Raw genomic sequence first — 72,089 nt, 5'->3', positions numbered from 1 at the left:
TGCTCACGGTCTCCATCTGGATTTCCAACAGGCATTTCTATGTGTTGGAAACCAGACTCTTGATCTTCTACTTAAGCCTGTTCCTCTTGATGTCTTCCCCATTCAGTAAGTGGCCACCCTTCCTAGCAGTCACTCAGATCAAAAACATGGGTGTCTTTCCAAACTCCTCTCTAACACACACTCCTGTTTCATTTGTTGGCAAACTCTGTTGCCTTTTTCCTATGAAATACATAAAAAGTCCCATTGCTTGTTCATCATCTGCACTACCACCCCTCCAGTCCAAACCGTGGCCATAATGTCTCTCACCTGATTTACATGGATGGTCTCCTACATGGCCTCCCTACTTGCCTCCAGCACAAATCTGATCATGTCATTTCTGCTTAAAACCCTCTCATTTTTCTTCTGATCTCCCTCAGAACATCAGGTTCTTATCGTGGTTTACGAGGCCCTGCAGGATGTGGCCCCACTGCCCACCCCTCTCCCACTCCCCATCCCACCCTCAGCTCTCAGCTTTCATTTCATACCAGTCCCTGCTGCGTACTCACATCCAGCTACCCTGGGTGTCCTCACTGCTCCTTGAACACACCAATCACACACCCACCTTAGGGTCTTTGAACTTATTGTGTTTTCCACCTGGGATGCTTGTCCCCTAAATGTCTGTAAGGCTCTCTCCCTCATTCATTCAAATCCCTATTCAAATGTCACCTTATGAGAGCAACCTTCCCTGACTACATTATGCAAAATAATACTTTTGCTGCAGTGGTTCTGTCACTTGAAGGGCTGCCATGTGGCTTTCAGGATATGCACTGCACAACTCCAGGGGGCACCATTCACATCATAGTCATCAAAGATGTGTATATTAATTAAGACATCTTCCAGCAGTAAAGTACCTAATTTGCACAAAAATGTTATGAAGGGTAGCAGCAGCCCTGCCCATACCCTGCCTCATTATCTTTGTAGTGCTCATCACCACTTGGCAGATGCCATCCATCTCCCCTCTGCTAAGCTCTGAGAGAGCAGACACATTGCCTGTTTTCGTCCATGACACTAGTTCCAGTGTCCAGAACAGTACTTGTGATATATGTTGGGTGCTCAGGATTTTTGAATGAATCAATCAATCATTCAGTCAATTAATGATCAATTGATACTATGTTCTTGGAGAAAACCTCCCTTTAAGACTCTTGAATGAGTTTATCATCCTTGCAACTACACAAATCCAAAAAACACAGTGATAACATAGCCTCATTTCACAGATTTGTAAAATGATACCTCTAGATGTCAATAAATCACACAAGTTCTGACAGCTAAAAGTGGCTTCTATATCTCCAGAGTCCACATTTCCAAAACGTGTGCTGCTTCTAGAGAATGGTTTTCCTAAATACTGTCACCAAATAATATGGAAGCTTCATATGTGTTAAATAATGAAGCTTAACAAAGGAGAAAATTATATGCTCTAATGTTTTGTAGCAATGAACCACAATATTTATTAATAATAATTCCTTAATAATGGGGAATTATAGCAATTTGCCTTTAAACATTTCATCTAAAAGATAATGCAATAAACTTTTATTTTAAATGAACTGAAGAAAAAAACATCAAGAAGGGTGGTATTTATGGGGAAACAAGAGTCACAGGGAAATTAAAATCCGAAAGCTTTATACATTAAAAAGAAGCAGCAGCAGTGGAGGAAATAAGCAATTACAGAAAGTTCAAATGAGATAATGGTGGATGCTTTTTCCAGCTATTTAATTAGGAGAATCTGCAGGCTAGGATAGTTGTTTTGAAGCTCTGCATGAATACAAATGAGCACATCACATTACAGCAATGTCAATCCAAGAGCATAATATTTTAGTATTACCATTTTTCTCAGGGAGAGAAAGAACTGCTTTCTAAACACAATGGCATACCGCTTATTAATATTTAGATGTCGTACACCCTTAGCTTTCCAGGGGAGCCGTGAAGGGGCATCTGAGCATAAGTAGCAACCAAAACAGCCAAGATGACAGAAGGTAGGCTGTGACCAACATACTCACTATTGCAAAGAAAGTGGCATCTCACTGCCATGGCGGGGATGGCTAAAAATAACCAGCATCAAAACCAATACTGGAAGGTGAGGACAAACTGGGATATTTTGCTCAGAAACCAACAGTCCTGCCTGCCCCAGCCTTCTCTGAGCACACACCAAGGCATGCACTCAGGATTAGCCCAATAGTTTAGAGTAGTTTTTCCCAAATCTGTAATAAATGACTCTTAAAAATTAAAATGCAATCTCAAAGAAAAATACATTTGGGGGACACTATATAACATATGTCCTCTTGGAGAGTCTCTGTAGGATAATAAAGTCCTATAACATTTATCTTTGTTTCATACTCAATTGTTATGGACTGAATTGCATCTTCCCAAAATTTATTGGTTGAAGCCCTAACCCTCAATGTGACTATTTGTAGATAGGTCTCTTGTAGAGGTAAAAAAGGTTAAGTAAGGTCTTAAGGGTAGGGCTCTAATCCAGCGGGACTGGAGTCCATATAAGAAGAAGAGACGAAAGGCCGTGTGAGGACACAGCCAGAAGGTGGCCATCTGCAAGCCAAGGGAAGAGGCCTCACCAGAAACCAACCCTGCCTGTACCTTGATCTTGAATTTTTCAGCCTCCAAAACTGAAAAAATAAATTTCGGTTGTTTATGCTACCCAGACTGTGTTTCTCTTACAGCAGCCTAAGCAGATGAATATACCAGTATTTCTCAAATTTATTTGAACACAGAACACTGAGGTCTCCAAAATCACAGTGACAACTCTCTTTTTCTTTTTGAGACAATCTCACTCCATCACTCAGGCTGGAGTGCAGTGACGTGATCTCTGCTCACTGCAACGTCTGCCTCCCAGGTTCAAGAAATTCTCCTGCCTCGGCCTCCTGAGTAGCTGAGATTACAGGTGTGCACCATACACACAGGGTGGCAGAAAGTAAAACTGCCATCAGTATATTAACTCCACATTAGTACATTTCATTTTCTTCAGAGCACTTTTCTCTTTTCAAAATTACCTTTTTTGTTTCCTAGTTTATCTGCTTTGCAGTGATTAGGAAAGAAAATAGCAGCTCAAAGTGTGGGCCATTACTAATCAACTTCTTAAAGTCCCTGGATTTCAGTGTGTCTGTGTAGGGGATATTTGTTACAGGATATTAGCCTACTCTTATGAGTACAACACAGACACATAAGAGTCATCAGACTGCCTGGGGTTCATCATGACACCTCAACTTAGTAGGTGTGTGACCTTGGGCATGTGGTTAAACTCTAGGAGTCTCTGTTTTCTCGTGTAAAAATGGAGACAATATCATACTGAGTGCTATGGTGGGCTGCCCAGACAGCCCCACCTTAGTGCTGTTGGATCTGTCCCCAGCTGCTAGAAATAGTGAGAGCTGTTGGCTCTCAGATAAGAAATTGACTTGTCCAGGGTAACACCTGCTGGGGGCATCTATATCTAATGACTATTGATGGGGTGTGTGGGCAGAGGATGGGGATGTATAAAAGCCTACTCTCTTTGCCTCAAGAAGATACAACTCTCAAGTGAGTGCAGTGGCTCACGCCTATAATCCCAGCACTTTGGGAGGCCAAGGTGGGCAGGTCACAAGGTCAGGTGTTCGAGGCCAACCTGGCCAACATGGTAAAACCCCATCTCTACTAAAAATACAAAAATTAGCCAGGCATGGTGGTGCGCACCTATAATCCCAGCTACTCAGGAGGCTGAGGCAGGAGAATTGCTTGAACCCAGGAGGCAGAGATTGCAGTGAGCCAAGATCATGCCACTGCACTCCAGCCTGGGTGACAGAGCAAGACTCCATCTCAAAAAAAAAAAAAAAAATTAAAAGAAGAGACATCTCCTGAAGGCTTTCCCAGCTCAAGCTCCCAGTGGGATCAGCTGAGACCTTTGCTGCAGTGACATCTTAGTGCAACTCCTTCCTCTCCCACTGCCTCCCAGTCTCACTGTCTCTACGCCCCATAGATGTTGGTCACAAAGGCATTCACCAACAGACTTTCTGCACATACATCATACATCTCCTTCTCAGTGTCTGATTGCTGAAGAATTGACCTACGCCCTCTAAGAATTAGAGGACACAAGCCTGGAAAAGCACTCAGAGCAGAGCATGGCACATAGTAAGCACCCAGTGAATATTTGCTGAGTTGATGGAATGAATGATGTTTTGTCCATATTGTAAATAAAAACTATTAAACAAGAGAGGTTAAGAGAATATCCATGACTACATAAACTTCTCTATGTCTAAGTTATATTGATAACAAAATTTAAAAGAAAGTAGGCACAGTTATTTGTAATATTTCAGTGCATGATACATGATTCTAGCTGCAAACTGTGCAAGAGGAAAGCTGTGAAGAGCCAACCATTATAAAACCTTTATTTTGTCCTAATTTTAGATCAGTTATGTTATTCTTCAGATCAGCATGACAACTACTGAAATGGGAGTGACAGGCAATTTTGTCACCCTATCTTTCTTGGAAACCTATGAGCTGTGTCTCATTTCTCACATTTGCCCCTCAATTCTGATTCTTGCTGCAGACTCAGTAAAGATGTAAAATCTCTTACATCTCTGCACCCTCGCTAGCACCAATGTGACAGACACACAAATATCTGGGATGCACTTTTCATTTTCCTGCCTCCAAGGCTGTTTACGTCACCATTCAAGCCAGCTGACTTCCTCCTTAGAGCACTGCCTTCACTTTCAATCTTGTTCACCTTGGGGTTTTATTTCCCACAATGGTGTTACACATTCTGAATATGAAGAGGATATTAAATTAATGTATTCCCCAGACCACTCAAAGAAACTTTTAAAAAATAACCACTAAAAGAGTTCATCTGCCAACTCCCAAGTGCTGTGAGCACGCTGCATCCGCCTTTGCATTCATTTCCCTCCCAGGCAAATACACACACAGACCACAAGGAAGGAGGCACAATTACCATCCATAACCAGATCAATCTCCAGAATTCAATGTCAAAGAAACATCCCAGGATGTCAAAATTTACATGTAAGTGACTCATCGCCATTTTTGAGATGACTACATTAATCCACAGTGGAGAATAACCTTCTCAGAGACACACATTTACATTTATATAAAGCAGAGTAGAAAATTATCATGCTTCTCCATGAGCAAATGACAGTTACATCAAGGATATTCTATCTTTTTGTGTGTCACTCATAACACTGCTTTGAAATTACATCTGTGGAGAGGATGCTTGGAAAGGCAGAGCTGTTTGCTACAAGCACTGTGCAAAACCACTCACAAATGCCTTCACCTTTTTCCTTCTTCCAAGTACACCTTGCTTAATTTTAGTGTGTGTTATCCTCTCAAAAAAAAAATGTAAAAAATTTTCACCCTCAAAAGGTTTCTCAGAACATTTCCCCTCTGAGAGCGTTAAGCAAGATTGTACATTAAATGGTTTCATAAAAGATCCTGAATAAAAGCTATTATCTACAGGTAACATTCACTCGCACTGTATCTCATGATCTATTGACATAAAGCAGTTTATTGGTCAATATCACTGGCCAAAGGCAGAGACAGAGGTATGATTCCAGCCATCTGGAAATCTATTATCAAGGCTAATGCATATGCCTTTCATTTCTAAAGATCTGGTTTCAGCTTCATCAGTTAAAAGTGAATTGGGTGGTCTTGTCTTACCCATATTAAAGAACCATTATGCAGTTTAGCCTAACAAAACACCATCAGTCATGAACATCATGTAGCAGAAGTCAACCTAGGCAAAACGTCCAGTCTGTTAAGTATGCCTCCTCCTGTAACTTCTCATTCCCTGATCAGGCTCACCATGGGCAAAATTATAAAGTAGGCAGAGTTAGTTTGAGGTTATTTTCAGTATATTATTCAAAATCACGGAGTGGGAAAAATAGGTATAAGAATGGAACAAGAGACAAAAATATGCGTCCTAGTCCCAGGTAGCCCTGAGCAGGTCACTACCTCTCTGGGGCTCAGTATCTTCAGCTGTAAAATGGGGATAACAACCACCCTCACACTATGAGGGCTCTTGGAATTGAAAGTGAAGAGTTCCCTTATCCCCCTCACAGGATATTGAACAGGAGTGTGGCTTGCTGCCCCACTCAAACCCCTACGGGAGGCATGCAGATGGGCAGGTGCAGAGGCCGTGGGGAGCACTTCTGGGCTCTGGCCCCATGGCTGAGTCTAGAGGTGGGTGTCTGCGACTCCTGAAGCCAAGCGGACATGTGTTACAATGTGATCTTTCAGCTTTGCTGTCTGCAGATAGCTTGTGTTCATCAGCTCAATAGACCCTCTGCCTTATCGCTAGGCAGAGGGCCAGTGTGACAGCCTGAGTTCTTGTCCAGTGTATCGGAAGAATCAGATCACATGTGGGCTGGAAGGATGAGTGCAAGGTTTTATTGAGTAATGGAGGTGGCTGTCAGCGAGATAGGTGGGGAGCCAGAAGGCGGAGATAGAGTGGGAAGGTGATCTTCCCCTGGAGTCAAGCTGCCCAGCAGCCAAACTTTTCTCCACCTGCTCCAGCTGAACCCTCGGTATCCAGATGTCCTTCCTCTTCTCTCTTTCTCTGCTGTGCTGCCCCGCTGCTCTCCACCACTGTCTGCTGCTCTGTTCCTCTAGTCCTCTCAATGTTCAACCGCTTGTTTTTCTGCCCATTAAGGTCTCCAGTTTATATGGGCACAGGATGGGGGGCATGGTGGGCCAAGTGGTCTTGGGAAATGCAACATTTGGGTAAGAAAACAGGAGTGACTGTTCTCACTTAGGTCTATGGCACAGGCCTGAGATGGAGCCCTCGTCAGGGACCCCGCCCTTCTCTACCCATCACTTCCCTGCCCCCCGCTTCCCGTGTGGGAATGATCAAAACAACACGACTGTGAAAAGCCATACATCATTTGTAAATAACAAGATGACTACTATCCTTTCCTGCCCTTGTTTTTACTTTCCACATTTTTCATGTGCCCTTCCCCATCTACAGAGGCCCAGTGCTCTCCTGCTATCTCCTCCCCTACCTGGATTTAGCTGCTGTCAGTCCTACATCCTGGGTCTTGTCTGACCCCTAAGTATTAGTAATATTTCCCTGCTAATTTCCCTTCTCACAAAGTGTCATCTCTGCTACGTGTCAACTAGTCAATCTTGGATGCTGTTACTCCCTATGCAACAGAAAAAGTGCAGCCTTGCCAAGCACTTGTTAGAAACAAACCCTGAATTTACCAGAGCAATTTCAATTCTGGTACAGGATGGCTACGAATGCACAAAAGTGAAGGTAGAACGTTTTTCAGTTTTCAAACCTGGGCTGGTGAGGGTGGGGACTTACTTGATATCAGTCTAGGTACAAGGCCTGGGAGTCCAGAGGCAGCCTAGTCCTAGAGAAAATAAAGGTGACTACTGTACATCCATATCCCATACTCAGCGTGACCCTCTACATTCCCAGACCACAGGGAACTCGGTAAAAATGTCTTACCTGTGAGTCTAAGAGACAGGCCTCGGTTTGGAACTTCCTACCAGAGGCATGTGCATTGTTTCCCCTTTCATTTCGCTCGTTACCTCAGATACATTAGTCGGTTCCATTGAAATCAGATCAGCTCAAACTTACCCACTTGTGGATTGTCGGTGAATTTTTTTTTTAACCCAAATAGGTTTCTCTGTATATCCATCAATGCTTCTGGGTCACTTTTCCATCTCCACAACTTACTTTATTCTCAGGAAATGCAAGGTATGGTTTTTATAGACCTGAATCAGACTGCTAGAGAGAGAACCATACCACCCTGCAATCATATCCACCTAAGTGTCTATCTCACTTTTTCTCTGTTTTTTTTTTTGTAACCAGAAAAACTATTTATCATGCATGATTCTAGCTGCAAACTATGCAAGAGGAAAGCTATGAAATCAAGAATGGAAATGGGAATGTTTTCATATCAGCCCCTGCATGGAATATCCCTGGCTATTACGCTCCCACCATCCAAGAAGAACCAGTGTGATCAAGGTCATCCTAAGAGGGCAGAGCCCTGAGACAAAAGCAGCAAACTCTCCAGCTCCCTCACAGCAGCTTCCCCCGCAACACACACACCTATCTCTAAGTCAAGGAATGATTTCATTTGTAATGTACAATTTAATTTGCTTTGCACATCATTTCTCAATATGCTTTAAGGAAAAAACTGACAAGGAGAAGCCAGAAGGGTTTAAGGCCTGGTAAGGAGGCAGATGATGGGTTCAGGTGCAGGGGCTGCAGAGGAGTTGGCGCAATGACCAGGGAAGACAGAAGAGCAGGGATCAATGGCTGCTTGGGCATATGGGGACCTGAAGGCTTTCTTAGCACCAGACAGCCCCACCCTCAACATTCCTTAGCTGAGAGCCAGTTCTCAAACTTTCTTAAGCATCAGGAACAACAATAATAATTGAGGAACTACTAAAAATTCAGATTATCATGTCTCATCCCCAGAAATGGGTCCATAGGTCTGGATTGGAGGCTCTGCATTTTTAACAGGTACCGGGTTTCCCAGGTTATTCTGATGCAGATGGCCAGAGACCCACACCTTAAGATCTTCCGGCCATTGGCCTCATTCAATAGAGCAAAGCATGCAGTAAGCGTCTTCGAGGGGAAGACTCCGAGCCTTATGAGTGGAAATCCCATACACAAGCATGATTCCATGGGAAGCTGGGTGCAAAGACACTCGAAGAGAAGGGTGTTTCTCGAGAGCATTCAGCTGGCATGTGATAGCTACCCTATATGCATGCATAAAAGGAGGAGTTATGGTGTCTAATTATTACGTTTAGATGGTTATAAAGTGGATTCTATGATCCTTGATCACTTGAAATTTTGAACCTGGGGGGAAAGATCTAAGAACAATCCCTATAAATAATAGCAGTGAATAGGTGTGAAGAGTGACTCTATTTGGCCACAAAGTGAGCTGATATAGGCACTTACCCCAACTTTACAGGAGCACCATTTCTGTATTCTTTTTACTCCCACAAGATATAAATCATACTTACATTGTGCTTTGCGTTGCACAAAGAGCAGATACTTAAAACAGGCCTAGAGTTTTTAAAATATAAAATAAACACCTGTTTTTCATTCTATTCAGTTGACCATCTCAAGACAGAATAATCCAGCAATGACATCCCTCTTGAAAAACTCAATTTTGAAAGTATTCAAAAATAGTAATGTGGATCTAAAAACATTCACATTATTTCTAATACTCTATAAAGGAAATCTTTTTTCCCTGTGTTAAGGCCATATAGGCCAATAGTAAATACTCTTAAGTATTTGAGTATATTAAAAATCTTTTAGAAAGATACATGGAAAAATAATAGCAGAGGTTCTCAATAGCCAAAGGGAGCGGGGAAAGGGTGGGGAAATTTCATTTCAGAAGAATATCTCACTCTTCAGCTATATCCTGGTAACAAGTTTACTTAATAAGGAGTCAAATTCATTGCACAATTAAAAGGCTTTAAAAATGCTCTGCTCAAGATCTATCTCTGGAAACACAAATCACTACATCTGCCATTGAATCACATGCAATGTCAGGTTGGATTTTTGTTTTTTAATGATTTTATTTTGGTCTCAACAAAGTTAGGCCAGAAAGATAGCACAAGATAGAGAAGCTGTCAGAAAAATGAGTGCATTCCAAAAACCAAATAAGCTATCTCCCCAAAAAAGCATCACTTTCTTTGTTGTTTATCCTTTGCTAAAGTGATTTGCATGTTGTCTTTCAAGGTGGAACTTTCCACAGCATTTGCATTATCTCAAGAGCCAGTGGCTGCCCCCTCTGCATGCTGCCTTGCTGCTATGGAAATGATGGTGTACAATAGGACAAGGGGCAAAGGTAATGGGCTTCAAACAGAAATATTAACAAAGGATTCATCTTGCTCTGTCACCCAGGCTGGAGTGCAGTGGTGAAATCTCAGCTCATTGCAACCTCTGCCTCCCAGGTTCAAGTGAGCCTCCTGCCTCAGCCTCCCAAGTAGCTGGGATTACAGGCATGTGCCACTATACACGGCTAATTTTTGTACTTTTAGTAAAGACAGGGTTTCACCATGTTGGCAAGGCTGGTCTTGAACTCCTGACCTCAGGTGATCTGCCTGCCTCAATCTCCCAAAGTGCTGAGATTACAGGCGGGAGTCACCACTCCTGACCAAAAAAAAAAAAAAAAAAATTAACTACTTTGTAATCCTCCCTGTAATAATATCTAGCAATAAAGACAGTTTAACAAACTGATTTTATTTTTAAAACCTCAATAACAATCATAGAGTATCCGTTACACAGTTTGAATTTGATTTATTTGCTAAATGCCCTTAGCTTTTCAAGTGCTAAATGCCCTTAGCTTTTCATGTATAAAGAGACTGATTTAAAACTGACCACACTACATTGGTAAAAGTCATGTCAGATTCCTCTCACTCATAGAGAAGTTTCTATGACTCAAGCTATCGAAAGTAGTGGTTAACCTAGAAGTCATTCTACTCTGCTTTGAAATGTGTATGTGACCTTAGACAAGTATTTTGAACTCTCTAAATCCTTGTTCCCCTCTCTGGAAAATAAGATAATACCACTTACATTACAAAATTATATAGAGATTTGACCTAAAGAAAAGTTTGGCACGATAGGCATTTCATAAGTGCAAGCATGGTGGCGTTAAAACCAATTACCTCAGCACATATCAACTGAGTGGAGGAGACAGTTTGGAGGATCATAGTGGGTGGCAAGACAGTTGGGAGAAAAGGATCCAGGCTTGGCCTAAAATTTGCTGTGAATAATCCATAAAGTGAGTTACCCACAGAAGCAGGTCACCAAGCATTGGCTATATATGGAAAAGGGCTTTCCCCCCATTCAAGATAAAGGCCCTCCTGGCATGACAATTTCCAGGTTGTGGTTTGACACTGAGCACTGGGGATGTTGTCTTTCCCCGAAAGCTTGGCTATCCAGAGCACAGAAATATCACATTATAATAACCGCCCTGTGGCAAAGGCGATTTGAGAGCAGTGCAAACTCCTCCCTTTTTCTCTCCACTAGCATCCAGATTGCTAAATGTTTGGTGCCAGTGGTTACGGTTGATTCCATTTCCAGAAATGCAATGCAGCTGGAAAATATTTTTTCTCATAGTGGAAAAAGGCTGGACTGTTATGTATCTCTTCAGCAAACACAGGAAACTGTTACGATACATATAGAAATTAACTTTAATGCAATGTAGAACACACAGTTTACCAAACTCCAAAATGGGGAATAACGTCTGCATTGGTACAGAAGTCCTCCTCACCCCCCTTATCCAGTTTTGCTTTTTGCAGTTTCAGTTACCCATGCCCAACCACAGTCCAAAAATATTAAACAGAAAATTCCAGAAATAATTAATTTATAAGTTTAAAATGGTACCATTCCAAGTAGTGTGATAAAATCTCAGGGCTGTCCCTCTCCATCCTGAGACAGGAATCGTCCCTTTGTCCAGCAGATCCATGCTGCCGATACTCCCTGCCTGTCAGTCGCTAGCAGACAGCTGGTTGCCCGACTGACTATCATAGTATCCTGGTGGCTGTGTTCAAGGAACCTTTATTTTACTTGATAATGGCCCAAAGCTCAGGAGTAGTGATGCTGGCGGTTCCGATATGCCAAACAGAAGCTGTAAAGTGCTTCCTTTAAAGGAAAAGGTAAAAGCTGTTGACTTAAGGAAAAAAAATTATATGCTGAGGTTGCTAAGATTTGGAGTAAAATAAGATATTTTGACAGAGGGCACATTCACATAATTTTTATTATAATATATGTTTTAATTGTTCTCTTTTATCATTGTTGTTGTTAATCTCTTACTGTGCCTATTTTATAAATTAAACTTTTCATAGATATGCATGTGTGGGAAAAAATATAGCCTATATAGCAGGGGTCCCCAGCTCCCAGGCCAGAGACCCTTACCTTCTGTGTCCTTTTAGGAACTGGGCCTTACAGCAGGAGGTGAGCAATGGTGGGACAGCCAGCATTACTGCCTAAGTTCCACCTCTTGTCAGATCAGGTGGCATTGAATTCTCACAGGTGCATGAACCCTACTATGAACTGCGCATGGGAGGAATTTAGATTGCACACTTCTTTTAGGAATGGAACGCCTGATGATATGAGGTGGAACAGTTTCATCCTGAAACCATCCCCTCCCCAGAATCCCTCCACCGGCCATGGAAACATGGTCTTCCACAAAACCAGTCTCTGGTGCCGAGAAGGTTGGGGACCGCTACTATAAGGTTTGGTACTATCTGTGATTTCAGGCATTCTCTGCGGATGTTAGAATGTATCCTAGGGATAAGGGGGGGCTACCATTCTATCATATAAATTTGCCCACATTTCACATTAACATTTGCAATCACTGGCTGAAAGGAAAACCGGTCCTTCCCTCTATAAATGTAGCAGGGTGAATTTGGAAATATTTTGGATACGTAAACTTGTATTTCTAAGCATAGATTCTTTCCACTCAATTCCTTTAAGTATATTTTGGAGGAAAAAAAAAATGAGAAAGAAACTAAGCTGACACTGGCCCTTATACTTTTGTTGCTTCTGTTTTTATCATATAAATGAAGTGGAGACCTAAATACTAGAAATATATTTAAAAGGTTTAAATAAACCCCACTTAGCTCCACTGTTTTCTTCTAGGCTCAATAAATCTACTTTTAATTTGGTTTATATTTGGAAGAAAACCTCTACTTTTAGGCACCAAAAATGTGTCATAAAATGTGGTATTTTATTACATCATCTCATTTATTCCTCACAACAGCCTGGTGAAGCGGGTGATGATGCTATTAAACAAGAGAAGAAACCATGTCTGGAAGAGAAGACATCACTTGCCCGAGGTCATAAAACCAGAAATTGCTGGTGCCAAGACAGCTCTTTTGATTCCAAGCCAAATGCTTTTTCTATTAGGACTAGGACACCTTACTGAACTTCTCTAAATGTTGGAAGCCACGTTGTCCCGTACTTTATTAAGACTCACCCTTGGCCGGGCGCGGTGGCTCAAGCCTGTAATCCAGCACTTTGGGAGGCTGAGGCGGGTGGATCACGAGGTCAAGAGATCGAGACCATCCTGGTCAACATGGTGAAACCCCATCTCTACTAAAAATACAAAAAATTAGCTGGGAATGGTGGCGTGTGCCTGTAATCCCAGCTACTCAGGAGGCTGAGGCAGGAGAATTGCCTGAACCCAGGAGGCGGAGGTTGCGGTGAGCCGAGATCACGCCATTGCACTCCAGCCTGGGTGAAAAGAGCGAAACTCCGTCTCAAAAAAAAAAAAGACTCACCCTTAGCTTGTCTTTGATTGCTATGATTTTTCCTTCCACTAAAGGCTATAAATAACAATGGTTTCAACTCTGGGGGACTTTTTAAATATAGATACATAGTCTCCCATCTCAATCAATTTAATAAACTCTCAGAGGTGAGGACCAAGCATCTGACTTTTTTTTAATGTTCCAGATGATTCTAACATTGAAAACATTAGCCAGGGTTTAAAACCACAGCTTTAAGATACCATATTTCATTGACCCTAGAAAGTCTTTAACTGTAAGTCACATCCCAGAGATGTTAACACTGGAAAATTGTTAAAGGGAATTCTAAGACACCAGGGATTCTATTTAATGATAACATAGTTATTTTTATAAGCTTAATCATTGTCCTTCTACAGGGTACAGTTGGAAACACTGGATATATGGTAGCATTATGAAGGCATTGCCTAGAATGTCCTATTTTCAGATATTACCAGACAACTTAAGCAACTAAGGATGACTTTATAGAGCCAATAAAGTCTCTTAGGAGAAAAAAAACTGACCTACTACCATGCATACATGGTTCTTATAAATGATTCCCTTACATAGTTACAGGTGAGTAAGGGATGTCACTTCCTGGCAGGCCCAGGAACATCAGAAGATTTTAAGGACTTTGAGAAGAGAGGAATTCAACAAAACTATAAGTATTTCAGAAGTCTGATGGCCAAGTCCTTGGATGAGCTTCTTAACCTCAAAAAACTTAGAAAAATCTAGTCAGAGATTGCTTATGAAAAGTTCCAGCAAAGCAAACTTTAAAAAAGCCTACATGGTCAATCACTACTCTTGCTCCACTTTTGTCAATAAACAGGCCAAGTTTCATGAGACTAAACTTAATTTGCAAGTGAATTTGTCTACTTTAGTTATCTTTAGTAAAAATGGGAATGACTATAGAGAAATTAATTATGTTTTAGAAAAAAATTATAGTGCATCTGTTATTAGATTCTAGCCTTGTTCACAGTTTTTGAGGTTTTATTATTTACCTGCAAACTGGATTGGAACCTAAATTCTTATAGTTTCCTCCAATATCTGGCTGCAACTCTCTAGACTATTTCCCCACTCTTCTGATACAGAGTCACTGAAATTAAAACTGCCCTTTCCCTGAAGTCCTGTGAGCTGAAACTAGATGTCTTGATATTGACTTCAGAGAGGTCACCACAATAGCTTGTGTATGAACAACCTTCATGACATTCAAACTGCAAACCAGAAAAATCTGTCAGAGTGCTCCTGCTTGCCTTCACCATCTGAAGATGCTTCAAGCTCAAATTTAGAAATCTTCTCAACTATCTGCCCTCTGGATTCAAAAACTGAGTTTATAGTTTGCTCAAACCATTAGCTTTTGTTTTTCTTTGTTTTCATATAAATGACTCATTTAAATACCTGATTGATCAGACCACACAGAGGTCTAAGTCTGATAGAATCGGAACTGCCACACTGACTCCTGACATAAGACACAACAGTTAACTGTTTAGCTGAACTGGCCCATCCCCAGGAATAAAAGACAGGTTCAATAACTTATAGGACAATCCAATACCCAGTTTCTGGACTGTGAAACTTCATGGAGAAGTTTCAGACAGGGGAATGACGGGGTTTAAAACACACTAACCACAAAAATATGGTACCTTGGCATTTGAGAAAACAACAGAAGCATGCTCTCTCTGACTTTCTTCAGCCATTCTCCTTTGAAGCTAAAATCAGAAATTTCTCCTATCTTCCCCTAAAGTAGATCATAAGGACCTCATAATAGACAAGTTCTCCCTGTACCCAGAGGAAAGGAACAAAGATACAGGGATGCAGAAAAGAATCTGAATAAACAGGCCTTGCTAAGTTCCTCTCCGTTTACTGCCCTTAGATCATACCCATTTGTCCTCCATTCATACTTCTCCATGACTGTACACAAAAATGCATAGATTTCTTGGTTTCTCTGGGTCTTCATTTCTGAAGGCTTCCAGAAATCCTTTCTCCCTTACGGTGTCCAACAGTTATCACTTGTCTCCTTAATATGGAAGGTGAGAACCATACAGTATGTTGCCCCAAAAAGTCTACCCTGCAAGTCAGCCAGGAACACACCTAAGTCCAGAAGAAGGTGAGGGTGAAAAATAAGCATTCACCTTCAACTCACATAGAGCCCTTTTTCAGTGAGAATCAGGGGCAACACCCCTCCCTCCCATTCCTCAGAGCACAGGGGTCTTTCCTTCAACATTCCCTAGGACTGACTGTTGCCTCTCTGGTCCCACAGATGCTGCCAATAGATTATTCAGTTTTCTCTCTCATGTTTACAGATGTGGGTAGAGTGAACATGAAGAGTAACAGAGGAAAATGCGTTAAATGTGCGTATTTCTTAATCCATATATAATAGAATAATATGGAGCCATTCAGTCATGTTTTAGGCCAGGTGCAGTGGCTCATACCTGTAATCCTAGCACTTTGGTAGACCAAGGTGGGCAGACTGCCTGAGCTCAGAAGTTCAAGACCACCCTGGGCAACATGGTGAAACCCCATTTCTACTAAATACAAAAAATTCGCTTGGCATGGTGGTGGGCACCTGTAGTCTCAGCTACCTGGGAGGCCGAGGCATCCTGAGAATTACTTGAACCAGAGAGGCAGAGGTGGCAGTACACTACAGCCTGGTCAACACAGAAGATACTCTGTCTCAAATAAATAAATAAATAAAGTCACGTTTTAGAACACTACTACCATGGGGGAAATTTTCATGATACATTAAATTAAAAAAATTAAAGATACAAAACAACAATCAAGACCAGAGAAATATACATAAAATATTATTGCATCAAAGTGCTGCAATGACAGATAATTTCACTTTTCTATGTACTTTATTCTCCAAATTTTTATAGCAAGCATATATTTATGCTTAAATTCAGAAAAAAGTGCTATACAAATATAAAGTATATGTGGTTAAAAAAATTAGAACAATTACATGGAAAATTCTTGAGTCAATATTAAATAATATGAAAAATATACAAAATTATAAATATATGACTGAAATCATTTTACTATGCATAGGTTAAAAAAAAAAGATTAGAAGGGAAAATGCCAAAATATTATTAGTAATTATCTTCAGGTCGATTTTAATATTTAATTACTTGACATTATTCTTTATATTCCTAATTTTTTCAGTGAGAAGGGGTGGCTTTAAATTTTCTTATCTTTTATTTTTTTCTATTTTTTTTTTTCTTTTTAAAGATGGGGTTTCACCATGTTGGTCAGGCTGGTCTTGAACTCCCTACCTCAGGTGATCCACCTGCCTTGGCCTCCAAAGTGCTTGGATTACAGGCATGAGCCACCATGCCTGGCCAAACTTTCTTATCTTTAATCATTAATTTTTCAAGCGTATAACAAATATCACACATATCCACTACTCATATTTAACAGATATTAATGTTTTGTCATATTTAATTTGAGTCCCTTTAAGGAATAAAACAGAAATACAGCTAAAATCTAACCCCTCCCTCATTCTTCCTCCTCCCTGTGGTTTTAGAGGTAACCATTATTCTGTAATTAGCCTATATCATTCTTGGGCATATTTCATAACTTTTGCTACTTATATATGTATCTTTAAATCATGATATTTTTAAAGTACAAAGGAGTATCACACTACACATGTCCTTTTGCAAATCTTTTCCTTTAAGATTTAGTCATGTTAATATATGTAGATCTAATACATTTGTTTTAACTACTGCATACTATTCTGTGGTATGACTATGCCACCGTCTATCCATTTCTTTATCCTACCGGTCCTCACACTCCAGCATGCATCAGAAGACCCTTGAGGTCCTCACAGTACCATACTCATATGAATGTGTGTGGATACTAAAATTTGAATTTCATAAAAGTTTTACATAATATAAAATAATATTTGTCTCTGATATTTTTAAGCATTTAAAAATGTAAAAACTGGCCAAGTATGGTTGCTCACACCTGAAAATCCCAGCACTTTGGGAGGCTGAGGCAGGCAGATATCCTGAAGTCAGAAGTTTGAGACCAGTCTGGCCAACAAGGTGAAACCTCATTTCTACTAAAAATACAAAAATTAGCTAGACATGGTGGCACATGCCTGCAATCTCACCTATTCAGAAGACTGAGGCAGGAGAATCACTTGAGCTCAGAAGGTGGAGATTGAAGTGAGCCAAGATGGTGCCACTACACTCCAGCCTAGGTGACAAAGCAAGGCTCCATCTCAAAAAAATAAATAAATAAATATGAAAAACTATTCACAAACTGTGCAAAGAGGCAGTTGGCTGGATTTGACCTCAGGAGGCTTAATTTGCCCAGTCCTTACCCTAGTCTCCAGATACTTGGGTCAGTTCCACTGTTTTGGTGTAACAAACAGTGCTTTAGCGTTTGTGACAGACCCTTAGAGTAAACACAGTCATGTGCTACATAATGACAGTTTGGCCAACAACAAACCACATACATGATGTTAGGCCCATAAAATAATACCATATTTCTACTGTAACACTGTACCTTTTCTATGTTCAGATATGTCTAGCTACACAAATACTTACCATTGTGTTACAATTGCTTACAGTGTTCAGTACAGACCCATGCTATCCAGGTTTGTAGCCTAGGAGCAATAGGCTATACCATATAGCCTAGGTGTGCAGTAGGCTGTACTGTCAAGGTTTGTATAAGTATCCTCTATGATGTTCGCACAGCCTAACCACACATTTCTCAGAATGTATCCCCATCACTAAGCAATGCAAAACCATACTTAGAAGTGAAATAACTAAGTCATAGAGGACTTACTGGGTATCAACAATTTGCTCTACAAAGGAATAGTGCAAAATCTGCCTTCTACCGACAATGAACATGAGTTTCTATTTTCCTAGATCCTTGGCAAACGCTTGGTGTCAGCAGGCCTATTGCAGTCTGTCTGCCTGGTGGATGTGAAGTATCTTACTACTGTGCTCATTTGCATTTCCCTGGTCACTCACGAGGTCGAATGTCTTTGCAGTTGTTTCTTGTCCACCATTTGCCCTTCCTCTCCCCAAACTGCCCCTTTATACTTTTTCCCATTTTTTAAATTCTTGGTGTGAAATCACTCATGTATTTTTATTACCTATTGTTTGTTGTATTTTAAATACCTATTGTTTGTTGTGTTTTAGAAATTGAAAAAATTCCCTGCCTGAGTTTCTTTTCAGCTCTATTTATAGTGCTTTGTCATGCAGAAGTTTACTAATTTTAATATAGTCAGGTGTATAAATCTTCTTTGTTATATGTGCCTTATATGTTTTGTTTAAGGAATTCCTTTCTGTTCCAATGTCTTCAAATGTTAATCTTCTCTCTTTTTTCTCTAAAAGATTCTAAGTTGTGATTTTCATATTTAGCTCTTTAATCCACTTAGACCTTATTTTTATACTGGCATAAAAGGTATACTTTTTTGGGGTGGGGGAGTAATATGGTTAGACAATTGTCTATTAATTTGTAATGCCTCCTCTGTTACAGACATAGTTTAACGTAAATGTAAATTTTTTTAACAGAGAAAAAAATCTTTACCTAAAGTTTATCCTAGAGGCATAGATGTGGGAACAAAGCTAATATGCTACAGGATAAGTAATAAATAACATGAGTTGCTGTGTTGCTGTGATACAATATCCAAGATATGTGTCAGTAATGCCAGAAAATACCTGTTTGAAAGAAAAAAAATTCAGCTACATGAGTATTTTACATGTAACTTTTTGATGATGCTGAGATAAAATATGAGCAAAAGTTTCATTAAAAAAAAAATCTTCCCCCCACCCTCTGCGAAAAGGGAGATAAAGGAAAGCAGGTGATCTCTTTAAAAACAAGGGGGGAATGACTGCACAGCTCTCTGTGTTAATAATAGCAGACATGCAGCAAAAGCGTCATCTATGAACCCAACATTGGCTACCCAAACAAAGAAGCAGGAAATCCAGTCCAGCGGACATGGGACCTGGGCCGTGGCAGGCGCTGAAGACTAATGGTGCTGCATGAATGGGCAGAGCTGGTGCCCCATCTGTGTGAAATCAGGAGGGAGCTTCAATTTGGCTTATTTCACAGAATTCAATAGGAAGTGAAAATAACAAGCCCTAACAGTCTCACGAAGCATAAAGCACCCCTATATTTCACTCTACTACTGAATTTTGCTAACATATTAAATTGAACTATATGAAAGTGTCATTTCTGAAGTTAGAAAAAGGAGGCTGACTATCTTCACCTTCATATAGCCCAACCTAATAGAAAAGAAGGGTAGTGCCACGTCACATATTCAGGCATGTCTTGCTCAAAAATGAGCCAATATAATGGAATTCTCCACTCAGATTCAAGGACACTCACTGGTTTGGGAATTACTGACTCTTCTCCCATATTGTTAGCAGACTGGCAACATTGGAAGTCAAATCTTCTCAGACTGAAGGAGAGAAGTCTTCTGACTTGGAGACTTGGTGACTTCTCTCACCAACCGGTCAGGATAACCGTCTCGAGAGCATGCTTCTAGGTGTTCCTTTGTCTAAAGCTCTCCTCGCCAATGACATGCATAACGCTTTTCTCAGCGATGGCATCCTGCTCTAGTCACTCACACTCTGCCGTTAGATCACCCAAGAAATGAAATAAAACTACTGAAATCAATTTAAAGCATCTGATATGCTAGACAAATAAAGCCTCTTGGGTTGTTCAGAAAGAATCAGCAGAGCAAATGATTTTCTCCCTCGACACTCAGTGAGGGCACCCTCTACAACAGCGTTCCTCAGTCCAGCTTTTCCTGCTATGTCATACCAAACTTGGGACTCCAGAGTCATATTAGTTCATCTTTCCAGCTGCCAGATGGGCAGTCAGCTTATACTTGGTCGGATTCCAGCTTCTCTAAACATATGTGTTTCTGATGTTACACAGAATTTCTCATTCTGACACTAGGAAATCAGACTCTATTAGTGTACCAAGGAATTGTGGAAGGACCCAATGGGCTGCGAATCTCTGACTACGATCCTCGAGCGCATGCATTAGGTTAACTACAACCACTTTCAGATTTTCTTAGTTCCCTTTGTTGTCCATATTTTCAACAGTCTCAGGCTGCTCCCTTAGGATCACAGATAATTAAATAAGAATATCCTAAATGAAAGGAATTGAATTGGAAGCTTTTAGAATTCTCTTCTCATCATCTAATTACATGAATGGCATTTATGGGCAGCCTAACTCCTAGCTAATTCCCTCTCTGAATTTTTAGCTATCACACAATTTGAACAGCAAATCCTAAAACCACAGGGTGGGTATTTTCCACTGCTTTGGTGACATACTTTTGTCTCAAGTTTTCCTGAAGTGCACTTTGCCAGAAGACTGCCTTGAGGCTACCCCTGGTCCAGAGTGTCTTCAAAAAACACATTTAAACAATTCCTGTTGACCTCGCTACTTTGAGCATTCCATCACTCTATGACTCCAGATAGAGCAACTCAAATGAGACATAACTGAAAAAAAAAATGTTTAGATGGGAAATTATAGAGCTTCTTCAGTTCCCCAAAAAATCTGACATCCTTCTGCACCTTCAAACACAGTGGGCAATGTCACCTCACCAGCAACTGTATAACCAAGGGCCTTATAGAGATAGATAGGAACCTCATCCTTCAATCGACCACCCAGTAATTCATCAGATCCTCCCACCCTTTTATCATCTTCAGCATCTTGCAAAGCTCCCTTCCCCATCTCTACATCTAGTCTCCATAAGGGGACTGATAACTTCTCATAGTGTCTTTTCAGCCGGCCCACACAAAAGGCCAGGAAGAGTGACTGTCAAGGCAGCCACGTCTACTCAGTTGTACCAATCAAGATTCTGGGGCATCATGTCATAAGTCAGACCAAATGGAGCCAAATCCCATGGTCTGACCATAGAAGAACAAACAAACTCAGCTTCTCATACTTTACCCTCACGTCACTGAATGCTTGTTTAACCACTGGTCTCCAAAATGTGTGGGGATTTCACCCTTCCAAGCAATTCTCCAGCTGATCCCAGATGGGTATTCGCTAATTTAACTCAATTTTGACACTGTCTTCCTGGAAATGGTGTCAGATCCCCCAGGTTGAGAGCTCAGTCCCACAAGATTGCTCTCCACTTCAGATGCCAATCTAAAGCCCTGGGGTGTTTTTCCTGAGCTTCTGAATGACTGCATATAAATCGGGGGTTCCCATGACTCCCTTCTTGGGTTTGATTAATTTGCTACAGCAACTCTAAGAACCAAGGGAGACACTTACTTACATTTACCATTTTACTATAAAGGGTATTGCAAAGGATACAGATGAAAAGCCAGATGAAAGAGGCGCATAGGTGACGTATGGTGAAGAGATGTGGGATTTCTTTTCCCTCTCCAAGAGCACCATCCTACATGAACCTCCACAGGTTCAGCTGTCCATAAGCTCTCCAAACCCAGTTCTTTTGGGGTTTTATAGAAGCTTCATTACACAGGCACAACTAATTAAATCATTTGCCATTGGTGATCAACTTAACCTTCCGCCCATCTCCCTTTCATGGAGGTTGGGGACAGAGCTGAATGTCTCAATGTTCTAACCATGCCTTGGTCTTTCCTGTGACCAGCCCCTATCCTGAAGCCATCTAGGGGCCCCCAGCCACAAGCTCTCTAATAAGAGAGCAAAAGGCACTCTATTCACAAGGTACTTCTATTATTCTGGAGATTCCAAGGATTTGAAGGACTGTATGTCAGGAAATTGGACAAAAACCAAATATGTATTCCACAATATCAAATCTACCCTCTGGTTTTTTAACAGAGATCTGTTATGTCAAAGTAATACACCACTACAAAAGACGCTGACTGGCACATTCCTGGAATTCCATCCAATCATGAATAATTAGTCCAGTCCATCATCATTATACAAAAATGTCTCCCAGGGTGAGGCCACTCAGGTTTGTAAGCTTCCTTATCACACATGGGTAGAACCAGCCTCAGACATAGCTGGATTCAAAGGTCAAATGAATTCACCAGGACTTCATCTCTCAACTCTCTCCAGTGTGGGCTTCATTCTCAGCTTCATCTAAGAGATTCTAAGGATGCAGGTCTTCTGTGTCCTAAGCCAAGCCCCAACCTCAAGGTTTGTTATCAGGAGACCCCAGAGCCATTCCCTGTGTGTTTCATGGCTCCCTGCTCCCTGGTGATTTTTTCCTTCCTCAGACAGACCCACAGCTACCAGCAATATTTCCTGGAAGGATGATAGCCCAGGGATGGAGGGTTTAGGTTGTGATCTCAGCTCTGTTACTTCTCTGTTGTGTGTTTCTGGACAATTTATTTTGCCTCTCTGGGCCTCAGTTTCCTCATCTGTAAATGTCACTCTGTGCAGCTTCCCCAAGCGCCTGCTCCTCCATCTAGTTCTGTACCTTCTCTAAACATATCACACTCTGGACTGTACCTACACTGACATACAAATGCTGCATCAGAAAGTATCTTATTGCTCCTGTAACCTAGAACCAGAACGAAATGGCTGCAAACTATTTCATTCATTGGTAGAATCAGAAGATCTGCAGGGTTCTTCTAACCTTTGAAAATAATCATGACCCAATGATTATGACTTATCTGATCATTCCATCCCATCCTGGATTTATCCCTAATTGGCTGGACCAGCCCTCTCTGTGTCCTTCCCTTCTCCAGAGTAGCTCCCCAAAGCCAATCACCACCTTTAAGAATTTGAGGACTGGCCAGGCGCAGTGGCTCATGCCTTTGATCCCAACATTTTGGGAGGCCGATGCGGGTGGATCACGAGGTCAGGAGATCGAGACCATCCTAGCCAACATAGTGAAATGCCGTCTCTACTAAAATATAAAAATTAGCTGGGCGTGGTGGCACGCATCTGTAGTCCCAGCTACTTGGGAGGCTGAGGCAGGAGAACTGCTTGAACCCAGGAGGCGGAGGTTGCAGTGAGCCGAGATCACACCACTGTGCTCCAGCCTGGTGCCTGGCAACAGAGTGAGACTCTGTCTCAAAAAAAAAAAAAAAAAGAATTTGCAGACTAACTTACCTCTACCCATCTTCACACTCAATACTCAATATGTTCCATACAATCCCAAATATTCCTTCCCTGTGTTTGTGTACAATGAAAATGCCTTAACTGCAGTCTGATCTTGCCAATATACTGGTGCTTAAACCTTCATGCCTGACTATTGCGAACCATCTTGACTTGTAAGGTGCCAGAAATCAAAGGCTGTGGATCTATGTAGACAGTGCCCCAAGCATATAGCTGTCTCCTACATGCTTTTAAAGATAATGAATGGTAATGACATTCAGATTGATTATGTTATAATATTCTGCAATATGTGCTCCCATTCCAGATGAGCATGGAGTCCATTGAAAAACTCTAATTCAGTGATTCCCCATGGGATGAGCAACTCACGAATGCATGAGGAGGAGCATATATTTTGAAGAAAATATTCAATATGATCATGTAACTTTACATATTTAGAAAATATTTTTAGAAACTATTATTATTTAAAACACACTATAGAAACAGCAGAGATAACATTTGAACTCAGAGTGACTCTTTTAGACTGCATTGTTTCTCAATGAAAGAGGCAGCAAGTGCCACAAGCCTGGGCCATACATAGCTGGTTTTGTACCTTGTCATTCTGTCTCCATGCTTGCTCTCAATGGGGAAGGGCTCTGTATCCTTGGAGACAGCAGAAAAGCTTTGTCCCACAGAATGAGGTGAGCAGGGCTTTCTCTCCTACAGCCACCAAAAAATTATCTAGGTGCCAAGGTTCAGCTAACACTCGTCTCACAGAAGAACTCATGTCCTGGGCCCTCTGTCAAGGTGCCTCCTGGGTTCTTCCCTGAAAAATCAAGGTGGTTGGATGATGCTCACAGCTCCAGCAGCTCTGCTTGTTCTGTGAGAAGCCATCAGACAGTCAACAAACAATTCTAAACACCCACTCTGAGCCAGGCATGCTCCAGATGGGATTGCTATTTGGTTTTTCTTTCTAGTGGAGTTATTAGAGAGCTGAGTGGAGTGTCCAGTGGCTTGAAATACAGTCAGGATAACAGGCTATTTGACCCCCAGTGGTAACCTGGTAATGGTTATTTTGTTTGAATCAAGAAAGTCTCATTTTTACAAACCCTGGCACTGTGTTCTCCCCTGCATGGCTAGTAGTTTGAGTCTCATGTCATCCTACATTTTGTGTAATGATTTTTGAAGAGTGATTTAAATCATCCACTCCTCAGGGATAGGAATCGCTTTCAACAAAGAGGCTTTGGGGTGAGATTTTACACACGGCAAATTTAAAAACCACTGTGGAGGCATAGAAAGCAGAAGGAAGAATGGTTTTCAGGGTAAATTAGGTTATAAATGTTGGTCAGACATAGAACTGGCCTCAATAAAGACCTTGCTAAGAAACTTGTAAACAAAAGCAAACTGGCACATCACAGTGGTTTTGAAGAGTGTGCCACGCCCTGAATACATACAAAATAAAGAAGTTCTAGTAAGTAGCTCCTCCTCTAAGTACAGCAGAGTTGGTCATGGGAAACACTATTAATGGGTTTTGAGGGGTTTGTTTAGTTTTGTTTGGTTTCAGATAGTGTCTTGCTCTGTTGCCCAGACAAGACTGCAGTGGTGCCCAGTGCACCCATGCATAGCTCACTGCAGCCATGCCCAGTGAATTAAAATTTTTTTTTTGTAGAGATGGCTGGTCTCGAACTGCTGGACTTAAGTGATCCTCCCACTTTAGCTTCCCGAAGTGCTGAGATTACAGGTGCCAGCCACTGCGCCTGGCCAGTACATTTTTCTATCACCGCCCCATTCATTTACCTTCTCTTTCAGCCTTCCCTACAACCGCTGCCTCCCATTTTTCCTCCATTAAAACTGTACTTTGAGGCTGCAGTTTATTGCCAAGAAGAGGGCAAAAAACATGAGAACAGATAAAGTAACCACATTTCCAAGTAATAACTTTTTAAAATCATCATAGAGACACTAATCTTGAAAACCAAGACCCTCTGATTTGCAAAAGCCAAGCTTTTTAACAGATTAAAGGTTTTCTGAGGTCTAAAAGCTTGGATTTGAATACCAAGAGCCAAAGCCCTGAAGGAATTGCTTGCTGTATAAAGCTTATCCATGAATAATGGTTTAGAAAAACATTTTCTCTCCACTGGGGAGAGAGATTACAAATCTTTCTGAGTGGGAGTAGAGTGTTGAGAATGAAACAGGAGAGCAGTAGTGTTACTTGCTCTACTCCCAATGCCCCGCCCCCCATTCCCTACCCCATGTAACTTCAGTGAGGAGTCTCGGCATCCCAGAGCGGTGCAGCCAGTACAGCAAGTTCATCCCCAGAGTCCTGCGGGGAGAAGCAGGGAGAGTCAGTCAGGTGTCTGTGGAGAGTCCTTCCCCCATGACCAGATTATAAAAGCCAGAGCAAGGGCCACAGTGGTGAAGCGGTTTCCTGACTGGAATGAGATGAATGAAGAATGTGGGGTCTGGTAAGTGGAGGTGACGCTATGATCTGAACGTTGTATTGCCTCAAAATTTCTGTGTTGAAATCCTAACCCCAAGGTAATGGAATTAGAAGGTAAAACCTCTAAGAGGCAATTGGGTCATGACAATAGAACTCTTGTGACTGGGATTACATCCCTTATAAAAAAATAAAAAATAAAAGACCCAAGGCTGGGCGTGGTGGCTCACGCCTGTAATCCCAGCACTTTGGAAGGCCAAGGCAGGCAGATCATCTCAGGTCAGGAGTTTAAGATCAACCTAGCCAACATGGTGAAACCCCATCTCCACTAAAAATACAAAATTAGCCAGGCGTGGTGGCAGGTGCCTATAATCCCAGCTACTCGGGAGACTGAGGCAGGAGAATCGCTTGAACCCAGGAGGCAGAGGTTGCAGTGAGCCAAGATCATGCCACTGCACTCCAGCCTGGGTGACAACAGCAAGACTCTGTCTCAAAAAGAAAAAAAAAAGACCCAAGAGAGACCTCCTCTTCCTTCTGCCATGTGAGGAGGACACAGCAGGAAGTCACTGTCTATGCCAGGAAGAAGGCCCTCCCCAGATATCAAATTTGCTAGCACTTTGGTCTTAGACTTCCCAGCTTCCAGAACTTTGAGAAATAAATTTATGTTGTTTACAGGCCATCCTCTTTGGGCGCTTACTTATAGTAGCCCCAACGGACTAAGACAGACCATGTGCACCTAGAGGCAGGATCCAGAGGGATTGAGGCCAATAGCCTTCAAAGACCAGAGGGCCAAAAACACTTTGCAGAGTTCCAACCCTGGGCCAGAGGGCCAGAGGATTCCCCAAACCCATTCTGCAAGTGCCGCCAACCCTCCCCATCTGTGAACTTAGAAGCCGCTTCTAAGAAAGGGAGAAGAGCAGAGCCCTGCAAATGGCTAACTCTAGGCAGGAAATGACTGGGTCATCACTACGTGGACGGTTTCCCTTGAGCATGAATGATTAAATTTTCAGCTACCAAAGAGAAATGGGGTCCCAAGTTAAAGATTAAGTTCAACTGTTCGTGAATTCTTAAGCATTATTTAATTAATTGAGCCAGCAAAAAGTTTGGAACTTCAGTGTTCACCAGAACCATAAATAAGTCTAGAAAAAGACTGTGGGTCGGCGGGGAAGTATCTACAGTGTCGTTCTTTTCTAACTTCAGCAACACACAACAATATTATAAACCGTTGTAATATTAGAAAGTTTCTCAGAAACTGATGGTCCCTCACTGAATACATGACACTCTTTAAATTTTCCTAGAATTAAAAGGTTCGATTCCAGTAGTTCACCTGAATTATATAATTAACTATGAAACTTAAAAGTAAATGAGGCTGGACTTTTCAAAATGCAAATCTGATCATGTCACTTTTTTGTTGTTTTGTTTTGTTTTGTTTTGTTTTTGAGACAGAGTTTTGCTCTTGTTGCCCAGGTTGGAGTGCAATGGCATGATCTCGGCTCCCCGCAACCTCCACCTTCTGGGTTCAAGCGATTCTCCTGCCTCAGCCTCTCAAGTAGCGGGGATAACAGGCATATGCCACCACGCCTGGCTAATTTTTTTGTATTTTTCATAGAGATGGGGTTTCTCCATGTTGATCAGGCTGGTCTTGAATTCCTGACCTCAGGTGATCTACCTGTCTCGGACTCCAAAAGTGCTGGGATTACAGGCATGAGCCACTGCACCAGGCCTGACCATGTCACTTTTTCCCAACATCCACCTCTGGTGAGAGGGAGCTGGTCTGCTTTGCTCACCATGGCAATGCCAGCACTGAGCACATAGTGGGCCTTCATTTGTTGAATGAATTAATATGAGCAGGCTAGTGAACTCTTAAGTCTCCTGCCTTTGACATTCTGCAGCTACATGAGTTGCATCTATTTTCCCACATAAAGAATCACAAAGAACCTCTTGAATTTCAGTTTAAACTGATGAATATTTGCAGTAATGTAGACATAATTTTAATATGTTCCCATTCCATTAATTGCAGTTCTAGCAACACACATACATTTATGCATATACATTCTTATTTAATATAGTTCTTGATCCCTGAAACTTAATTAACAAAGGCATTAAGTTATTCAAAACATGAACATTGTCACCTCGGTGTAAATGTCAAAGTAGAATCAGGTATTGTTCTTTCACGGTGCAATTAAAATTTAAATTAATATATGGAACTCATTATGTTTTGTTTTCTAACAAAAATATATAAGGAAATGGCATTCTATTAAAATAGAGTTCTACAAAAGAAAAATCTGTAGAGGAATTAATGTATGACTGTGACAAAACCTTATCTCTGAAAAGAGTAGAAAAAAATGTAAGGTTTGGGTTTTTATCACCTGATCCTTTGTTCATCTCTGCACACTTTGTTGCACACATAAACAAATTTGTAGATTTATGAGATTTACGGCTATCTATATAAACACCTTTTACTCTAGCAGTTCCCACATTTTCAGCAATTACAGGAACTTAAGTTTCTCAATTCTCCACAAAATATGAGCAAAAACACTGCAAATTCCTGTTCCCTGTCCACCAAAATCTCTCACAGTAATTAAAGCCCTTATCAGCATCACTGTGTGCTACATAACAATCTAGTCTTCCTAAAAGTAAATTCACAAGGGGGGAATTCCTCTTCATGATAAGCAAACAGCAATTATTATTCCCTGTTATTAAAATGCTCTCGGTTAATTGTACAGATACCAGCAAAGAGATTACCTTAAAAGGCTGGATACCAAAGGGGAGTTAGTCAGAGTTTTGAACCTTCTGGTCTAATTTAGAGGAGCGTTTACAGATAAATTCAGTAAATATTTGTAAGGAACCATTAACATTGAGTAAACAATTCAATGCCTGCAAAGAAAAATGTATTTGAATAATTGTAAAAGAACCTTCCTCCATACATGCAGGAAATGAATTATTTCAAAATGAAAATAGCTGAAATACATTCACAGAAAAATACTACCAACCACATTTTCTAAGCATGCTTTGTTGTATACACAGTTGATCATCCTGGACTGTATTTATAAGAAGCACATGTTCCAAAAAAAAAAGAAGAAGCTGCTGTTTTCACTCCAGGGATTATTTTACAGGGAACTCAGTGGGCTCAGCCCTTCCTTAGCATTTTTCCTGTTTCCGTCCCAACAGAAATGAGATTTAAGCTTTTGTCTTTTGTGCTGCTAACTCCCAGCCTGCCAACGTATCCCTGTTTGATGCTGTACTTCCATTGACAGAGTGGGGGAGGAAAGAGCAAGTAAATGATGAAGTTCTGAGCTTTCTCTTCCCCTCCAAATGGCAGAGATAAATCTAGTCAGTGAACATGAAGGTGTCCTGGCTCAATTAAAAACCAACTTTGATAAAATATTTTGTTTAAAGAGAAAAATAGTGTCTCTCCAGTGAAAACTGTTCAGGGCAGCTGCTGCAGGGGAAGCAGGTGGTTGAGTCTACCCTGAGGGGTTCAGAAATATTAATATTTAAACCTCTCACATTTCACTAAAGTTCACGACAGCTTCCTAATGCCTGGAGGAAAACAGAGCAGGAAAATCACAAGCCACAGAGTGGGAATGCCTTCTAATTTGGCCAGAGCAGGGCCTGATTGTCTGAATCCCCAACCCAGCCTCTCTGATTTGCTGCAAGCTCACAAAGACAATGCGTTAGACTTTCAAAGCTGGCTCCTTCCTCTACACGCTATAAAGACAAAACATGTAATCAGCACACAGGGTTTTCCAGGCCATGATTTGTTTGTCTAGACTCTGGCCATTGAACTCTGTTTATTACTAAACATCATATGGAATGGGCAACAAATCAAAGGGGTTTCTGAGAGCCTGTAGGGCCTGTCTTCCCTGAGCGCATGCAGCCATCCTTCCTTCTCGGTTTCCACTGCTCTCAGAGGTCTGTCTTTCCCAGGACCCAGGGGCTGATCACTAGACTAACGTTTCATCTTTTTTTGACCCAGGACATGACCCTGGGTCATTTGTAACCCTCAGATCCCCTCCCCATCATTGTGCAAGTAGGCAGTCCTTAATAATTATATTCTGGCGGCTGCATGGAGAGGTCATGAAGAATGACTAATGATTAACATTTGAAAATGGAACGTGATAGGAAAATACTACCAATCACGGCAAAACCGTCTGTCAAAAGAGCAGAGGACAACAACTACAACAAAACACTATTTAAAGAATACGCTCTTCCAAGATGAGAACGTGCCATTCAAAAGAATTCTTCAGTTTTGTTTTTAGAAAGACACATATTATCAGATGCATTGTTATCATTTTTAATGGATATTTGTTAGCCTACTTGTTCATGAATATATATTTCCTACTTTAAAAGATTTGACCTAGAGGATAAAATGGAGATTTACAGCTCTTTTTAGAAAATAATGCACAACCTGATTCTTTTAAAGAAAAGGCATCTCTGTTGCCTATAAAAGTGTAATTGCTTTGTACAAAAATCAGTCCTCCCAGGTACTGTTTCTGAAACACATCGATTGTGTAAAGAAAGACCTACGAGCTAACAGAAGGCTTGTTAGCTCAGAGGCTAAGGATGGAGGTCTCTAACTGAAAAGGCTTAGGTACCAACTCCCTGTGAACCTTACATATAATCTAAATGGGTGAAAGCTATCTAATCTGTGTTTCACTTCTCCTGCCAGAAATGGAAAGCTATCACTCCAAAGGGCTGTTAAGCAAAACAAAATAATATTTCCAAAGAAGGTCTAGCTTCTGTTCTGTGACAATTTAGTGATCATTCATCAGATGAACAAAGAAGCCAAAAGGGTCAAACCAACCAGAACTTAGAATGATGGTCAGGAACTCCTGACCTATCCTTTCTGGCAGTTTCAAGGAACCCAGTAGAAGATTTGGCTCCAGCCAGTCACTGTGATCTCTCTGTTTGTACCTATGGGCTAGGACAAGAGACCCATCTCATCCCAGGGGTGTCAATCATAGGCCTATACACATTCTGCACAGTTCTAGGGAAATTCAGGTGAAAGGAGTGGGGGAAGAACCAACCTAGACGTTCCTGGGCCCATCCTGACCAAGGTCCTTGGGATGGCTTCCAAACTCCCAACATGACAAAGAGGATCTCATGTTTGCTGCCCCAACAAAGCCAGGGTAATTTCACAATAGACCCAGGTCCATTAACAGAGGCCTCTGGTTTGGTTTTAGCCCTTAGAAAAAAACTGCAAGTGAAGTAGGCACCCTAATATTATCACCCCTGCCAAATGCTCCTGAGTTAAGAAAATTTTGTATCCTTTATGTCTTAGAATAAGATTCCATTCACCCAGCTGGATGGGGAACACCCCTCTAGGTCAGGCACTGTGGGCCTTCTGTCTGTGATTTCATTCTCCTCCCACCTCCACCTCACCAGGTAGGTGTCTCTCCATGCAGAAATGATGGCTGAATTCAATTGAATAAATGTTAGAACTCCAAAACAAAACAAAAACCGAATCGTCATTTTCATCCACGTTCACACATCAAGTCTTTTGCTTTAAAGGTTGAAGGGGGATAGCAGGTGAAAGTGGAAAGAGCAGATGGTATGAGAAAAGACCCCTCACGCAACCAACTTGAGCATTGATTTTTTTTTTTAAAAGGAATCTTTATCTTTACAAAGAAGGCAGAAGTTATAATTTAACTCTCAAGTTAACTATAAGTCCCCTTGCCTTTCAAGTCATAGGAACACAAAAGGCTTTAATGATTTTTTTGACTAAAGAAGGAAAAAACACACCATATGAAAAATCACTTCTCCCCCTAACACGGATATACTGGCCACTCAAAGATAGGTCTGTGAGATCCTTATCCACAGGATCCATTAATAGGAGTAGCACAGGAAACTGCAATCACAAGCCAAAGTTTACTCTGACAAACAAACACAGGAAGACCACTAGCTTAAGAGGCTCGGCATATGCAGTTAAAACTTCATTTGAACACTTGAATAATAATTTCCCTCCTAAAAAAAAAAAAAAAAAAAGGAAGTGAACTTTTACTTGCAAGTTCTCAATTTCAAACAGACCAAACCTAATGAACATCTTCTTCCACCACAATGAAGAAAAGAAAAAGGAAATTCCATGGACTCCAATAACAATCAAGTTTCAGAAACACAATATCGTTTTTACAAGATGCTCCTCTGCCAGACACTCATCTCTTAAGACTATTCACATACAGGGGAGAGGAATTTCTACAAGCTAATGTGACATAAAATTTGTATATAAAGTCATCCCTTAATGCCCCAGAGGAGTTACTCCTTTACAAAACCCTTTTAAAAAAGAAGGCAATGACCATCCCTGGGCTATGAGATTATGAGTACTTTTTTATTATTCTTTTTCACTTATTTTCAAGCTTTCATACAAAGTTCAATTTTTGCTTTTAAAATCAGAAAAAAATAATTTTAAAAATCCTATGGTAGAATTCAAGATGAAGAATCTCTGAGGGCTGTCAGCCTTTGTGTGATTTTTTTTTTTTTTTTTTTTTTTTTTTTTGAGACAGGGTCTTACTTTGCTGCCCAGGCTGGAGTGCAGTGGCGTGATCGAGGCTCAATGTAACTTCTGCCTCCCGGGTTCAAGGGAATCTCCCTCCTCAGCCTCCTGAGTAGGTGGGATTATAAGTACGCACCACCACGCCTGGCTAATTTTTGTATCTTTTTGGTAGAGATGGAGTTTCACCATGTTGGCCAGGCTGGTCTTGAACTCCTGACGTCAAGTGATCTGCCTGCCTCAGACTCCCAAATTGCTGGGATTATAGGCATGAGCCACTGCACTTGGCAACTTTGTGTGGATGTTTAAAAGGCAATACTTCGGGGCAGACACATCCCCCAGATGAAGGCTGGATTTTGTACCAGTCACTCCTCTGACTAGCACCACAAACTGCACAGTCCTAGTTCAGTCCTGATTGTCCATCTTTCTGTGATCCAGATTTCCATGATATCCAGTTCTGCTTATATGTTCATTTGCACTTCTGTGTGACTACGTGACCAAAGGGCTCTATCTTCACACACTGATCAGGAATTTGATTCCTGGCATTGTGAAATCCAAACTGGCCCTGACGTTCTACTCAAAAATCCTTTCTAAAGAAGCCATGCCAGACAGTTATATCTAAAGACCCAGAGCAATTTTACTTACATGTCAGCACGAAGGAACAACAAGGGCCTCGCTAAAGAAATAAGGGTGTCCAGGCACAGTGGCTCACACCTGTAATCCCAGCACTTTGGGAGGCCGAGGCGGGCGGATCATGAGGTCAAGAGATCCAGACCATCCTGGCCAACATGGTGAAATCCTGTCTCTACTAAAAATACAAAAATTAGCTGGGTGTGGTGGTGCACGCCTGTAGTCCCAGCTACTCGGGAGGCTGAGGCAGGAGAATTGCCTGAACCCAGGAGACGGAGGTTGCGGTGAGCCAAGATTGCACCACTGCACTCCAGCCTGGTGCCTGGTGACAGAGTGAGACTCTGTCTCAAATAAAAAGAAAAAAAAATAAGGGTATGCCAATATGAACAAATAAAGAGAAAAGGCCTGGTTTCATGGCCCCTGTCTGCACAAGCAACCTAATCAAGATGGATCTTTACTCACTGCAGCTTTGGGGTCTCATCCACCTCAACATTCCGTTCAATTTATTTTTACTTTCAAACTAATACCTGTACTTCCATTCCCACAACAACTCTGACACCTTCCTAAGTGGACATACAGATCTTCATGGCTGTGGATGACACAGTCACTTCTAGTCTTCACTCTAAGAATCACAACAGGTTCCCTGTAGAGATGCCATGTATCCCTGAGCATCACAGCATTCTGCCACCCACTCAAATCTGGATTGTGCACCCATACCCCTCACCCACTCCAAGTTGGCCAAACTTCCCATATAGCAGATAGAGGCTGTGAGAAGTGAAACAGTTACCTACATCAACTAAGGGGGACCAAAGTGACATTTATGGATCAAAGAGGGAGGGAAGGAAGAAAGGAAATGCCACCTAGCCAGACAAATGTACAGGGGTAAGTCCGGCCATCAGGACTAGCTACTCAATTTTGGGGGCCCATTGAAAAATGAAAATGTAAGGCCCCTTTTTCAAAAAGTATTAGGAATTTTAAGATACCCACAGCAGAGCATTAAACCAGGTACTGGTTGCTTTTAAGGGTGGGGCTCTCGGTTACTACACAGATAACATGCCCATGAAGCTGGTCCTGGCTGGCTGTCAATGGTAAAGTCACTGGCTTCCATGTCTAAATTAGCAGCAGTCAAATGGGCTAGAGAGGACAGGAGTGAAATAAATAAATAAACTAACAAACCATTAAGGGGGCAAAAGCTGTATGTCCTAGGTCAGCTTCTTGTTTATAGATAGCTCTATGCACTTTTCAAAATATTTTTCTATTTTTTATCTGGAAAACAGAACATCAGTAGTTACCAACATCACAGTCAGAGGACTCGAATTTGGCAGCTTTTGAGTCTGCAAGAAACAAGAATGTTAAAGATCATCCTGCCAATCAAGAAGAGCAGTTTTCATTGTAACAGAACTGGATGGAATTCAAATCACTTTGGCAAAAAACCACAGTCATAATTTTCTCCCATGGCATACTCAGGTTCAGAGAGAAGTTAGTTATGAATGAAATTTCCCTTTATCTGGACTGCCAAAGACAGCACTGAGGGCCTTCACTTCCTGGAGACCCCTAAACCAAGCTGGGTTCATGCTTCCACCCAGATCAGCCTTCCCTCAAGGGCCCCAGAAGCACCTCATCCCGGCCTTCCTGGGAATTCTCCAGGTTCTGACATTCTTGTAATTCCTCCCTAGGTCTCGGCAGGGATCCCAATGTGTAAATTTATGTACGTACTTTAAAATCAATTATTTTCTTTTTATGCTCAAAAAGTGGTTGGAGCTGAATTTTTGACAAAATTCATAGGATTTAAGATATCTCCAAGCTAGATTCTCCATCCTTAATAAATAGTTAAAGGAAAAAAATGTCCAGACACCAACTTCACAGCATGTCAAGGCCAGAAACTGCTCTGCAATGTACATCACTTTTTTAAGGAGAAAAGAGAAAACATCAAAATTCTAAAACTGGCACTAAAAAAGTCATGCTGGGGCGGATGAATGGTTTGTGAACTATAAAAACATACTCAGGTCTTGTATGAACATACCTTTGGCTTTCAAACATGAGCCACATCATTATTAATGGCCTGGTGTATCCACTGCCCAGTTCTACCCACTCATACATCGAACCCACATACACTCACAGTTCCTCCCCTGGGGGACTAAGCAAACACATGAAATTCCTAGGGCCTGTGGCTAACACTTCTTTGAGTAGCCATATTTCACATGGAGAAGGCAGGGAAGGAGAGCTCAGATGTATTGACAGCCCTACTGTGTACTAAGTCCTGAGTCAAGTGCTTTCATAAAGGTTAGCTCATCTTTTCTTCTGAGGGAAGCCCCGATTGAAAGATGGGTGACATGAAGGTCACACGGCTGATTCAAGGGATAGATAGCATTCAATCCCACTTCACCAGGCCCCAAAGCCTTCTTATTTCCACTCCAGCACAGTGCGATTCTGATGTTTTATGAGCCAGCAGCAGGTTCAGTGGCTGAGCTGAGGACACAGTGGGGCAGCACCCAGCTGTCGAAGAAGGGACAGGCTCACAGCTTGTCCTCCTTCCCCACTGGAAGGAGTCCGGCCCTAGATATAGAACACAGGCCCTGGAGGCTGCAATAATAGGAACGGTCCAGTAAAGCAGCTGGACAGAGAATCAAAGCATCCAGACTGGCAGGCAGAGCCCAGCCTAGAGGATACAGAAGTGGGTGCCATGCAGACAGCCACGTGGTCAGGTAAGCTGGGCAATCTCTGTAGAGCAGAGGGCCCGCCGACCATAGCAGCCTACCAGTCAGTGACTAACAGTGGGTGCACACCACAAGAAGGGGCATGTCCCAGGCTAACACCTCACTGCCTGGTTCAAAGGCTGGTTCTACCCTCTGTAAGCTGGGTAACCTTGAACAAGTGACCTAAACGCTTTGCCTCAGTGTCCAATACCAAACAGAGAAGTTTTACAGGTTCAAAGGAATGAATACATATAAAGCACTTGGAGCAGAAGCTGGGACGTAGACAGTGAGCAATCATTGTTAGGTATTACTACGTACCGAGAATGTTCTGAGGCAAGCCTGGAACCCCATTAATTTCTTTTGACTCCAAAGGGGCAGAGGGGCCTTTGTGAGAAGCTTTGGAGCCCCAGCAGCAGCCCCATATCCAACAACCCCTTACGCAAACAGTCCCAGTTCTGAGAGGAAAGAAGGCAGTCTGTTTTAAGACCCAGGCAGACCGTGCTCCATGGGCAGCAGCCTGCAGATAGTGTGTGATAACCCACATTTCCCTCGACAAGACTCGCAATCCCTTCCCTAGGGCTGAACATAAGGAATGGGCCCTATCATGGCAGAAGAGCATCCCTTTTTCTCATCCAGTGCTTCTGAGAAAAGCCATCAAGTTGCTGAAGCTGAAAATACTCGCAAATTCCAGGAAGGCATTTCCAAGGGAGTACCATGCATTCCCCTTTGCGATTATAATAAAATGCTTGGGTGCTGCCAGGGGACTTGCCATTCCCCAAACCAGTCCCTGAAGCTCCCCCAAGGGAGGGTCACTCTTCTAACCAGAACTTTCCCAGCATAGAGCCTGTCAGCATTTTCATCAACTAGAGAACTGGTTTTTCTTTAAGCTGAATCACAGAGATTAATGGTTCAATTTACAGCTGCTTAATGGTGTTCTGCGGAGCCTCTCCCTTATGCCATTTGCCCCCGGTTGGCCTAAGGATTTGCAGTTAATGGGGCAGCTAGGGAAGCCTTTCATTTCTCCTTGACTGGGTGTGTTAACACTGATCTGTTTCTCGATCAGGTCTCTATATCTTAATCTTAGTCTTGCCCTGATGGAATGTTCCCCTTCATGCTCTACCAACGCCAGGTATTGGATATCTAGAAACTGATAGCTTTGGCAAATGCCCTGCTTGCTTCTTCCAAGAAACCAAACCAGTCCCGAAGGCGGTAGATATCTAAAGTAAGCTTCAAAAAAGGATATGCTAACCCTGCTTACCAATATGATTGCTATCTTTTGCAACACAGAGAGCTCCATTTGCACCTTTGCTAGGGACATAAGCTTAGACGAGAAATGGTTTTGTTTTGCCTGTTAGTTTCTCCAGAAACCTCTTTCCCTACCTCCTCAACCCATCACTTTACACTTCTGTTCACTCTCTGTGCACTCTATTTACTGAGACTCTTTTCATACGTTTTGTCTTTTTCAGTGACATAATCATATGTTTGCATCTGAATCTACCAAACAGAATGCAGAAAATCCGGTACAAAGAGCCTGGAAGTCTACTCCCTAGGGGCTGTCCTTCTTGCCCAGTGACCTAGCCCATGGAACCAGGGCAGCTCTGCTTAGGGCCTGCCCCGGGCCCTGAAGCTTTCTCATATGAAGGAAAGCTAACAGACTTTGGAGTCTCCTCACAGCCATTTGCTGCATTGGAAGGGGCAGGATTCTAAAATTGGGTTGAGGGGCACAAAACAGAACATTCCCAGTCAGGGACTTCCCACCACTTCTGCTGAGAGATTTCAGCTGGCTTCACTCAGAAGGGCTGGAACAATATAGCTGTTCACAATTTTTATATTCTTTTTGGTAAAGATTGGTTGCCTCCAGGGATTTGAGATGATGAAGACAATAGGACTCCTCCCTCACACCTCATTCCTAGAGCCTATATGTTGGGCTATGGTTTGCATATTCGTCCCCTGCAAAACTTATGTTGAAATGTATTCCCCAATATGGCAGTATTAAGAAGTGGGGCCTTAAGAGGTGACTGGGTCATGAGAGCCCTGCCTTTATGAGTGGATGAAGCTATTCATGGATTAACGGGTAAATCGGCTATCATGGGAGTGGGACTGGTGGCTTTGTAAGAAGAGGAAGACAGACCTGAACAAAGATGCTCAGCCCCTCACTATGTGATGCCCTGCACCACCTCAGGACTCTGCAGAGTCCCCACCAGCAAGAAGGCTATTGCCAGATGTGCCTCCTTGACCTTGGACTTCCAAGCCTCCAGAACAGTAAGAAATAAATTTCATTTCTTATAAATTACCCAGTTTCGGGTAATCTGTTATAAGCAACAGAAAATGGACTAAGACAGACGATTCTCCATGATTCCCTCACTTTCTGCATGTCTTGTTAGCAAGGCATTGACTGCCTTTGTTCTGGCCTACCTTTTCAAGAATGTTTGTATAGTGAATTATCTTGGAAGACAGAGTGTCTCTCTCCAGAGTTTACTTCCCAGCATAAGATATATGATATCCAGTTTCCCTAAACGAAGGGGTCATCTCCTGTGACATAATCCACTCCATGTATAGGTGTCATCTGGCCCTCCCATCACACTGTGGAGATCGAGGCTCGAGGAACTGGTGCAAAAATGCTAATACTCTGGCTACTGCTTTCAGTGTGAGGGATAAACTGTCCTTTATCTCTGACTCAAGAGTCTCATGTCTTCTACCAACATCCATGAAACTAGGGCAGACCACCGTGTCAACTTATAAGTAGGGCTAAGTCTCAGACCATTCACAGTTCTTGACAATATGTTACAATAACAACAAGTATCAAGCTACCTTTCAGCACACATGTAAACATTTATTAACAAACAGGCTAAAAGTCTGATCTTTTAATAGATGAGGTCCTGCCTCTCTATCCTTCAAGCATGTCAACCAGCACTTTCCATGAAAACGTAACCTGAGGTAGACGTGGCCATATTCTAGTGACAAGGTTCAGCTAATATTCTATTTGGATTAGGTGACAAAAGTGTCTATCAAGTGGCAGAACACTGGACTAGACTGAAGCTTTAAACCAAGTATGCCACTTTAAAGGGTATTAGGCTTTTGGACTCAACAAAGTCTTGTTTTCTGTTCATGTAATTGAACATTTCTATTCCATGCACATAAATGGAAGGTCATTCAGCTCCCCAATAAAAAATGTCTAGCATCCCTTATAATGATTAACAAATTCTCTAAGGCAGAGCTAGATGGGCCTAGTTAAAGTCTGCTTATAGTAATAGCCTCTGGGTGTGAATTCCAAATTACGGTCTTTCAATGCTCACTTCCTAGCCCTAGAGTATGAATACCTGATTAGGAGATAACTTCAAATGTTTGATCTATCCTCGTTTATTATAACTAGAAAATCACACTTGGTTCACAGGTCTATTCTGAAGTGTGTTCAATGACTTAAACATACCAAATGGTAAAGAGCATCAACACAATGAAGAAACTGCATCAACTAACGGGCAAAACAGCCAGCTGGCATCAAAATGGCAGGATCAAATTCACACATAACAATATTAACCCTAAATGTAAATGGGCTAAATGCCCCAATCAAAAGACACAGACTGGCAAATTGGATAAAAAACCGAAATCCATCAGTGTGTTGTATTCAGGAAACCCATCTCACATGCAAGGATACACAAAGCCTCAAAATACAGGGATGAAGGAAGATTTACCAAGCAAATGGAGAGCAAAGAAAAGCAGGAGTTGCAATTCTCATCTCTGATAAAATAGACTTTAAACCGACAAAGATAAAAAGAGACAAAGAAGGACATTACATAATGGTAAAGGATCAATGCAACAAGAAGAGCTAATGATCCTAAACATATATGGACCCAATGCAGGAGCACCCAGATACATAAGGCAAGTTCTTAATGACTTACAAAGAGACTTAGACTCCCACACAATAATAGTGGGAGACTTTAACACTCCACTGTCAATATTAGGCAGATCAAAGTGACAGAAAATTAACAAGGATATCCAGGGCTTGAACTCAGACCTGGAACAAGCAAACCTGATAGACATTTACAGAACTCTCCACCCCAAATACACAGAATATACATTCTTCTCAGCACCACATTGCACCTACTCTAAAATTGACTTTATAATTGGAAGTAAATCACTCATCAGCAAATGCAAAGGAATGAAAATCATAACAAACAGTCTCTCAGACCACAGTGCAATCAAGTTAGAACTCAGAATTCAGAAACCAACTTAGAACTGCACACTTCATGGAAACTGAACAACTGGCTCTTGAATGTTGACTGGATAAACAATGAAATGAAGGCAGAAATAAAGATGTTCTTCAAAACCAATGAGAACAAAGACAAAACATATCAGAATCTCTGGGACACATTTAAAGCAGTCTCTAGAGGAAAATATACAGCGATAAATGCCTTCATGAGAAGCAAGGAGAGATCTAAAATTGACACCCTATCATCAAAATTGAAAGAGCTAGAGGAGCAAGATCAAAGAAACTCAAAACCTAGCAGAAGACAAGAAATAGCTAAGATCAGAGCAGAACTGAAGGAGATAGAGACACAAAAAACCCTTCAAAAAAATTAATAAATCCAGGAGCTGATTTTTCGAAAAGATCAACAAAATAGACCACTAGCCAGATTAATAAAAAAGAAAAGAGAATAATCAAATAGATGCAATAAAAAACGATAAAGGGGATATCACCACAGATTCCACAGAAGTACAAACCATCATCAGAGCTTATTACAATTCTTTCATTAATTTAATGGAAGCATTTTGTTTTTTAAATATACAGCTCCTAGGAGACCGCTCTTCCCTGTTTCCCTTCTCTTGGGCTTTCTCCATTATAGGAAAACAAATGGTTAGTTGGTGCTTTTTGGCTTGCAGACCCAAGAGTCTTTGGCACAAATGGCCTCAGATGAGTGCCAGGTACAGTCTCATGTTATTCAGTCGATTTATACCCTTATGCCTGGTTGAAAACCCTAACAACTCTCTTTCTCCTCCCTTCAGTTACCCAGCTCCTTTGCTAGCGCAGCTCTTATCATATGGTGGGCTCAAAGTACACTAGCAGGCAGGCTATTCCAGAGTCATGGAATAGAAAGAGTCAGACTCACATATTTGCAATAGTATGCTCATATTGCACAATGTATTACACTTATTTAAAACACATGGCCAGATGGAAGGGGAACCAGACGGGTTAGTTAACACACTCAGGGTAAGGTAAATGTAAGCCAATTGGGGGACCACACTGCCTAATTCCTACTTACACAATTGTTCATAGGCCTTGTTTCTTTCTCCACATATGAGTCCTCTTTGCTACTGATGTGGTTATAAGCACCCAAAATAAGGTTCGAGCAAAGAGGCCCAGCAAATGGAATGCGCTTGGCACTAAGATGTGCTCATACAGAGATCTGAGGGCAAGTACAGCTGGCCATAGCTGTAACTTGCCAGACAGCCTGCTGAGCAACTGTAGATTTTTATTTGCATTTTGGGGGCCAAGCACACATGGGCCCATAGTGGCTATAATGGATGTTCCTATTGGGTGCCAATTTAGGGAGGACAACTATGTCATCCCTATTCTGAAACCCATTCTGTTTCAACAGAAATGGAAGTGATCCAATTGAATGACTTAATCTTTCTGCTCCTTCTTTATCTAAAAGTATTCGTCTTATTTGTTCCATTATCTATTCCACTCCATTCTTAACATGTCTTTCAGGTTACCCATGACCTATGTTTAACATACCTTATGAATTGTGCCCACATTGCTTCCTCATTATCTGCATGCCTAACACAGCTAGTGAGTTCTGCCCGTGGCACATGAGCTACTTGCTTACACAGCAATGTGTGCTTAACACTTCTTATGAGTTTTAAACTTCCTGTTTATTTTTCTTGTATTTCTTAATATTGTATATAATATAGCCAATAACCATCACAGATACCCTAAATGAAAATGTAGACTATAAAAATGGTGCATATAATGATTACAAGCACATATGAATATGAATGTACATGAATAATAATTGGAAGACAATACATAAAAATGAAAAGAAATATGCTGGTGTAGTGGGATCATGAGTAACTTTTGTTTTAAAACTTTCTTTGACATTGTTTGCATAATATGTCCTTTTTTAAGTTTTAAGTTCAGGGGTACATGTGCAGGTTTGTTATATAGGTAAACTTGCATCATGGAAGTTTATTATACAAAATATTTGTACAACAAATTAAGCCAAGTACCCATTAGTTATTTTTTCTCGTACTAAGCTATGTACCCATTAGTTATTTTTTCTAGTACTAAGCTAAGTACCCATTAGTTATTTTTTTCTGGTACTAAGCTAAGTACCCATTAGTTATTTGTTTTCTGGTACTAAGCACCCATTAGTTATTTTTTCTGATCCTCTTCCTTCTCCAACCCTCCACCCTCCAGTAAGGCCCAGTGTGTGCTGTTCCCCTCTATGTATTCATGTGGTTTCATGATTTAGTTTCCACTTATAAGTGAGAACACGTGTTATTTGGTTTCCTGTTCCTGCATTAGTTTGCTAAAGATAATGGCCTCGAGCTCCATCCATGTTTCTTCAAAGGACATTATCTTTTTTTATGGTTGCATAGTACTTCATTGTGTTTTTGTACCACATTTTCTTTAGCCAGTCTATCATTGCCATTTAGGTTGATTCCATGTCTTTGCTATTGTGAATAGTGCTGTGACGGACATACACATGCATGTGTCTCTACGACAGAATATTTTCAGTAACATTCATTATGTGTAAATAGGCTGAGATTCCATATGATCTGTAATACTGTCTTCTGACTAAGCATTCAAATGAGGAATATTTAACTGCAAAACCTATCTCAAGATGAAGTAATTTGATGAAGTAAATGGAACTCTTAAAGAAGAATTTGGACTCTAAACCACTTATTCATATTTCTAGGACAAGGCTTTAATGATACACACTATTTACATATTTTACTGTACAATTTTTAGGCAATAGATTTAGCCATAATTTTTTATTTTATTTAAAAATAACTATTGCATACAACCCATCTAGCAATATTTTCCCTTCTTATTTATAAGCTCATTTGAAGTTTCAAGGTAATACAGAAAAAATCAAAATGACTTATGCATCTTTGAGGAGAATGTGTTCCCCTTTGCTGGACTGACTACTGCAAAAACTAAGACTATGTCACTAGCTCTATGTTGATTACCTTCTGAGCAAGTTTTCGGAACGCCAATAGCCCTTGGTTATGATGCCACAGGTTCGTCTCTCACATTCATATTTTACTATGAATCAATGAGTCTCTCAAAACAGAGATTTAAAAGGGTCTCAAAGCTTCTAAACTTTTAGAATCTTTTAAAACACAAGAGAGCTCCTCAGTGGTTTCCAGCTAAAGATCTGCCAAACCCACTTGCAGTTTAGTGAGAATTGAGCTGTCATTTCATCAAATAGCCTGGCAATTTAGCGAAGTGTGATGACATGAATAGATAGACTCATTCACATCTTATCTTTTGAATTCTGCTGAACTGCTCAAGTTGAAGAGTGTGTAACTTGAGCAAGGGCAGACATCCTTAACTTGAAATTTCCAAATGCCAATGAAAAAATTTAGAATGTTCTTGATATGTATGGGGGTTATCTAAAGCACTCAATTGCTCAGACAACTAAAAGGTCCATTACAGGGAGAAATAATTTTTAAGTTAAGTTTAAGCCTGTTCAAGTAGGTCCTCTCTCCTAGTATTTGTCACTAATAGTGTGTCCAAGCTAATGTATATTGTGCTTGTTTCAAATCTTTTCACTCTACCGAAATGTAGTGAAGAAAACTGTTAGTTTATCAAAATTATGCTAACCAAAGCATTCATTCTAGTAAAATCTTACTGCATTTTTGTTTGCTCAAAGCCAGTCTTTATAATCACCTTATTTGTGTAACAAACCTTATAAACAGGGAAAGAGTGTGTTTCAGACAAACACAAATTTTCATTGAGAACTATAAATTTAGTATTCGTTGGTAAATAGTAGTAGGCATATGAATTACATATGAGAGAAATAGTGATGTGGCTAATCTCTTTTTTAAACCTAAGAGGCTTATAACACTGTCATGAAAATATTCATCTTGAAGGATGATTTTAACTGGATTGCCATTTTTTAAAATTATTTTGGAATTCTTGTTGTCATTGCTCTCAGGGCCATTTTACATGAAGAAAAGACTATTAGGATATTACAATTAAGCCTACTTTATTCACTGAACCTGACTCCTAAGGTCTGTGGATGGTCTTTGGGAATCAGTTTACCTTCCAAGCATAAAAATTTGTCCTCACTGAATACAGTCAGAGAATATGACAGAGGGCCAAGGAGACTTTCACTCCACTTTGGAGCTACTTCGAAAGGGCTAACATAACACTCACTTACTTGGAAGAGTATGCACTAGTGTGTTGTGTTGTTGAAAAATAAATTAGGTCCCTTAACTCATGGTTTCCCCCTCTCCATGCTGAGAATAAGGAAGCTCTCCTAGCAGGCTGGAGTTTCCCATGGAGTACCATTTCACAGGACTGTGAACAAGAGTGTCACAAAGGATCAGAGGGGTTCCTACAGGGGGTGCTGCCACTGTGGAGCTAAGGTACAGCTTTCTGGGGCCCCAGGCTTGCTTCAAAACAGCCTTGTGGGATATTCTTGGAAAAGGGACTCTTCTAAGCCTTCTCTACTTGTTTACTCACCATGCAAAATTGAACCCCTGGCATGATGGAGCCTGGCATCCCCTCACCACTTGCTTGGGGCCAAAAAGAAACTGAGGACCAGGAGGATGAGGCTACCCAGTGGCCTGCAGATGGATCAAGAGTTATAATGAAGATCAGAGAACATGCTTCACAACCTTTAACTACTTATTACAGTAACAAAAAGAACAACCTGGAGTAGCTACTAAACAAAAATAGTGTACTGCACCTTGAGCCAAAGTGTCCAGTCAGGGGCCAGGAAAGGGGCAAAATTGGTGTCCTTTGTTCTCAAGCCAGGATCAAGCAATTTACAACTGTCCCAGGGACAAAGCAAACAGGGCAGTTCACAGGATCAATCATGTCTTCACACTAGTCTGCTCCCTCATCTCAGGATTTTAAAAATCCCAAAGACAGAATCCCAAATACATACCAAAGTCTTCCCTAACTGGGTTCTTGCTATTGACTCCTCAACTCATGGCCCATTACTACCTAAAGAATAAGAAAAGGATTTGTCCAAAGACTTCTACCCCAGTCTATCACTGTCCCAGCCTAGGACTCTATTTCTCCTTTTCCCCATGGCTAGTCATGTAAAAGCAGCAGAGGAACATCTCAGAGTTCAAGGTCATTGGCTAAGAGACACTGTTCTCTGCAACTCAGCAAATTGCATGAACCAGTTTCCTCCGGCTTTCAGCATGAACCGCTTTCCTTCCATGTGCTCGCATTTCCACTTTGCCCCAGCAGCCCCCAAGGATCATGCTCCTTTCCAGCAAGTTCATCTACTTCCACTGCAGGCTTAAACTGAGCATTCTCTGAGCTTCCTTAGTCACCAAAAGCAGGACCATTCTGCTGGGTCATAGGTCCACTTCTAGCCTTTATGCCCCTACACCTCCTGCCCAGCCTCTTGATCCCAGGCTGGACAAGATGCCCCGGATTCTGCCACAGGAACTCCCCCAGGGTGACAGCCAGGGAATAGACCAACTGCCAAGCTTCCCCAGCTGCCTCCTGCTCCCAACACATTCATTCCTCTCTCTACTCACTGACCCTCTATACATCCTTCTTTCCAAATTTAAGGCTTTTTCACAGTTTCTTCCCCCAGGAATTAGCCTTCAATATCACAAACAGGAACATCCCAAATAAATACAGGTCACCAACTATTCTATCCAGTAAATATTCCAATCTACACAACCTACCCACACAAAGACAGGCACTTGTGTACTTGGGCCCTATTTCCTGGCATGTTTTAATTCCCAAAACATCCATTGATAAATATTTGTGGAGAAGCAAAACTCTGGATTTTCCTCCTGATCTGGCAGCTCCTAAAAAGCATTAGGATTAAACCCTAATGATGAATACATCTGTAACTCAACCAGACGTTCCATAAACATTGGGATTATATTTATTTATTCCACTGGTCACCACGAAGGCCATGCTATTCTTTACCTCTCAATGCTAATTCCCCTACTCTGCAAACACACCTGCCACATATTTCTCATCTTGAGGACTAGAGGCTGCACACTTCTTTCAAATATCCCTTCACACTCTCCTATAAGATATGGCTACACTGCTTGTACAACACAGAATTGAAGCCTTTATACCCCAGGCTTAGAGCCTACATTTGCTCCGGACCAATGCTACTCAAACCACAGTGTAGATTAGAATTACCTAGAGGGTTTATTTTAAATGCAGATTCCTGGGTCCCATCTGCTTTGGATCTTAATAATCACCTTTTGTAACAGACCTGTGATTCTAAGAACCACTCTTTGAAAAGCACTCCTATTTGGTGTCTTAGGTATTTTAATATATTGTAAATCCCTTGAGGCCAAGGCTCACTCCTTGTCCTTTGTATCTTCCATAGGCTTTAGTACAGCTTCCAGGACTCAACAGGCCTTTAGTAGACTGAATGATATTGAAAATATCAGTACATTGACATTTAGTACTTCTTATTACATAGGGTATGTTACATTGATCCCCAAACATTATTGTGCCTTTTGTAAGAATGTTAAACAAGGAGCTGTTTAAGAAAAAACCAGGTGTGTCTGGAGGGGCCGTGTGGGCAAGGATGACAAATTCATCTTCCCTCACTTGCCACTCTCTTCTCATAAATAAAACTCCATGTGTGTAGCCTGGTCATTACCTTCTCAGCGGGAGCTAGTGAAATGTTAACTTCTAGCTAGCCATTAGCCGACAGACCCCCAGATCACTTATCTACTTTCCCACTGTTTAATCTCTGTCCTCAAAGATGCACTTCTCACATTCCTTTAGAATGACCTGGCTCTTGAAAGCACAAATGCCCAGCCCTAAATCCAGCCATCCAGCTGAGGGATTTGTAAGAACCACTATAACCATCCCCCTCCTTCTCCTCTTCCTCCTCCTCCTCCTTTTCCTTCTCCTCCTCCTCCTCCTTGGGAAAATGTAAAGAGCCAGTGTGAATCCTCGCTCCAGTATTTCCTGGTTATTCCTAGCCATACAATGTGACATGAACGCAGATAGATTACCCAGGGATATCACTGTCCATCCCAGGATCCAGACAAGAAGAGGCAACTCAGTCCCAGAGGCATCACTCAAGCCTGGGAAAATGTTCATAGGTGTATCTGCTTCTTTCATTTGATATAGTCACAACCCTTCAACTTCTACTGGAACTCTTATTCTCCAATAGCTGGTGGATATTTTAAGAATACTAATATTAGGGGGTTCTTTTATTTCAGATTTAAGTAAACAATAGGAATTTCAAAGTCTTTCTGTTTTTTGGGTTTTGTTTTTGTTTTTTTGAGACAGAGTCTCACTCTCGCCCAGACTGGAGTGCAGTGATGCGATCTCAGATCACTGCAGCCTCCATCTCCCAGGTTCAAGCACTTCTCCTGCCTCAGCCTCCTGAGTAGGCTGGGATTATAGGCATGCACCACCATGCCCAGATTTTTTGTTTTTGTTTTTGTATTTTTAGTAGAAGCAGGTTTTCACCATGTTGGCCAGGCTGATCTCAAACTCCTGACCTCAAATGATGTGTCCTCCTCAGTCTCCCAAAGTGCTGAGATTACAGGTATGAGCCACCATGCCTGGCTGGGAATTTCAAAGTGTTAATACACATAGTTTAGCATTTTACAAAGAAGTCCTAATGATTCTTTATAGCACAGTACATTATATGTAGGACTGAAGCTAACATCTATTGATTAATTATACCAGGTACTGTGGTAAGCCCTCCACATGCAGTGATTTTTTAAAATAATACTACAATCCTTGTATGGCAGATGCTATAATTACCCCTATAGGGAAATTACCCCCATTTACACATAGGGAAATGAAGTTTAGAGAACTTAGTAATGTTATACAGGATGCATTTAAGCAGGGCCAGACTTCTCTGTAGTCTATGCAGTCATCCGCTATGTCCGATGGCAGCAAGGCTCTCCAGACCAAAAGCCAGAGGGCTTACCTCTGGCCCAAGTTCCTGCAATTAAATGCAATCTTTGGGAAGACACATTTTAAAGAAGTGCCATGTTTTTCAGAGAAGGTACAACTGATATTCTGATTAGGACATTTTTTCATTGTATAGGACTATACAGAGTGTTGCAAGCCTCCTTAGTCCCAGGGCATTCATTGCCAGTACCACCACACAATCATTGTACAGCCAAAAATACTGACAAGTATCTCCTGGGGACAGAAGACACTCCTTGCTTAGGATACCTGGAAGGGATAAAGACAAAATTTCACTTCAGTACTATACTGTGTAAACCAAATAATTTGGTTAAAACTCATGACCTCCCAAGGATGGAAAATGAATGGAGCATAGATCAGCCATGTTTTGATGGGAGAAGAGCCAGGAACAAGCTCGTTGGTTTCATTCATCAGCTGCATGAGTAATGGAAATACTGGACATTTGTATTACAAGGCACAGAGGAAAGAACATGAGTGTGAAGGTCCAAAAAATGGGGCTTGGAATCTGATGAAGGTTCGCAATTAGTCAGCACAAATTAATTTGCCTCTTCAACATCTCAACTCCTTCATCTGTAAAGTGGTGATAATACCTACCTCACAGAGTAAAATTGAATGAAATAGCTGACAGTAAAAGGAAGTAGAGCTCTTTCTTCTGAGGACAGAAAAGTTCTAAATAAATTTGAATCCCCTTCCCCCTTCTCTCCCTTTGGCACTGAATCAGAGGTCACAGACGTGGGTTGCAGTCCTGCCCTGCTGTGTGACATTGGCCACCTCTCTTCACATCTCTGGACCTCAGGTTCCTTGGCTATAAGAAGAAATGAAATCAAACTGTCTCTGAGCAAACTTACAAGCTAAAGCTATGATCCGAACTGGGTTAGGAGGGGGGTGGTGTGGGCAGCTGGAGATCCACGAGCCAGGTCAGGAAGACAGAGTGTGAGAATGCAAGAGTGGCCACCATGAGCCAACCTGCTCCAGGGCCCCTGATCTCCAGGGAAAAGACCAGCTCCAGCACTCCCAGAAAATACTCCTTCAGGCCTAATCACAGGCATTGATTACTTCAACGTAGAAACAGCCGTCTTAGCAGAATGCCCATCTTTTTCTGCCTCTGCATCAGCTCCTACTGACAGCATCTCCCCTTGGCAGACATCCATTGCCCTTATGGTTTTTCTACCCTCCATGCTATTTCTGCTCCAAAATCACCCCTCCCTGGCTGGGCACAGTGGCTTATGCCTGTAATCCCAGCACTTTGGGATACTGAGGCAGGTAGATCACCTGAGATCAGGAGTTCAAGACCAGCCCAACCAATATAGCGAAACCCCATCTCTACTAACAACACCAAAATTAGCTGAGCCTGGTGGTATGCACTGGTAGTCCCAGCTACTTGGGAGGCTGAGGCAGGAGAATCGCTTGAACTCAGGAGGCGGAGGCTGCAGTGAGCCGAGATCACACCACTGCACTCCAAGCCTGGGGGACAGAGGGAAACTCCATCTCAAAAAAAAAAAAAACCCTTCCCTTCCTGTTCTCCAGTGCCCACCCTGCCCCATCCCATACTTAGGACACTCTTCTCAGGACCCTGCTAGAAAGACTGAGTCCAATGAAACACTTAGTGCTAAGAAGGCAATGATGACGACACCCTGAGGGCGTGCCATACTCCCCTGGCGCTACCCTCAACCACAGGTGTGATCATGGGCTGTCTTCCTATTTGTAGCTCTCCCAGCAAATCAAAAGGGTTGAAGCCCTTGGGACTCCAGGAGGCCTCCCTGTTCTTGTCCCCCCACCCCGCCCGCCGCCATGATGAATTCATTTACATGGTAATAAGGGGAGCTGATGGATTTACTTTCTTCAGTGACACCCTCTCCGACTGACTGTGCCTGCTCCACCAAGTCACAGGGCTCTATGGCCTTGCTCGTCATAGGACAGCTCCTTCATCTGAGAACTTTGTGCTTTGTTCCTAAGGGAGGTCCCAAGAAGTCAGGGTCAGGGTCAGGAGAAGAAAGGACAATGGCCCACAGTCATTACAGACCCCTGGTGGTGATGAGGGCCACCGCTCTGGGGCAGATGAAGCTCCCATCCTATACACGGGCATTAATGGGGCTGAAATGCACTGACATCTCGAATCTTAGACACTGCCCATCCTGAGCTCAGATGATATTTCCAGTCAGGAGATATTTAATTATACATGCAGTTTGCAGGTTCCAGAGGGGCTGAAACCCCAGGATGTCCAAACTGCAAAGAGGCCTAAAGATCAATTAGTCCAAACTTCTCATTTGCACTGGAGGGAACCGAGTCCCAGGAAGGTGACTTGTGCAACCCTGCACAGAGGTAAAACAGAATGAAAACCAGAACCAGGCTCTAGGACAGTGCTCCTTCCTCCAGACCTGGCTCCCCAGACCAGGCTAACCTGGTTGGCCAAAGCAAGGAAAATGAGCACTGGCTCTTAGGCTCATGAGACTGGGGAGAGGAGCTGAAAAAAAGCAAGACTAAAAGAGAATCTTACATGTGAGTCCTTTCTCTGTCATTTGGTTATTCTGTTTCCAAGGGAATTTTTCTTTTGGAAAATTATGAGTGCATTTGGGGCTAGAAAATCACTGTGTTCTCATGGTCTGGTGAGAAGAATTGCCTAGAGGTAGGGAAGAGGGGTAGGCGAAGGGTAGGGTAGGGCAGGAGGAGGAGGAAGAGGAGAAGGAAGAAAGAAGAAGGGCTAACACATAGCATTGACTATGTACTTCCTACGTGCCCCACACTTCATAGCCACCAATTCATTTAATCCTCAAAATTCCATGAAGTAGATACTATCAGCATCTTCATTTTATAGATGAGGACACTGAGGTACAGAGAAATAAAAGCAGATTGGCCAAGTCACACAGCTAGGTAGGTTTGAGTACAAAGGAAAATTGAGCAGACTGCTCAACATCAAAGGATACTTCTAATTCCTTTTTAATTAAACTCATTTCAGAGAGCTTCCATGTATCTACGCTTTTGAAAAGGAATCTTCTGGAATTATTTTTATTCCAGAAAGTAAAACATCAATGTCAATTTTGCAACCTGTTTAGAGGCCCTAAATCTTCCAATGACTATCCTGAAATTAGCCACCAGGTAAAAGAATTTCTCAATGTCAACTGCTCAGAAAGTGTGGCAGAAACATGACCCTTGCCCACCACATACAGACCCCACAAGGAGGACCCTTGCTCTTCAGCCTTTACTTCAGTGAGATGAGGTCTCTTTTTGGGTCCCTGAACTTCTACTTAGTGTTTTCTGCATTGTTTCTCTTTGTTTTGTTTTGTTTCAGACAGAGTTTCGCTCTGTCTCCCAGGCTGGAGTGCAGTGGCACAATCTCGATTCACTGCAACCTTCACCTCCCGGGTTTAAGAGATTCTCCTGCCTCAGCCTCCTGAGTAGCTGAGATTACAGGTGTGCACTGCCATGCCCAGCTAATTTTTTGTATTTTTAGTAGAGATGGAGTTTCACCATGTTGCCCAGGCTGGTCTTGAACTCCTGACCTCAGGCCATCTGCCCACTTCAGCCTCCCCAAAGTGCTGGGATTACAGACATGAGCTACTGTGCCCAGCCAGCATTGTTTCTTGAATGTTCATGGAGGATACTAAATGTACGTTAAGAACAAATAAGTCCAGAAAGTCCATAGAAAGAAAAGTGTTTCTTTCACTTTTTTAAAAATTTACCATCTATAAAGTAGGTGATGGGTATTCATTCTCTTCTAAAACTTGGCAAATTTGCCCTTTAAAAACTACAGATCACAATGAGGAATCCCCACTTTAACCCTATACTGGACCTCATACTGCAGTAGTAAGTAAAATACTTCTTACTTCTTAATGATTATTCCAATAAATATACCAGTGTTTTCAGATGGTCTTGAAAGAAACCCCTGGCCTCTCCCAGTGTCAGTCCCAGACTCCTCATCAGCACCATGCACAGCAGTTCCTTGCTTTTCTATCAGAGGGAAACTGGTACAATAAGAGCCTTGTTTCTGATAAGAGTATCTGCCACTGACAAAGAAAAGGCAATGTGGTTTTTATTGAGCTGACCCCCGCTACAATAAGCAATTCACAGAAGTTCATTAATTATAAGCCATCCTCTGTCTCAAGTGCACACACACATTTGCATTTTCAGAAGCTCCATTCTGCCCATTTGAAAAAGGTACACCCTGGTTTTTCTGAGCTGGTAAGGAAATAACTGCTCCCAAAACCACTGCCAGCATTAGCTTTCAGGGCATCAGACATATATTTAAATAGCACAGGCTTACTTCATGGGGAAGGATGTTTACAGGGAGAGGTGGCGCTACCCTTGATTCTCACCACTGGAAAAACAAATGTCAGCTGGGAAGAGCAGAGGCAACATCTGCATTCATGGAGAGGATCCTGCTTTTTGTGCATTTGTGACACGGCATGAATATCACCTTCACAGAATTTTGCTGAATTTTGGGACTGTGTATGAATGAAAGAATATACCCTATTTAGAATAGCTCATTCTCCCTGGAAATATGTATTAACTTGCCAAACTAAAACAACTCATTGAAGCCACTTCTTTGTGTGCACCACACACAGAAAATTCCTGTGTTTATATTTGACATGATACAAAGTCTTATAAGAAGTATTCGTTTTAAAAGAACAATGTGGGCAGGCCTGTTCTCCCCTGTGCAAGAGCTGTGCAGTGTGTTCTAAAGGCTGGAGGACATGAGGACATGCTATGTATCTTTGTGACACTTAGGATGTGGAAAAGGGGAAATGTGAGGAGGCTGAGGAACCCTACCTGGTGAGCACTGTCCTGGCCTACCATGAAGTCTAAGGTCTTCTACACAACTCATCACGGCTTGCTGTTGTTGTTATTGTTTGAGACAGGGTCTCACTCCTATTGCCCAGGTTGGAGTGCAGTGGTACAATCTTGGCTCATTGCAGCCTCCACCTCCTAGGCTCAAGCAATCTTCCCTTATCAATCCAAGTAGCTGGGACTACAGGCATGCACCACCATACCAGGCTAATTTTGTGTATTTTTTGTAAAGACAGGATTTTTGCCATGTTGGCCAGCCTGGTCTGGCTCAAGCCATCCACCTACTTTGGTCTCCCAAAGTACTGGGATTATAGGCATGAGCTATCACACCTGGTACAATACATTCTTAATATCACCTTTTTACCCCTTAAATCTTAAAATTTCTATATTGTATAATTCAATTATCAATAAAATGGCATGCCCACAGTTGTTAATGGCCCACACTGCAAAGTGGATGTGTACCTGTCTTATATAGTCACACTGTGTGATATGGTTTGGCTGTGTCCCTACCCAAATCTCCTCTTGAATTCCCACATGTTGTGGGAGGGACCCAGTGGGAGGTAATTGAATCATGGGGGCATGTTTTTTCTGTGTTGTTCTCATATAGTGAAAAAGTCTGACAAAATCTGATGGTTTTAAAAAGGGGAGTTTCCCTGTACACACTCTCTCTTTGCCTGCTGCCATCCATGTAAGACTAGACTTGCTCCTCTTTGTCTTCCACCATGATTGTGAGGCCTCCCCAGCCACATGGAATTGTAAGCCCATTAAACCTGTCTCTTTTATAAATTCCCCAGTCTTGGGTATGTCTTTATTAGCAGTGTGAAAACAGACTAATACAGCAAGTTAGTACCAGTAGAGTGGGGCATTGCTGAAAAGATACCAAAAAATATGGAAGCAACTTTGGAACTGGGTAACAGGCAGAGGTGGGAACAGTTTGGAGGGCTCAGAAGGAGACAGGAAAATGTGGAAATGTTTGGAACTCCCTAGAGACTTGTTGACCATTTTGGCTTTGACCAAAATGCTGATAATGATGTGGACAATGAAATCCAGGCTGAGGTGGTCTCAGATAGAGATGAGGACCTTGTCGAGAACTGGAGCAAAGGTGACTCTTGTTATGTTTTAGCAAAGAGACATTGGCAGCATTTTGCCTCTGCTCTAGAAACTTGTGGAACTTTGAACTTGAGAGAGATGATTTAGGGTATCTGGTGGAAGAAATTTCTAAGCAGCAAAGCATTCAAGATGTGACAAGGGTGCTGTTAAAGGCATTCAGTTTTAAAAGGAAAACAGAGCATAAAAGTTTGGAAAATTTGCAGCTTGACAATGCAATAGAAAAGAAAATCCCATTTTCTGAAGAGAAATTCAAGCCAGCTACAGAAATTTGCATAAGTAATGAGGAGCCAAATGTTAATCACCAGGACGATGGGGAAAATGTCCACAGGGCACATCAGAGAACTTTGCAGCAGCCCCTCCCAACACAGGCCTGGAGGTTTATGAGGAAAAAATGGTTTCATGGGCTGGGCCCAGGGTCCCTCTGCTGTGTGCAGCCTAAGGACTTGGTACCCTGCATCCCAGCTGCTCCAATGTGTCTGAAAGGGGCCAACATGGAGCTCAGGCCATGGCTTCAGAGAGTGCAGGCCCTGAGCCCTGGCAGCTGCCACATAGTGTTGAGCCTGTGAGTGTACAAAAGTCAAGAATTGGGGTTTGGGAATCTCTGCCTAGATTTCGAAAATGTATAGAAATGCCTGGATATCCAAGTTTGCTGCAGGGGCAGGGCCCCCATGGAGAACCTCTGCTAGGCCTGTGCAGAAGGGAAATGTGGGGTCAAAGCCCCCACACAGTGTCCCTAACAGGGCACTGCCTAGCAGAGCTATGAGAAGAGGGCCACCAACCTCCAGAGCCCAAAATGGTATCTCCATTGACAGCTTGCACTGTATACCTGGAAAAGCCGCAGACACTAAATACCAGCCCAGCCTGTAAAAGTAGCCAGAAGGGAGGTTATACCCTGCAAAGCCACAGGAGCAGAGCCTCCCACTGCCATAGGAGCCCAGCTCTTGTATCAACCTGACCTGGATGTGAGACATGGAGTCAAAGGAGATCATTTTGGAGCTTTAAGATTTGACTGCCCTACTGGATTTTGGAATTGAATGATTTTGTTTTGGCCAATTTATCCCATTTGGAATGGCTGTATTTACCCAATGCCTGTACCCCACAATATCTAGGAAGTAACTAACTTGTTTTTGATTTTACAGACTCATAGGTAGAAGAGGCTTGACTTGTCTTGGATGAGACTTTGAACTATGGACTTTTGAGTTGATGTTAAAACGTGTTAAGACTTTAGGTGACTGTTGGGAAGGCATGATTGGATTTGAAATGTGAGGACATGAGATTTGGAAGAGGCTAAGGGTGGAATAGTATGGTTTGGCTGTGTCCCCACCCAAATCTCATCTTGAATTCCCATGCGTTGTGGGAGGGACCCCTGCTGTTCGTTCCCATGCAGGTTTTTCCCATGCTGTTCTTGTGATAGTGAATAAATCTCACAAGATCTGATGGTTTTAAAAATGGGAGTTTCCCTGTATGAGCTCTCTCTTTGCCTGCTGCCATCCATGTAAGATATGACTTAATCCTCCTTGCCTTCTGCCATGACTGTGAGGCCTCTCCAGTCACATGGAACTGTAAGTCCATTAAATCTCTCTCTTTTGTAAATTGTCCAGTCTCTGGTATGTCTTTATCAGCACATGAAAACAGACTAATACCCCATGGCTGCTGATAGCTTTCCCAGCTATAATGGTGAATTAATGGGACAACCATAAGGGAAGCCTAAGCCGATGTCCCTCTCCAGTCCACTTTTCTTTGCTCCTTAATGAGAGTTACATTCCAATAGCAACATAAACTTTTCCCCTTCAAATTCTGATTCCTCCATTTATGTTATTTAGAAGGAAAACTTTAAGTCTCCTGAACCATTTCCCTGCAGAAGTTTTGGTCTGAAATACACCAATTCTGGTCAACATTTGCCTGAGCAGTGTCCACTTCCCCACTGAGCTGTCAGCAGTAAGCAGAGAGATCTGCTGAGGCACCAGCATAGGCCCTGGCTTATAGTAGGTGCTCAATTAATAGCTGTGAAAATGAAGATCAGTTGTCCTCTAATGAGAACAACATCATGTTCTTTGCCTCTGACAAGCACTTAACTTTTTGTTCTTACTATCAGAAAGAGTCCCTGCAGGGATGGGTTTGCCTAGAATGCAGAAAAGAATAGCAGTTGAACATTTAGAAAGCAACTCGCTCTGTGAAGAATATGACACTCATAGAAATGGATGCATCTGTACATGGTTGTAAAACTGGGGGCCACCTTGGTATTCTTGATAATTGAGATGTGTGAAGGAATCTCTTCCCTAAAAACAACAGAACTCAAAAAATGAGTTTAGCAAAGGGATGAAGGGTATGGGCTGGATTTGCATTAACTGCTGTAGGACCTTAGGACCTTGCTAAATCTCAGGTTCATCTACGAAATGCAAATAATAGAATTACCTCGTGAGGTTGTTGGTAGGGTTAAGTGAGATCACATGCTAACAAATAATAAATGCAAGCTATTAATCACAGTGATCATGATGGAATAAAATAATCCAAGGGACAAAAATTGGCTCAGAAAGAAATTGATTCAGATTGGAAGGAAGGAGGGCCTCAACAAATGTCAGTTTTCACCCACAGTTTCTCCTCCTGCCAAGACAGGGGTTAACTTAAAATCTACAGAGCCTTCCAGCTCCTAAACACTGGACACAAACTTTTGTGCATATGTACATTCTTCTAAGAAAGGAGTCCGTAGTTTTCATAAGATTCTCAAAGGAGTCTGGCACCCCTCAAAATTAGAAATCCCAGCCCTGGGCTATATCAGACTCAACACGAGTCTTGTTTTCAAATCTAAATGTACACAAAACTCCCTTTCTTTTCCCTCTTTTGGTTCAGCTGACATATGGTGGGCTTTTCAAAATAATTTTGCTAAGATTCTAAGGAGAAATTAAAAAGAGAAATAAAGCACACACAAAAGCTAGGTGAACATCAAAGCACAGCACACACCAGTGATTCTAAGGTGCCGCGACAGTGTAGCCACACATTGGCGGGGTCTGCCGCAGGTGCGTGAGCCTAGCTTTTTTCCCTTTCTTTTGTCCCTCGGAAGACTTGCTGCTTTCTTTTATTTAAAAGTGGAATTCATTTAGAGACTGTCCTATATTCTTAGACTTAATAATATAGATTCAGACCATTTTTGTCTCTTAAAATAACCCTTAAATGAGAGTTTGCTCAAAAACCAAAGGAAGCTGAAAATTATTTAATCTTTTGGTGAGTAGGTGATTGGGAAGAGATGCAGAGGTGATCAGAAAGAAAGAGAAACTGGAGAGAATCATAAAAAGAGAGAAAAAAATCAAAGTTTAGCCTTATATTATCAATGAAAGGGTTTGTTTTGATAAGCAAGCAGCCATCACTAGTCATTAAGATCTTAAGGTTAATAAGGTTCAGAGGCTTCACTGAATAATAGATTCCTTTCCTGGCAAGGAGGAGTCCTGGAGGAGTAAGAGATAGGATGCCTGTAGGGAAGTGTTAGCTCCCTGAATATACTCTCCTCCCTTTCTCTTATCCTTAAGTTTGAATGGGTGAGGACCTTCCAGAAAGGGGAGGCAGGGAGGGAGGCATAAAGAACACGGAAGCTTCTGAAAATCCTTCACATCTTATTCACATCACTTACTGGGCTTTTTTATTGGGTGCTAGGTTCTGGATGAGGCCCTACAATGTAAAAAAAAATGAATAAAACCAAGGTCATGTCTTCAAGAAGTTCTTAATCCAGGAGAAGATATAAGTGATAAGCAAATATTCAAAGTAATAAGCATATTATCAATCGTGATAAGAAGTCCAAAGAAAAATAAGGTTGGAGAAAACACACCTCATGTTACAAACTAGATTGCCCTGATTTAAAATTCTCTTTGGGGTCTGCCCTTTCCTGTCTATAACCACCCCATGTTCCTCCTGGATCCACAAGCCAAAGTTGACATGAAACAAAGTCCTGGAATCAAAGCATTTTATGATAAAGTCCAGAGATGAGGCCCTCTGAGCATTTTGAGTACTTCTTTTCTACTTCCAAGGAAATGAGAAAGAAAGAAAGGGAAGTTGTTCTTTTTCCCCCATAGACTTTTCCCCAAAAGAATTACAGTTCTCCCTTAAAGCTGTAATTTTCCCCTTTGCTTCCAAAATGCTGTGTTCTGCAAAACTGAGTTTTACCAGTAACTACTTTGCCAGAATGTAAAGAAATCTCAGATTGTGAGCTTCCATAAAGGTAGGCAAAGTAGGCTCACATGGTCTGCTGCCTTAGACTACCTTGGCGCTAATCAACTCAATAAACAAGTTTGAACCAGATGTTACTTCTATTTCCTAGCCCTACTTCTGCCACCAAGAAAGTCAAACACTTGTGTGTGGACCCCAGTCCAAATCTAAACCAAAACCATTCTCTTCACTGTCAGAGGAACCTTTCAGAGAATCATTGAAAGATGTAAACCTTGCAGGGGGCAACAGGTGTGGGGAGGGGGAAAGGGAACAAGACAGACCAGCCCTCAGGGCCACCAGAGGGATAAAAGAGTGATCATAGGAAACAGAGCTTATATTGGCAGGAGGCCTGGCCTCTTATGCCTGATCTGCTTGGCACTCTCACCAACCCACAGCCCATCATGCCCAGCCGTGTCACTCTCTCCACTAGACTCCAGGCCCACCTTTCAGACCAGGCCTGCCCAGGTGGAATCCCTAACCTGGACCAGGTTAGTCAACATCTTAGTCGGTAGACAGATGTTTCTTCACTGCTGTGGCAGCAGAAGAGCCGCTGCAACTGGAACCAAAGCCGAGTCTTCCAGCGCCCTCTCTCTCTCTCTCTCTCTCTCTCTCTCTCTCTCTCTCTCTCTCTCTCTCACACACACACACACACACACACACACACACACACACACACACACACACACACACACACACACACACACACACCTCTGCCCCTCCTTCTGTACTCCTTATCTATGGGATGGCTCCATTGTCCTTTCAGCCTTCCATACCTGACAGCAAGGGCTCACATCTCTCCTTTCCTCCCACATCTGAGTAGTCCAACTCTTAGAAACTCAAATCATTGTCCCCTCTTGCCTAGATTACTCCGTCCTCTCCAGGTACCCTCTCCCTGCTTCGAGTCTTGTTCTCTCTCCCACCCTTTTCCAAATAGTGCACCATGGAGCTGCCGCCAAAATAATATGAATCTGTTCATGCTTAAAATCATTCAGAGGCTTTCCAATGCCTAGGGAATAAAGTTGGGATGCTTCTGATGTCATATAAGGCACTTTCTGGCCAGGTACAGTGGCCCATGCCTATAATCCCAACACTTTGGGAGGCTGAGGCAGGTGGATCAACTGAGGTCAGAAGTTCAAGACCAGCCTGACCAACATGGTGAAACCTTGTCTCTACTAAAAATACAAAATTAGCTGGGCATGGTGGCACATGCCTGTAATCCCAGCTACTAGGGAGGCTGAAGCAGGAGGATAACTTCAACCCAAAAGGTAGAGGTTGCAGTGAGCTGAGGTCACACCATTGCACTATAGCTGGGCAACAAGAGTGAAACCTCATATCAAAAAAAAAGACACTTTCTAGTCTGCCCATCTCTGCAGCTTCTCAACGACCTCCTCCTACCACTGTGCTCCACCCATTCTGAACTCCTTGCTATCTCCCAAAATGAAATAGTTTAACCATTTAAAACAAAATGGAATTTACTGAAAAGATCTGAGGGTTAAAGCTTGGGAAAAGGCAGGAATTGTAGACAATCAGGAAGAAATAGAAAGTATAGCAAGAGTGTTCTAATGGGAACAGCCCAGTAGGCCTGCCACCTTGCAATGAATTGCCTCCCAGGCTTCTATCCAGCCTTGGATCAAGAGCAAAGATTCAGGAAAAAGCATCTGAGAGGTATACTGCAGCCTGGTGCCATGGTTAGACTGAGGTCAGCTAAAGGAGAATGTGATTCATTCAACTCCCTAGTAGGAGGAAGCGACCTCTTCATTCCCTCCTGCCAATAATACAACTATGGAGGAGAGGTACAGGAAGAGGTCATTCTCCAAAGGAAGTCGGTGTAATACAAGGAAGGAGTAAGCTGGAAAGGGTTGGAGGTGGGAGAATGAAGAGATGTTGGTTTCTGGGTACAAGCACACAGGTATACAGAAGAAAAAATTATAACGTTCTGTAGCAGAGTAACATAACTATAGTAAGCAACAATGTATTGTATATTTCAAAATAGCTAAATGAGAAGTCTTGAAATGTTCCCAACACATAGGTATGATAAATGCTCAAGGTGATAGAAAGCCCAAATACCCAGAATTGATCATTATGCTCTCTATGATTTAACAAAATATCACATATACACCACAAATACGTGCAAATATTCTGTATTAATAATAAAATTTTTAAAAATAAAAGCACCATATTAACATAAAAAGGGAAGAAGGTGCAGATGCTGGTCATCTGAAGAGTAATAATCATGTATGTCATGACCTCATTTTTCTCCATACTTGAAATACTACAACTCCCCTTCCTCTCACCTGCCACCACCACCCCATTCTGCCTGATGCATGCTTATTTTTCCATGAAAACTTAGCTCTGACATAACCTCCTCTAGGGAATCTTCTCTGACCTTCATAGACTGTGTTAGGGAACCCCTCACCTGCATGACTTTATCCTGTCTCTTACCATATGAATTGAAATTGTTTACTTGTCCATTTCCACAAATATGCATTAATATGGCCCCTTGTGACAAGGAGTCCTAACCACCAAATGTAATGCTGGGGGAAAATGTAGATGAACTTCAAATAAGTCACTTAAAAATAGTGATCTGCCAAAACTGATTTTTTGGACTGCTTTACCTAACCAGTTTTAATAATAGAAATTGAGCTTTCTCTGGAAACCCCTAATATATTCTTGCATAATTCATGTGTCTTTATGCTGTTGCATGATTTGCATACTGCATTGCTAAGGGGATTCTATACCCAATTTCCCCTGTATCCCAGTCTCACCTCTGGTTCCTCACTGATGTATTTAGCATCATGTCATAACTGTTCTCCTAGAGCTGAAGCAAGTAAATTCGTTGAAAGCTTGGTTGGGATTCTTAATCTGGAGGTATTTTCTATTGTTGTCTTTTTACTGGCAAAGGATCTTAGTTTAATCTGTGGAAAGATAGAAACACATTAAACTAGCTCGACAGCCATGTTGTGTGCTTTTGAGAATGATTCACTCATTTTTAAACCACGTTCCTTCCTAAATCAGTCTGGCTTTTCTCCAGATCGATTTCTTTAGAGAACATTGCAAATTTATTCCAAAAGTGGTTGCTAAGTGAATCATTAATGGGCTTAATAAAGTCATTTAAGAGAGAATTAATCTACACCGAGTGGGCTGTCAGGCACAGAGCCATTTTTAGGAGAAGACCACTTGTCAGATGGGAAGCAAAGGACAATATAAACGTAGCAGTAGCGGTAATGGTAGATGTCTCAAACATGGCATCATAGGAACTACCGCTATTTTCATCCCCAGAGCCTGCCTCTGCAGATCAAGATGATATTGTAAGCTCAAGCTTTGAAGCTGCTACCTGCACTACAAACACTTAGCAATTATAAATAAAATATTTTAAGAATGAATTTAAAGGAAAGTTAAAAAAAAAAAGTAAACCACATGCCCATATATACATACAGAAAAATAAATATCTATGTGCTAGAAACAGACCAGAAATAAAACACAATAGTTACTAAAGCTGTAAGCTTGTGGGCTCTGGAGACACACACAAATAGGCAAGATAACTCCTCTGCAGTACTGGGAGTAAAGGGGCCCTAGGTGGTTGGAGACTGGATCCAGGCTTATTGCCTGAAGCTAAATGGGGTGGGGAACTCCTGCCCTAAAAAAGATGCAGCTGTTACCTAAGGTTAGGACTCATATAAATGTGCATCTAGAAAAGTAGGAACAAGCAGGTATGACCAAGACTTGGGCCAAGCTGCCTCCTGACTCAGTGACTAAATCAACAATATCTGAGTATCGTCACAAGATAAAAGTTCAGAGCCACTAACATAAAACCAGGTTGTGGACTGGGGCCCTATAGCCAAGCAGGGAGGGAAAGGCATAACAAGAAGAAGAGAGAAAGTGTGTGTGACGCCACTCAAAATGTACATCACACAAGTTAAAATACCAAAACAATTAAAGCAAACTAACAGCAAGAAACGGAGCCAAGAAAATCAATATTTGGGATACATTCATTCCAGATGAAATAGAAATACAGCCATATCTCACTTTATGACATTTTGCTTTACTGCTCTTTGCAGAAACTTTGATTTTCACAAATGAAGGTTTATAGCCATTCTGCATCAAGCATGTCTATCACACCATTTTATCAACAGCAAATGCTAACTTTATGTCTCTGTGTCATAGTTTGAAAATTCTCACAATATTTCAAACTTTCTCATTATTAGTAATCTGTTATGACGATCTATGATCAGCGATCTTTGATATTACTCTTATAATTGTTTTCGAGTGCCACACATCACACACATATAAGACAGTTAGTTTAGTTAGTAAATGTTGTATATGTTCTGACTGCTCCACCAACCGGCCACTCTCCCATCTCTCTCCTCCTCAGAACTCCCTATTCCTTGACACAAAACAATATTGAAATTAGCCCAATTAATAACCCTATCAAGGCCTCTAAGTGTTCAAGAGAAAGAAAAAGTCCTGCAACTCTCACATTAAATCAAAAGCTATAAATGATTAAGCTTAGTGAAGAGGGCATGTTGGAAGCTGAAACAGACTGAAAGCTAAGCCAAACAGTCAAATTGTGAATGCAAAGGAAAAGTTATTGAGGGAAATTAGAAGTGCTACTCCAGTGAACATACAAATGATAAGAAGGCAAAACAGGCTTATTGCTAATACAGAAAACATTTAAGTGTCTGGATAGTAAATCAAACCAGCCATAAGACTCACTTAAGCCATTCTATGAAGGCTGAGAAGTGAGGAACTTCACAAGAAAAGTTTGAAACCAGCAGAGGTTGGTTCGTGAGGTTTAAGAAAAGAAGCCATCTCCATAATATAAAAGTGTAAGGGGATGTAGCAAGTGCTGATGCAGAAGCTATAGCAAGTTACCCAGAAGATCTAGCTAAGATCATTGATGAAGGTGGCTACACTAAACAACAGATTTTCAGTGGAGATGAAACAACCTTCTATTAGAAGAAGATGCCATTTAGACTTTCCTAGCTGGAAAGGAAAAGTCAATGCCTGGCTTCAAAGCTTCAAAGGACAAGCTGACTCCCTTATTAGGCACTAATGCAGATGGTGTATTTAAGTTGAAACCAATGTTCATCTGCCATTTGAAAAATCCTAGACCCTTTATGAATTATGTTGAATGTACTCACCTGTGCTCTGTAAGTGAAAAAGCCTGGAAAATAGTACATCTGCTTATAGTATGGTTTACTGAGTATTTTAAGCCCACAGTTGAGACCTACTTCTCAGAAAGAAAAGATTTCCTGCAAAATATCACTGCTCATTGTCAATGTACTTAGTCATCTAAGAGCTCTGATGGAGATGAATAAGGAGATTAATATTGTTTTCATGCCTGCTAACACAATATCTATTCTGCAACCCATGAATTAAGGAGCAATTTCAACTTGCAAGTTTTACTATTTAAGAAACACATTTTATGAAGCTGTAGCTGTCACCAATAATGATTCCTCTCATAGATCTGAGCAAAGTAAATTGAAAATCTTCTAAAAAGGATTCACTATTCCAGATACCAGTAATAATATTTTTGATGCATGGGAGGAGTCAAAATATCAACATTAACAGGATATTGGAATAAGTTGGTTCCAATCCTCATGGATTACTTTGAGGGGTTCAGGACTTCAGTGGAGAAAGTAGTTGCAGATATGATGGAAATAGCAAAACAACTACAATTAGAAGTGGAGCCTGAAGAGGTGATTGAATTGCTACAATCTCATGATCAAACTTGAAAGGATGATGAGTTGCTTCTTCTAACAGATGATCAAAGACAGTGGTTGCTTGAGATGGAGTCTACAACACCTGGTGAAGATGCTGTGAACATTGTTGAAATGACCACAAAGGGTTTAGGATATTACATAAATGTAGTTGAGAAAGCAGTGGGAAAGCTTGAGAGACTTGAACCCAGTTTTGAAAGAAGTTATACTGTGAGTAAAATGCCATCAAATAGCATCATATGCTACAGAAAAATCTTCTGTGGAAGAGTCAACTGATGCAGCAAACTTCATTGTTGTCTTACTTTACGAAATGGCCACAGACATCCCAACCTTCAGCAACCAGGACCCCAATCAGTCAGCAGCCATCAACATCAAAAGCCAGACCCTCCACCAGAAAAAGATGACAACTCGCTATAGGCTCAGATGATCATTAGCGCTTTTAGCAATTAAGTATTTTTTAATTAACAGACATACATTTTTAGATATAATGCTATTGCATACTTAGACTATATAGAACGGTATACACATAACTTGTATATGCACTGGGAAACCAAAAATTTGTGTGACTCACTGTATTATGATATTTGCTTTATTGCAGTGTACTGAAAATGAACCCACAATGTCTCTGAGATATTCCTGTAATAGTAGTATCTGAAAGTGAATTTAAAACAGGGATTGTAGCCTGGGCAACATGTCAAAAACCCATCTCTACTAAAAATACAAAAAAAGTTAGCCAGGTGTGGTGACATACACCTGTAGTCCCAGTTACTCAGGAGGCTGAGGTGGGAGAATCACCTGAGCCAGGGAAGTTGAGGCTGCAGTGAGCCAAGATTGCACCACTGCACACTAGCTTGGGTAATGGGACTGAGAACCTATCTCAGAAAAATAAAAATAAAATAAAATATGGATTGTTAGAATCGTCAAGGAGAAATATTCATAAAAACGAATAGTAAATTGTGAAAGAAAACTAGTGAAAAATGAAACAAGAGCAGGTTGGTATGAAAAGGGACAAGCTGGAAATTCTGGTAATGAAAACCATAGTATTTGAGTGAAAAAGCTCAACAGACAGGTTTAACTATGTCTTGGGTTTAACAAGACAGAAAATTGATGAATTAGAAGGTTATATAGAGGAGCGTACCCAGAATACAGCTACAAAGAGTTAAGGAAGGTAAAAAAACATGAAATAGCAGTTAAGAAACATGGAAGACAGATTGAGAAGATCTAATATATATCTAATAGAAGTTTAAGAATAGAATAGAGAAAAATATCTGTGGATCAATAGTCAAAGAGATACTGGCTATGAACTTTTCAGATGGAATAAAATGATACATGTTATCAGAAGAAAGGTTACATACACCAAGTGCCAGAAAGAATACATAGTAATGAACCTATAACAGGAAACATTTTTCAGTGAAACTGCCGAACATTGAAGGTACAGAGAAAATCTTAAAAGCGTCCAAAGCAAAACGATAGCTGACCTGCAAGGAAAAGACAAACTCATCTTCAAGGCATGTGAGAAAACAGCAGAGTAATCTTTTCACAGCCTCAAGGAAAACCAATTATAAACCAAGACTTCTATACCCAGGTAAACTATTATTCACAGCAGAGTAAAATAAATCATTTTCAAGCGAAGAGACTAAGTGTTATCACTCACATGCTGACCCTCAAAACTGAGAAAACATATTGGTAAATATGATTAGCCATTTACTTTAAGTAACTAATGTATGTTTTTAAAAGAGAAATCTGAAAACCCAGATAGCAATACTATGGGAGTGGTACTCAATGAATAGAAAATACCTGCTAAGTTCCTTGACCCTTTCCAGAGTAGAGAGATAGTTAATTATTCTATATTTTGTTAGAAATTTCACAATAAATATACATGAAAATTTAGAGGTAACCTCAGAAAGCAAAAACTATAAAATAGAAGCCAAAGTCTTGTAATGAACAATCTTGAAAAATCTGTAGGACAGGACTTGAGTTGTGGAGATAACAGTTCACTAAAGGCGTCCCATGGCCTGAGAAAATAAAATTTCCCAATATTTTTTCTTTGCTACTAAAGAACTTAAGCACTGGCAAGGACTTCATGAACAAAACACCAAAAGCATTGGCAACAAAAGCCAAAATAGACAAATGGGACCTAATGAAACTCCACAGCTTCTGCACAGCAAAAGAAACAGTCACTAGAGTGGATCGGCAACCAACAGAATGGGAAAAAATTTTCGCAGTCTACCCATCTGACAAAGGGCTGATATCCAGAATTTACAAAGAACTCAAACAGATTTACAGGAAAAAAACAAGCCCATTCAAAAGTGGGCAAAGGATATGAACAGATACTTTACAAAAGAAGACATATATGAGGCCAACAATCATATGAAAAAATGCTCATCGTCACTGGTCATCAGAGAGATGCAAATCCAAAACCACATTGAGATACCATCTCACGCCAGTTAGAATGGCGATCATTAAAAAATCTGGAGACAACAGATGCTGGAGAGGATGTGGAGAAAAAGGAACACTTTTACACTGTTGGTGGGAATGTAAATTAGTTCAACCATTGTGGAAGACAGTGTGGCGATTCCTCAAGGCCTTAGAAATAGAAATTCCATTTGACCCAGCAATCCCATTACTGGGTATATATCCAAAAGACTATAAATCGTTCTACTGTAAGGACACATGTACACGAATGTTCATTGCAGCACTGTTTACAATAGCAAAGACCTGGAATCAACCCAAATGCCCATTGATAATAGACTGGATTGGAAAAATGTGGCACATATACACCATGGAATATTATGCAGCAATCAGAAATGATGAGTTTGTGTCGTTTGTAGGGACATGGATGAATCTGGAGAACGTCATCCTCAGCAAACTGACACAAGAACAGAAAATGAAATACCGCATATTCTCACTCATAGGTGGGTGATGAAAAATGAGAACACATGGACACAGAAAGGGGAGTACTAAACACTGGGGTCTATTGGGGGAAAAGGGGAGGGCCAGTGGGAGGGGGAGATGGGGAGGGATAGCCTGGGGAGAAATGCCAAATGTGGGTGAAGGGGAGAAGAAAAGCAAAGCACACTGCCATGTGTGTACCTACGCAACTGTCTTGCATGCTCTGCTCATGTACCCCAAAACCTAAAATCCAATAAAAAATTAAAAAAAAAAAAAAAAAAGAACTTAAGCACTAAACAATCAAAGGGCATAAAACTGAATTCAGATACAAATTTAAGTTTTTGCTTTTTAGTAACCAAAGGATTTAAAAGAGAAATTTAGCATGGCCTCAATTCTAAGTTGCTATTGATTATCAGATACAATATTTATGTAAAAAACAACTTTTTTCCTACCTAGTCATTGATGACAAGGTGCCTGATTTCCAAAACGTTGTTAGCATTTTAAATTAACAAAATACATTAACTTACTTGATTTTGAGCCAAGTAAAATGGTTCTCAAGTGCCTCTGACTCTCTCAGGGAAGCGTATTAAAATGTAGATCCTGGGGGGCACTCTCAGAGACTCTGATTCTGAAGGTTGGAAAAGGCTAGGGATTTGCATTTTTAACAGGCAGTTCTGACACAGGTGATGGGAAGACTGAAAATTTCTGAAATGTTGACTGAGTAAAATCAAAATAATGGTAAAATTAGCCAGGCAGCCCTGCGGGGAATCTTAACAGCAAACATAAAAACTGAGCCACCCATTCTGAAAGACATCCAGGTTAGAACTATGACGATTCTAATTAATGAGTTAAATACTTGTTGAACCCTAATCTAGAAATCAAAGACCTGTTTTCTGTTCTAGTGTGGCTGGTAATTAGCTTTGAGACTTGGGGAGAAGTGGGGGGATTACTTTTCTTCTCTGTGCCTAAGTTTCCTCATCTATAAAATAAGGTTAAATTATTCTCTGCCAGCTTTAATGTTCTTTGGCTCTATGAGTTCACATAATGGGATTGTGAACCAGTAATTAATCTAATCTTTATAGGTTCTTCGAAAGAAGCCCCCATCCTTATTTCCCCAGGAGATGGCAGTGGGAAAGTGCAGCATAGAGAAACAACCATTATGATTTCTGCTTGGAGACAGTATTAGTGCTGCTGAGAGGCAGGTTCTGAGTGAGACACCAAATTGCCCCTAAATATCTGATCTCCACCTTCCCGGTTACAAAACTTACTCCTTAGAAACTTACCGAACAAATATAGCAAAGGATGGATAAAGATAATGTAGTCGATCTCCTCTAAATGCAAATTACCTTGGCAATTGTGCCAGCAATTTAAAATAACAAGGAGTTGCAATCAAGAACAACAACAAAGGTTTGATTCTCAAGCTAGAATCTGAAAGATTCAACTGAAAGCTACAAATCCTGGGAGATACAGGCCCCCAGAACTGTATGGATGGTGGTAACAGAGACATGTAACAAAACAAACTTCAGAGAAAAACTAGACTTACCTAGTTCTTCAAGGGGAAAAAAAAGAGTTTCTCCTTTAAAAGCGGTCTTTTGTGAGGCTTGGATTTCTCCAGCAAGGAATGTAGAGCCAAGCTGTTAGCCCAAAGCCTGGAGCCCTACCCACCTCCCCAGCTTTTACTGTAGAAATCTTTATTTGTTCTGGAATCTCTTTTATCAACACTTCAGTTACTCCTACAGTGTGAACTCCAAACAGTCCTGTTTAAGAAACTATCTGCAAATACCAGAATGGCTAATCCTAAATATAAGGTGTTAATTGGTCTCTTGGTGAGTCCAACCCCAAACACAATAAACTAGTATTTCTTTTTAACTGTGGGGATTTTGCCCCACTGCTAGTCTGAAGTACTGGGTCCTTCTCATCTGAATTTGGCTCTTTCTTTTTCTGCTGCTTTTCAGCTTATGTTTTAGGTAAGGATAAAGGGAAAAGAACGTAGTAGGAAATACAGTGAATCTTTCTCTGTCTTCATCTGACAGTAATTATAGGGTGTTAAACCCAAAGTAAACCAGGTCATACTGTATTTTCAAGAGGAGCCAAATTAGGAGGGAAGCTTGTCATTCCTGAAGACTTCCTTATGAACACAGGAATCCAACAATTTTTAAAAAAACTTTTTTAGAGACAGAGTTTATGTCACCTAGGCTGGACTCAAACTCCTGGGCTTAAGGGATCCTCCCCCAGCCTCCCAAGTAGCTGGGACAACAGGCAAGCAACACCACACTGGGCTTGTCAGGAATCCACTTTTTTTTTTTTTTTGAGACAGAGTCTCGCTCTGTTGCCCAGGCTAGAATGCAGTGGCACGATCTCGGCTCACTGTAACCTCCACCTCCCTGGTTCAAGCAATTCCCGTGCTTCACCCTCCCTAGTAGCTGGGATTACAGGCGCACGCCACCATGCCCAGCTAATTTTTTTGTATTTTTAGTAAAAACGGAGGTTTCACCATGTTGGCCAGACTGGTCTCGAACTCCTGACCTCAGACAATCCGCCCGCCTCGGCCTCCCAAAGTGCTGGGATTACAGGCATGAGCCACCACACCTGGACAGGAATCCACTATCAAATAATAGTACCTCTTAGTGCCTGTGGCCCAAATCCCCAGTTAACTGTGGCCCGGTTTCCCTGGGCATTGGCTGAGTGTTTGGCTGGGAGAGAGAGCCAATCAACAAATTAGGGACATTGACCCTTTTTTATTATCTTTGTTTTCATCTCTAACTTCTGACCTGCAACAACATCATATTTAAACCCTTCCCCTGCCACTGAGAAAGCGTTTTTCTAATATGAGGAAGTACTGTGACTGCAGAACAATAATACAGTGGGAAGGATCTCCGCTGGTACTCATCACACAGGGACAGAGTGCCTCTGTATTCCACTTCTTACTTCTCTTATCATTGGTACCACTATCCACAACCGTCATTTCAGAGAAATTTCTCTGCTTTGGTACATGTAAGAACTTGACCTGGGATTTGTGTGAACTATTCATATTGTTTTTCATTTGGGTAGATGGCCCTAGAACAATGCAGTTCCCAATTTCCTTGTGCAGTTCTCCTTCACTTGCAAACAGGACAGGAACGGCCAATTAGAAGAAAGGATTTTCACTGAGTGGTGGTGACAGTCTTCCCTTCAAACCTTTGGTGGCAAGCACAGTGTTGACCTGTATTTGTGAGCCCCTCCTGGGGCTGCATGTACTTTCTGATGGGCCCAGCTGCCAAGTTGCCTCTTGTGGGACTGGCCTGGAGCCTCTAGAGCAAGGGTCAGGATGCAGGGTTTATGTGGCTGTCTGCACTGGGAGCACAGACTGAGCTGCCCTACGCTGGGAACTGAAGGCTCAGACGTTACTTCACATCTCAGCAGAATGATGCAATGATCGCTCTGCTGCAAGTTCTGCTAAACAGCTCAATGTTTAGTTCTCCATCGTCAGTGATATTCTTGTCACTGAGCCAATGGCTTCATCAAAGGAACTAAGCAAGAATCCTGTACTAGCCTTTTTCCAGTTATTGGTAATAACAGTAGTAATTATGGGCTCCCTATAACAAGCACTGTGCAAAAGCCATAAAAGGGAAAAATGGCCCTGTTTTTCCCATCTTCCTAAAGATTATTTTAAGTATTTCTATATCAACGATTCAACTATTCATTGAGCAGTCTTCATGGGCATGGCAATATGCTGGGTGTTGGGGTGGATAATGAGTTCAACTCATCCCTGTCCTCAAGGAACTTACAACACACCATAGAGGACAGATGGCGGCAGAAAACCGAAATTGTCCTAAGTGCCACTGGGGAGACCCAGAGCGGGTGGAAGGAAAGTCCATTTCTCTTTTTTTCTTTCCTTTTTTTTTGAGATAGAGTCTCACTCTGTCACCCAGGCTGGAGTGCAGTGGCACATTCTCCGCCCCCTGGGTTCAAGCGATTCTCGTGCCTCAGCCTCCCAGTTAACTGGAATTACAGGTGCGCACCACCACACCTAGCTAATTTTTGTATTTTTAGTAGATACGGGGGCTTTCCCATGTTGGCTATGCTGGTCTCGAACTCCTAACCTCAAGCGATTCACCGACCTAGGCCTCCCAAAGTGTTGGTATTACTGGTGTGAGCCACTGCACCCAACAAAAGGCAAGTCCATTTCTAGCTGAGGAGGGGCAATCCAGAGTTGGGCTGTGTTGAGTTATCCTTGTGTATATCTTGTACTCAGGGCTGATTTATCTCTATTAGAACCCAATGAGCCTGGTGATGTAAACGCCATCTCTTCTCCATATCGGAATGTCATGGAATAAGTTTTTTATCTAAAAATCTCACTCGGTGTAATCTTTATATTATTTCCACTGTGACAGATGAAAGAAAAAAGGGCAGTAGAATGATATCTAATAATAAACCTCACTGGTAATTCAAGATCTAGTTATATCCACTTGAAATCTGAAGAGCATGGCTACCAGAGAATCAAGGCCTCTTCATTTCTTTACCATAATTCCCCTGCCTCCTTCTAGCAGCAATTTACTCTCAACACACCCGCAACTTCTTCCCAGTGCCCAAAACCTCATCTCCCAAAGACCTATCCTGACAACTCTACCCAAGAGGCACTTCCCACCACTCACCCGTCCTTTCTCTACAAGAGCAGCCTATCTGTTTCATTCATCAAATATATCACCATTTATATTGTTTATTTTCTCTCTCTTTTTTCTTTTTTTGAGACAGAGTCTCACTCTGTTCCTTAGGCTGGAGTGCAGTGGCACAATCTCAGCTCACTGCAACCTCTGCCTTCCAAATTCAAGCAATTCTCCCATTTCAGCCTCTTGAGTAGCTGGGATTACAGGTACCCAACACAACGCCCAGCTAATTTTTGTATTTTTAGTAGAGACAGGGTTTCACCATATTAGCCAGGCTGGTCTTGAACTCCTGACCTCAGGTGATCCACCCACCTCGGCCTTCCAAAGTGCTGGGATTACAGGCATGAGCCACTGTGCCCAGCTGTAATGTTTATTTTCTAATCAGCAGTCTTCCAGAACACACTCTCAGCTCCTTAAGGACAGAGGTTCTTTCTGTCACAATGCCCAGCACAGAGCAGATATGAAAAAAATTGTTGCATGAATAAATTAGTAAATAAACAAGCAGTACTTTAGGCAAGTCCTCATAGCACTCTAGACCATGGTTGCCACACCAGTCAAAATAAGAATTCAAAACAAGGATCTGGGTTGAATATTCTGATTCTAGGACTTGGTAAAGTCAACACTAGTGCTTCACCAGAAAATATTGAGCATCCTTGGCTTCAAGACAGCTCTCCTAGTAGAAAGACATAATAGGTAAGAATGCTTTTCAGCATTCTTATCCCACTTTATAAAAAATGAAAATGCCCAAATACATTTTGTGCCTGTCAAGAAGCCAGGAAACTAAAAAGAGGCTCCTCCACACAGGCAAGTAGATTGAATCAACCTGTGTCAGCAGTCAGGGGCCCTGGAGTCAGCCCCTCCACTAGAGGACGCTAGCAAGAAGACGCAAAATGCTTTTTCTGATGGAGTCAAGAAAACCTCAGGTCTAACCCATGAGTTTGCATTAGTGCCTCAGCTCAGCCTAACTCCAGCACCACCTTAGAGATCCTGAAAGTGGGTGGTCTGGAGCCCTGCTTTTAAACTGCCTCAGACTCAAGGCCAGAGGGATTGGCTGGATCAGGGAGGTTGGTAAGTACAGTGGCTTTTTTTTTCCT

The 72,089-nt window shown here is 41.6% G+C and overlaps 1 long non-coding RNA gene across 1 annotated transcript; it reads right to left on the bottom strand.

The window, feature by feature from the left end:
- Positions 1-25,520: 25,520 nt before the first annotated feature.
- On the bottom strand, positions 25,521-68,091 carry LOC118151504 (uncharacterized). Its single transcript, XR_004739854.3, has 3 exons — positions 67,893-68,091; positions 60,503-60,652; positions 25,521-25,594 (listed from the first exon to the last, which is right to left on the bottom strand). It is a non-coding gene; the product is annotated as an uncharacterized LOC118151504 (long non-coding RNA).
- Positions 68,092-72,089: the final 3,998 nt, after the last annotated feature.

The sequence above is a fragment of the Callithrix jacchus genome, chromosome 2 (assembly GCF_049354715.1).
Source record: "Callithrix jacchus isolate 240 chromosome 2, calJac240_pri, whole genome shotgun sequence".
Classification (NCBI taxonomy): domain Eukaryota; kingdom Metazoa; phylum Chordata; class Mammalia; order Primates; family Cebidae; genus Callithrix; species Callithrix jacchus.
The sequence above is the reverse complement of the archived record's forward strand: the minus strand, read 5'-3'. Positions and strand labels throughout refer to the sequence as shown.